At 32.1% G+C, this 71,504-nt stretch overlaps 6 protein-coding genes and 1 long non-coding RNA gene across 18 annotated transcripts in view; 6 read left to right on the top strand and 1 right to left on the bottom strand.

Moving 5' to 3' along the window:
* LOC11446673 (probable sucrose-phosphate synthase) overlaps positions 1 to 378 on the top strand; it is a 6,749-nt gene extending 6,371 nt beyond the window's left edge. The window contains exon 13 of the mRNA XM_003609383.4: positions 1 to 378. This exon is cut by the window's left edge and continues 140 nt beyond it. Coding sequence (XP_003609431.1) covers positions 1 to 140 — 140 coding nt within the window. The 3' untranslated portion in view covers positions 141 to 378.
* Positions 379 to 15,881: 15,503 nt separating this feature from the next.
* Positions 15,882 to 18,845, top strand: LOC11439734 (heptahelical transmembrane protein 1). The gene is made up of 4 exons (XM_003609380.4): positions 15,882 to 16,417; positions 16,504 to 16,593; positions 17,594 to 17,645; positions 17,790 to 18,845. The coding sequence occupies exons 1-4, from the start codon at positions 16,143 to 16,145 to the stop codon at positions 18,468 to 18,470; spliced, it is 1,098 nt and encodes a 365-aa protein (XP_003609428.2). The 5' UTR covers positions 15,882 to 16,142; the 3' UTR covers positions 18,471 to 18,845.
* A 2,679-nt stretch (positions 18,846 to 21,524) lies between these two features.
* LOC11440675 (probable glycosyltransferase At3g42180) lies at positions 21,525 to 28,191 on the top strand. Of its 5 annotated transcripts, XM_039833330.1 has the most exons (6): positions 22,196 to 22,682; positions 23,925 to 24,082; positions 24,407 to 24,773; positions 26,722 to 26,891; positions 26,984 to 27,350; positions 27,436 to 28,191. In XM_039833330.1, exons 1-6 carry the CDS (start codon positions 22,335 to 22,337, stop codon positions 28,114 to 28,116), a joined length of 2,091 nt encoding a protein of 696 aa, XP_039689264.1. In that variant the 5' UTR covers positions 22,196 to 22,334; the 3' UTR covers positions 28,117 to 28,191. The 5 variants fall into 5 exon arrangements, with proteins under 5 accessions (XP_024637932.1, XP_039689264.1, XP_039689266.1 ...); XM_024782164.2 differs by lacking the exons at positions 26,722 to 26,891; positions 26,984 to 27,350; positions 27,436 to 28,191 and adding an exon at positions 25,264 to 26,144 and having other exon boundaries at positions 21,525 to 22,682; XM_039833332.1 differs by lacking the exons at positions 22,196 to 22,682; positions 23,925 to 24,082; positions 24,407 to 24,773 and adding an exon at positions 25,537 to 25,649.
* Positions 28,192 to 32,929: 4,738 nt separating this feature from the next.
* Positions 32,930 to 34,252, bottom strand: LOC11444961 (uncharacterized). The gene is made up of 3 exons (XR_003011622.2): positions 34,061 to 34,252; positions 33,434 to 33,764; positions 32,930 to 33,299 (listed from the first exon to the last, which is right to left on the bottom strand). It is a non-coding gene; the product is annotated as an uncharacterized lncRNA (long non-coding RNA).
* A 12-nt stretch (positions 34,253 to 34,264) lies between these two features.
* On the top strand, positions 34,265 to 43,958 carry LOC11444450 (spliceosome-associated protein 130 A). Of its 6 annotated transcripts, none has more exons than XM_039833324.1 (8): positions 34,265 to 37,618; positions 37,931 to 38,422; positions 39,371 to 39,526; positions 39,622 to 41,513; positions 41,609 to 42,730; positions 42,833 to 42,900; positions 43,421 to 43,505; positions 43,652 to 43,958. In XM_039833324.1, exons 1-3 carry the CDS (start codon positions 34,571 to 34,573, stop codon positions 39,506 to 39,508), a joined length of 3,678 nt encoding a protein of 1,225 aa, XP_039689258.1. In that variant the 5' UTR covers positions 34,265 to 34,570; the 3' UTR covers positions 39,509 to 39,526; positions 39,622 to 41,513; positions 41,609 to 42,730; positions 42,833 to 42,900; positions 43,421 to 43,505; positions 43,652 to 43,958. The 6 variants fall into 6 exon arrangements, with proteins under 6 accessions (XP_039689258.1, XP_039689260.1, XP_024638584.1 ...); XM_039833326.1 differs by having other exon boundaries at positions 43,406 to 43,505; XM_039833327.1 differs by having other exon boundaries at positions 34,814 to 34,955; positions 35,159 to 37,618; positions 43,421 to 43,958.
* Positions 43,959 to 45,558: 1,600 nt separating this feature from the next.
* LOC11442877 (probable glycosyltransferase At5g20260) lies at positions 45,559 to 48,737 on the top strand. Its single transcript, XM_003609368.4, has 4 exons — positions 45,559 to 46,041; positions 46,212 to 46,369; positions 47,511 to 47,865; positions 47,977 to 48,737. Exons 1-4 carry the CDS (start codon positions 45,829 to 45,831, stop codon positions 48,643 to 48,645), a joined length of 1,395 nt encoding a protein of 464 aa, XP_003609416.2. The 5' UTR covers positions 45,559 to 45,828; the 3' UTR covers positions 48,646 to 48,737.
* A 990-nt stretch (positions 48,738 to 49,727) lies between these two features.
* On the top strand, positions 49,728 to 60,999 carry LOC11443685 (N-alpha-acetyltransferase 35, NatC auxiliary subunit). 3 transcript variants are annotated; one of them, XR_003011512.2, is made up of 16 exons: positions 49,728 to 50,008; positions 50,120 to 50,187; positions 50,479 to 50,634; positions 50,916 to 51,083; positions 51,525 to 51,675; positions 52,251 to 52,330; positions 54,558 to 54,827; positions 54,901 to 55,044; positions 55,744 to 55,878; positions 56,493 to 56,591; positions 57,075 to 57,122; positions 57,999 to 58,203; positions 58,408 to 58,526; positions 59,328 to 59,396; positions 59,968 to 60,153; positions 60,236 to 60,334. XR_003011512.2 is itself a non-coding variant. In XM_024782344.2 (16 exons), exons 1-16 carry the CDS (start codon positions 49,882 to 49,884, stop codon positions 60,679 to 60,681), a joined length of 2,178 nt encoding a protein of 725 aa, XP_024638112.1. In that variant the 5' UTR covers positions 49,729 to 49,881; the 3' UTR covers positions 60,682 to 60,999. The 3 variants fall into 3 exon arrangements, 1 of the variants encoding a protein (XP_024638112.1); XM_024782344.2 differs by lacking the exon at positions 59,968 to 60,153 and adding an exon at positions 60,442 to 60,999 and having other exon boundaries at positions 49,729 to 50,008; XR_003011513.2 differs by lacking the exon at positions 59,968 to 60,153 and having other exon boundaries at positions 59,308 to 59,396; positions 60,236 to 60,316.
* The last annotated feature ends 10,505 nt before the right edge of the window (positions 61,000 to 71,504 follow it).

Below are 71,504 nucleotides of genomic sequence, written 5' to 3'. Positions count from 1 at the left end.
GTCAACTCCATAATAACAGAAACTATCCTCTCTCAGATGTTATGCCAATGGACAGCCCTAACATTGCTGAGGCAACTGAGGGGAGTAGCAGTGCTGATATTCAGGCTTTGTTGGAAAAAGTAGGATACCTCAAGGGATGAAAGTTATCTGTCTCTGCATGTCTTCTGTGAAGCACTGAAACCTACTTCTGATAACCTGACATTTATCCACATTGTTCATAAATCTATCTTCCTCCCCTCTTGTTACTTCTATAATAATCATTCTCTTCATCACAATCTTGCCCCTTGAAGCATATTTCGTCTTGTTTCTCTTATCTGCCTGTTGTTTTTGTATCTACATATTACAGTTTCAATAAAAGGCCAGTTCTCATTTCATTTATGACTGCATGCTTTGTTTCTCTTTGTCGTTGGAAGCCAAACTTCCTCTCGTACTCGAAATACTCTCTGTTTCCCTTTTCCATTTTCAGTTATACCTATGCACACAGATCATCTACGATTATAAATAAATGAAGTTGAAAATCAACAACGACAACCCAAGATTCCAGAGCCAAGAATATAGGAGATTTGGTTCAGGTAAATAATGATCAGCGTGCTAGAGCTTTATGAATCATAAAGAAACCAGAGTACATGAACCAGGTATCTTGATCAGAGTGCTCGAGCAAGGTATTTTGCCTTCGATGATATGTGCATCTTTTTATTTTCATTTGATGTTAGAGTCTACTTTGACATCATCAATCGTTTTCACTGTTTGTTGTTTTGAGTTACTCGTTGAGTTTTCAGATGTATGATTTGATAGCACAGCTGTAAGTGATCTCTGATTCGTTTAAAAAAAAGTTTGATCTCTTATTAGATTAAAATGAACCTAAGCAATAATCCTAAATAGACACTTTTCAAAAAATAGATTTTTATTTGTAAAAATGAACCAGACAGGGATAAAATGAAAAAAATATAACAAATATTAGAAATAACATAATCTAAGTTTGAATGTGGACTAAAGTAAATATTAATATCTCGGCTAGTCCTTTTCATCCTACGTGATGAGCCAACTTTTCTCTCTCTTTTCTTTAACATGTTATGAGCCACTTACACTTAACAAGTGTTTTTTACGGAGTGTTTATTACTTCCGTAAAAGAAACCATAGTTTATTACCTTATTTAATTTAAATGATATTACCTCACTTAATTTATTGATAACTGTTGTGGGACAATTTTTTTTTTATTTTTTTTTTATTTTTTTATAAATTTATTGTATAATTTATATTTATTTTGTAATACAGAGTAAGACTAAATATATCTGGTTTGTAATAATATATCTAAGTATTATCATGTACTACTTTCTCCAGTTTCAGTTATAAACATATGTAAAATTACTTTTTAATATTATCATAATCTAATACAAACGGTGTCTTTTGCGTATAACAAAATACTGCTTCTATAAGAATAATATATCTAAGTATCTAGAGTCGAATATGACTATAATGGTGAGAAAGCTCTCCCCTAAAAAAATAAAGAAATTTAACACCGGAACATTTTGAAAGTTTGAAGTATGAACAAACTCGTGTTGTTGTACCCTATCAATTAGCTCTAATTTATGGTGGCGTGCGCTACTTAATTCGTTCAGTCTTAAGAGCCAAAACAAGTCACCTGTCTGCCTAATTATTCCATTAATTCCACAGCACACAGCAGCTCAACATCCAGCTATCCGCCAACCAACGTCAATCTACTTTACTCCCTACAATAAATTAGTAACAGCAGTCATCCTTCCTTTGTCACATACAACATCGTTGATCTTACAACTGTGTGATAAAATTCCTCTTCAATCTAAATGGTACTACCTCAGTTCCTTTTTAATTGTCACTTTGTGACATTTTACACAAACCAAAATAATTTATAAATGTTACTATTTTTGATACAATAATTGATACTTTTACTATAATAGTTTTATTCATTTAATATCTCATTTCAGATATTTCTCTCTCCGCAAATAACTAAGGGTAACATTGATAAAACATTTAAAGTTGCATTGACCTTAAAAATGACAGTTAAATTGGAACAAAAAATTTCTCCAAAAGTGACACTTAAAAAGGAACGGAAGGAGTACTTTTGTATAACCTAAAATACCTGAGGCCCTCATACATTTAACGACTCAACTTAAACTTGACGGTTTAGATATATTTCTTTTCCTTCATTATTTTATATTATGGATTTGAGATAGTCAAATCGTATAACTTGTGGTATAACATGATGTTAAAATTATACCTCTATGTTATATATGCTTTGTTTTTAGTAAAATTACATTCCATATAGTAATATGTATCTTGTTTCAACTCCGACAGCCATAGGCTCTGAGGCTTGTTATCAAGTCTTCAACCACTCATTTAATTCATCCATTGACTCTCCAAGTCTTCTCATTCCCACCCTCCTTTCTTCTACTTATGCTCGTGTGCATCTCCCACTCCCCAGGGTCATCTCTAAACTGATAATTGTCGCATCATCCCATTCATATCTAGTATGGTTGAGCTATACGAATAACAAAAAAAACCGACAATTTTTTTTTCCATCACCCGCATTTATTTATATTCACAACCGTCCTTGACCCCCGAAACCTGCATGTGTAATGTGTTTGAGTAATGTATAACTCCATTAGGCCAAATAAAATTTTGAATTTATAGATAATAACTAGCAGTTTTTTTTACGAGTGCCTCTGAAACATTCTTCAAGGATTCCAACGTTTTAAATAGTCAAATTCCATAAGAATTTTAATTTGTGTTCCTTAAAAAAGTTAAATAATTCAATTTCCAACACATTAAATACATAAATTTCTTTTTCAAATGCTCCAGGGCAGTGAGACACTCGTTAACATATATATATATATTTTTTATAGGCATAACGTGTAGTTTATATGATTAAAGAAAGGGTCTCGGTAGAGTAAAAATCTTCTCAATTTCCTTAAAAAAAATGAAAAATATCATTTAGTGAGAGATAAATACAAAAAAAGTAAAGGGTCATGTTAATTAGTGACCCGTGGCATCAGTTAAGCAGTTAAAAATGGAAAGAAAAATCAAAGTCAACATTAAAAAACACTTTTTCAAGTTTCAAAAAGTAAAATACACAATTTTTGAGAAAATATTTCCCTTTATAATTCCTTAACTAGTGCCCCGATGACATTAGTTAACATTTCCCTATATTATGAGTCCTACCATTAAGTGGGCTCCACTACTATTAATTTTTTCAAACTTTATTGTGTTTTTATCTCTCTAAATAGAAGAAATGGAGAAAGTATTAGACAATCCCCAATGGTTTATACCATTCAACACCATTCAACATCCACTTTTTCAATTCCCACACTCCACGTCATTTTCTCTCTCTTATTCAACACTCATTCAACTTTTACCCTCTCCAATGATTTTTCATTCAACACTCTACCCACCATTTTTTATTTTTTATTCTTATTTAATTTTTGTTTTTATAATTACATAAAATTATCGATTATAATTAAATTAAAATAATACAATTAACTATTTTTTTTATTATTTTTGGAAAAACAAAATTTTGTAAAATAATTTATTTTTATTTTCTTAATTTAAAATGCAAGTACAACAAATTAAGCACGCGGCACCAAATAACTTAAAATGCAATACAAAAAACTAAGCATACAGCACACAAGTAAATGATTTGGATTTGGATAATTGTTGGGATTTTCGTAGTTAAATGGGTAATTAGAAAATTTTTGGGTGTTGAAATAGTTATTATTGGGATCCATTTTACAAAAAATAAGATTAAAACTTCACTTAGTTTGCTAATAGAAAGATAATAATAAGATGAAGATAGTGAAAAACTTGGTTTTTTTTTCTGTGTCCAAATCAAATGAACCAAGTCTCTATTTATGGAGGAAAAAAAAATCATGAATTTTGGTTTTTTTTTTAAAATTAATTTACAACGAAATAATTAAGGTCAAATTATTAAAATGATAAGAATCCGGACAACCAATTAAAACACGCCACGTGTCCCTATCTATCCAAAACGTGTTTTCTCTCTCCGCCTTCTGAACAGTCACGCGCCTTATCGGCGCGTGTGATGCACGTGCCCGTTTTCAAGCAATAGCAGCGCGCCGCGTGGCATCCGTGACATCATTCAATTGTGTTGAATGCATTCATCCTCTCTCTCATCCATCTCACCATTCAACATGCATTAAACACACCATTGAAGGAAAAAAAATCATGTTGAATGCTTCATTAAACAAACCATTGAAAATGATCTTATATTGAGATGATCTTAACTCATTTTGCTAACAAGTACCCACAAGATACTCTATAATGATTCTAATTAACATTGATTAAACAAGTTTCATAAAAAACTTACAAAAGTTTAACATTTCTCTTAAGAAAACATATGTTTGATAAACAATTTTTTCTTTGGAATATATAGTTTTTTTTTATTAACGTGTATAACGTTTTTTCTTTAATTTTTTTTCCTATTTATCTTAATCCAAAAATGTGAAATATTAATTAGAATTTTTTTATTCGTTTCATATTTATCACCTAATTCAATCGTTAATTTCATTAAATAATATAAATTCAATCAACTAGTTTATACGCTATCAGCTTTCAAAAAGTTTATAAACTATCAACTATAAGATATCTTATTACCTATCCACTGTGACAAAACTTAAAAATTATCCACTATAAGACAGATTTAAATCTGCCCTGTTTAAGAAAAAAACAAAAGATGAGCTAAAATAACACAGACTACATTTTTTTGTGCCTTTTAAAATCATTTTTATTTTATTTTATTAATTTTTTTTAAATGTCTTCGGAAACTTAACTATTTGATTACCTATTTGAGAATCATGATATCCTCATCGAATGTGATGATGATGTCACGATTCTCAATGTCGACGGAAGTGCTCTTACTAATTAAGGGAAGACATGGTTTGGTGGCTTGGTGCGTAACCATGATGGAACATTTTAATTTGGTTTCTATGGGAGTGTAGGTTTGTCCAATATTCTCCATGCAGAAATACAAGTACTTTTCGTGGGCATCAAATTGTGCTGGCATGCTGGATTTAGGAAAGTAATGTGTTTTTTCAGATTCCTTTGCATGTTGTTCAACTGTCAGTTGTCACAGAGGGAACATCTCAGCTTCATCATTATGCGAATGAGCTAGAGATTATTAGAGATTTCATGAAAAAAGATTGAACGATATCTCTTCATCACACTTTTCGCGAAGGGAATGCTTGTGCAGATGTGCTAGCAAAGTTGGAAGCTATTCACGTAGATCCTCTAATTGTGCTTCAAACGTCTCCTTCTAGTTTGTCATTAGCTTTGCTAGCTGATATTCTTGGGTGTCCTTTGTATGGATGTAATTCCTTATTTTTCTTTTCTTTTCTCATCTAACAAAAAAAATATAAAATTTAATTAATAATTATAATTTATGCAAAATTTCCATATATTGAAATATAATTTGCACCATTATTTTATTTATTTTTAAAAAATGTAAAAAGTGATTTTACGGGCAACCAAAAATTAGTTATTATTGTTTTAGTAATTCCTAGTTTTCCATAAAAATATATATACATTTAACTATTGTTTACTGTATTAGGACAATTTAGAGGTAATAATAATTTCAACTAAGAATAGATCTAAAATCAACGTGTAGAGTAAACAAATAGTCGATCCAAAGAACAAGATAAATAGTGTAGAGGAACAAACACAACAAAATTGCTTACTCAATACGGTCTAAATTGGCCTACGTCTGGAGAAGAGAGCAACTCCAGTTCATTATCGATGAGTCTTTACAAGAGAAATAAAAGAGTAACAAGAAATTAATTTCAATGACAAAGCCTTAATTTTGACATTTTTCCTTTCTCTCATCCATCAAAGAAAGCTACTCAAGAAAACAATAGAGAAGGTTTAGATCCTTCCCTAAATGAAATTTCACGATCCAAGATGATTAAAATATGTTTTTCAACCCTAAAACTTAATCCAACATCATTCAACTCTAGTCTTTAAGTTTTCCCAAAAGTTTCCTCTTTTTTGGTGATGACTCGTACAACCAAATATGTCAAAACCCTATGGTTTTAATACTAGAACACGGGAAAGCTCCTCGTGTATGGTACCTTCCGCCTCACGACTAAGACAATGCAAACCATTGCTTTCATAGCTGCCTAAGGCACCTTGCACTCTCATGCAAGGCGCCTCACAGTTTAGACATAAAGCTTTTGAATATCTTTTAGTTATATTTCAATTATTCTCCACCTTGACTTCAAATCAGTGATAATATCAATTTACCTTTCAACCGCCTAAGTGTTTTCTCTAGTGCTAGAACTAATCTTCAACAAAAGCGATCAAGTCCAAACCATACTTAAACCTTGATTCAGATTCCAACCTCCGACGGCGGAGCCAAAAATAAAGTTAGGGTGGGTCATCAAAATAAACTATAATATTAAACAAAATAATAATTTTGAAATAAGAATTAAGTACAAAGCTTTTTTTGGTTACAACATTACATATAAAGTTGATCATAAAAAAACTAAATTACATGTCTTAAAAATTTAAAATAATTCACTAAGTATTCTACGAGACTAGAAATTGTTAATAATAAACATTCAGAGGAGAGGAGCAAGCGTGACTATAACGCGTATTGAGAGGGAGAAGAAGGCGGGCCATAATATAATATTTTTTAAAAGCCAATGGTATCTGAGTAATTTTCCCCCACCATTTTTTTTTTGTGGGATGGGTGATGGCCCACCTAGGTTTTAATATGGCTCCGCCACTTTAAACCTCCAATTTCATCCAACAATTGTTGGGAGTCCCACAAAATTTCAAGTATGATTCTTCTCAAGTGAACTGTTTGCCTCAAGCCTTTTCAAACTCCCTTTAATTTCAACTACTTCCAAAAAGATCTTTGTTTCTCAGTCTTGCACCACTTCAATTGCAATAAAACATAACTTACACGGTATGCATAGTTGTAACAATATGGTAAAATGATCTCTCGTCCTATATCTAGCCAACTAATAGTTAAAAGCTATTGTTGGTTATCTTTCACTAGATCTTAATTTCAGAGTCTCATCTTCCTCTTCGTCTCTTGTCTTAGTAGTGGAAGACCCCGCCTTAAACCTAGTTTTCTCAACCCTTATTTATGAATCTCTATTTTTCGAGTCTTCACATTTCATCCTCATGTGGATCTCATCAAAAGTAGCATAACTTCTTATAATGAATCATGATCATCCTCCAATATCTATCTTCCCCAACTTGTAACCCTTCACACATTCGTGATAACCAATGGAGATACACTTCACAATCCTAACATCCTCCTTATATTGCTTGATATGCACAATGATCAAGGCTCCAAAAACCTTCAAATTAGAGTAGTCTATTAGTTTACCACTCTAACCCTGATAAGTGTTTGTAAGTTTATTCATACTGTCATCAATCTGTTGATCAAATAAATTGTTGTGTTAACATCTTCACCCTAAAATCTCTTGGGCAACCTAACTCCTAGAAGCATACATCTCACACACTAAAAAACGAGGCTATTCATGCATTCAAGTAGACCATTCTGTTGTGGTCCGACCACAATTGCATACCACTTAATACCATGTTTCCTGCAAAGTTCATTAAATTGCTCTAAAATAAACCTCAAGTCATTGTCGGTTTTCAACACTTTGAATTTAGTTCCAATTTAATTTCCTATAAGGGTATGTCATTCCTTAAACTTTTCAAATGTGTCACTTTATTTTTCAAAATGTGAACCCACTCCTTGAGAAATCATCAATCATACTCATGAGTTGTTACTCTTATTAGATCCCAAATATTCAAGTGAAAATACTCAAAAAGTCTACCAGAATAATACATACCACTTCAAAACTAACTCTACGTTGTTTGCCTTCTTCTTCTTCTTTTTTCGACGCAACTCTATGGTATTTACCTAGTATGCAATTATCACAAAAATTTAATTTCTCCAATTTATCACTTCCCATAAAATGTTGTTTAGCTAGCTCAACTAAATCCCATTCAATGGCATGTATGATAAGTGCTAAATTGATGTTAATTTAACTATGTAATTCATGACGCTTATTAACTTATTTTATAAGAAATCTCATGAAAAACCATCTGATTCTTGTAAAAAAATCTCAAGCCAAGTCCATTTTAACATAGACAATTAATTAATTAATTTTCAAAGAGTTTCAACACTATCGTATTATTAATATGTCTCCATCTCTAGAAAAATAGATATCACCACTACCATAGTTTTTGGTGTATGTAGTTTTGGACTGGTATAGAAGACTATACCACATGGAATTTACTATACATTGACTATTCAACATATCCAGCTCAACTTGAGTGTTCAGGCAACGAGAGCTCCACCCTTCAGCGTGCTCATCTCAGCTCGTCCCTTCAGCGTGCTCAGCTCAGCTCAACCATTCAGCATGACCAGGCCAGCTCGTCCCTTCAGCGTGACCAGGTCAGCTCGTCCCTTCAGCGTGTCCAGCTCAGCTCGACCCGTCAACATGCCTTGCTCAACTCTTGTCTTCAGGTCAACTAGAGCTCCACTTCCTCACGTTACCATGCAACGAAAAGTTATGGTCCTCATAAGAAGTGTTTCATGTTGTGCCACGCGTCCTGCACGGATAAGTGACGTAAGCTGTACGTGCTGTCATGTACGGATGAGATACACAGAGAAGGAGTAACCAATATTGCTAATGGGCCTGGACATCCATAGAGAGGCCCATTAGGTCAAGAAAATGATGATTATAAAAGAGGGCACTTAGAAAGCAAGAGGGATGGATTATTTCTAGCCTATACATTGTATTTTCACCTTAGTCATTTTAGAGTATTCTTGGAGCTCCTCATAGGTAGCTCCACTGAATATCTCATCTATTGTAATTCATATTTACATACGTGAACAAGTTTAGTTTTTGTCACCAGTATTAAAAATACGTGTCTTTAAGGTTTGTAATGTGGGGTAGAGATAATCTCCATTTCTAAAAACTCAATAAAGGGATGATTCCAATTGGGATAAAAAGCACAAAACAATCAATTTAAAAAAAGATAAATGATATTTGTACAACCATTTTTAACAATTTATACTCACACATTTATGTTTATACTTTATCTCTCTATTGCTTTAGTTTTTGTACCAATATCATTTTTCTTTGTAAAATTATGGTTGTCCCAAAAGTTATCAATCAAAATAGTTGTTCAAATAACACAACTCTTAAAAAAAAAAGACTCAATTTTTTTTTTTTTATAAAAAAAAGAATAAATGCTGAAAACATTTAACACACTATCTTTCTAAGTCATTAATTTATTTTTAGGAATATATAAAGAGGATTCTAGCTGGTGTCATTGTGTTGCTTATATACCTCAAACTTATAGTAATGAACATATGCTCTTTTCTCTCTCTTCAGAAATGAAGATGATTATTACTCTGAAATTTGGTAAATTAAGTTAAAATAAGTTCATGTCATCTCATCAAAACATTCATGGATGCATTGTGATCTATTTACGACTATGTTTGATTTAGCATGGAAAGCGTCTAAACTAAAGTAGTTTGTTCTCAAAACAATTATATAGATATTTTTTAGGAAATTTACATTTAATTGTTTAAATGAGTTTTTTTTTAATAAAACAATTAAATTTCTTAATTCCAAAAAATACCATTTGTTTGGAGATTGTTATAATCAAATAAATGTTATATGTATAAACATAAACACATCATAATTTTATCCTAACAAATTAAAAAAATTACCGTGTTTAAGCCACTAGACGACCTAACGCTAGAAAGGTTCGAGGTAAATCTGTGTTAAGTAAGAGATCGATATAACTTACATCATCATTTCGGCGACGAATGAACAAAGAGCGTAACTTCATTTATAAAATATAATATTTTATACATTAACTATCTAGAATAAAACTTAGAATGTTTTATTCAAAACACTCCATATGTACTGTATGCACTATAGAGTATAGAGTGCATACATGGAAGTGAATACTTTTTTAAACGGTCTATTGTAAAATTTCAAAAAAGAAATTATATTGAAATACATTTTTTTTCATATCCTTGGAGTGTATATACTATACCTCAAAGAAAAAGTTGTGAATTCAGATACTAAAAAATAAATATGATTTTTTCAAAGGAAAATATAAATATGATTATTTATTAGCGATGTGATGAGAAAAGAAAATTTACAATTTCATAAAAGATTTAATTCACATGCAATATAAATTACCGTAAATCAATTAAAATCGTTGGATCATTACAAATATTTGAATTTAGTTGAATAGCAACTTTAATATAACAAGATACTAATTTGTGATTGATTAACACAATAGTTTTTCTTTTAAAGGGACACTGCCTCAAAATGAAACGCTTTTATAAATCTATCTTCATCATCTACAAACAAAACAAAAAATTTAAAACTCCTCTAAATAAAAAAAAAAACCACCCTACACTTTTTGTTGCTGTGGAATCCCCCTTTTAGTTTCTATCCGTTCATTTGAAATTTTGAATGATACATGTTGGTTCATATCATTGATAAAAGTGACATATTGTGGTATCCTTATGTCAAGGGTATGCATCACCACAGTTGACACTGATAATGACCCCAAAAACCCTAATTAATTCATAGGTAAGGTAAGGCTGGATGGACCAACCGTCTTAACTTCTTCTTATCTCTCACTTCACGGTCCAAAGAGAACATACACTTGGCAAGAGGAAAATTTTGGTAAGGGAAATGTTAATCGGTATCCCGGACATTGGTTAAGGAATTATAAAAGGAAATATTATCTTGGAATTTGTGTATTATACATTTTAAAAGTTAAAAAAGTGTTCTTTTCAATATAAAATTTGACATTTCTTTCTACTTTTAGTTCCTTAACTAGTGCCCCGGTTAATGGTTAACAAGACCCTTTTGGTAACAGTGGTACATGCCATGGTCCAAAATGATAATAAATAAGTTTAATAGCAGTTTTGACCCCCTATGTTTTAAGAAGTTACGATTTTAGCCCCCTAACTAAATAAATTACAAAACCGCCCCCCAAGTATTGACTTTTTTTGCGGTTTTGGCCCCGCCAATTTTGACCAAGTCAATGCACATGTGGACGCTACGTGTGTATTTATTTATTTATTTAAATTTTTTAATATATATATATTTTAATTAAAAAAATAAAAGAAAAATAATTTTTTAATAATTATAAAATAAATAAAATAAAAATAAATACACAAGTGGCGTCCAAGTCAGCTTTGACTTGGTCGAAATTTGTCTGAGGGGCCAAAACTGCAAAAAAAAGTCAATACTTAAGGGACGATTTTGTAGTTTATTTAGTTAGGGGGCCAAAATCGCAACTTCCTGAAACATAGGTGGACAAAACTGCTATTAAACCTAATAAATATTAGTGAGATATATTATTATTCGCACACATTAGATTTTAAAAAATCAATATATATTTGTAAATTCACAAGTTTGGCTATAATAATTTTTTTATAAATATAATAAACTTTATGTTAAATGAGCTTAAATATGACTCGTGAAAGCTAGCTCTTTAGACTAGGATCAAAGGTGGCCATGCACATATATGCATAAAATAGAACGTAAAGTTTTGAATAATAATAACTTGATACCAATTGACTAAACACCAAGATCGGCCTAAGACCCCAGCTACTACCAAAGCTATGACTTTAAGCGTCCCAAAAAAGTTAACTTAATAATCTTATTTTTAAATGTTCGAATTTCAATGAAATGATGATTAATTTTGTCAACAAAAAAAAATGATGATTAATTCTTTCAAAAATAAAATAAAACGATGATTAACTTTTTTATTTTATTTAATATCAACATTTTTTTTATCAGATTTCAAATTTTTAACTTATAAGGAATAAATAAGTAATTTAATTTGTTATCTTATACTTTCAAATTAAATTCAGGATAATGATTTTAACTAGAAAGAAAAAAATAAATAAAAAATTAAATATTTAGATTCAAGTGGTTAATGACGAGAACCGAATGGTTAACATAAAAATATAGAATAAGATAATTTTAAGGATTAACTTTTCATATCAGATTATCTCATCAAACATTAAATTGAAATAAAATATGATAGAATTATATTGGCAACCTAATAGACCATTAAGGGTGCATTTGATTTGCTAAAAAAATAAAGGATATGACATGACAACTTCAATTGTACAATGTTTAATTTGTAAAACTATTTCTGAAACAACACAAACTAGAGGTAAAGGGATATTAGAAAAACAAAAAAAATTGTCACTCGCTTAACCACAACACAACTTTCTGTTCTTCGTACAAGTTATTTAAAATACAAAAATAATTTTTGTCCATAAAAAGTCGTTTAAAATTAAAAATCATTCAATACCATAAAAACTTATCACGTGTTGTTCTGCCCTGTGTTGTGTTGTTCTGTCTAGCACTTACTATTTAACAAATCAAACACATTTGTAGTTTCTTCATTTCTATTTTATCCTAAGTATTTGGAATCGGAGTTTAATGTATTTATTAAATAAGTCTTGTTAACGAGTGTTTGCAGAACACTCTTTAAGAATTCCAAATTTGAAAAATACTCCTTCAAAAAGTTAAATATTACAAATTTTAATACATTAATAATATACACTTTTATAAAAACTTATTATTAAAGATTTTTAAAGAATATCCTTGAAACACTTGTTAACATTTCCCTTATTAAATTAGCATTAGCCGTTGATTCCCAAAATTATTTATGGTGAGTATTTCTATCATCCCTACTTCTACGTTCTAACAAAACAAAATGTTGCATGCAAACAAAGAAATGCATAAAACAGAAACAGAATGATAGATAATAACCCAAGCAAACTAGCTTAACCAAATCTTTCACCTCTACTGCACACTTGACAATGACATATGAGAAAGAGTAATGGAATTAATAAAGATGTAGTAGTTGGTTGAACTTTCCAGAACTTTTAAGTGATTAATTGATCAAATTTAATTTAAATTAAAAGGAAATGTTAATCGGTATTCTCGGAGCATCAGATAAGAATATTAAATAAAGAAAATTATTACTATTTATTTTCATAAAAAGTAAAAAAAAAAGTTTAATTTTGTAGTAATAATTTCTTTTTTGGGTATCCTTAACCGGTGTTCCGGGGTACTGGTTAATATGACCCTCCATTAAATGCATCCAAACTATGGAAACCTTATGTCTATTTTTTTTTTTATGAAATAATCTAGTGGTTGAGGTTAACACATTTTAAATGTGGAGAAATAAGGAATACAAAGTTCGAACTTAATATTGTTCTTGCAACCACTAACTGAATTGTGCTTACAAGATGTCATAGGTCGATTTTAATTATGAATAAAATGGAGAAAAATCATGAAACATTATTTTAATTAGAAAAAAATTCATCCAAAATAAGAAGGTACAATTTTCAAAAAGAGAAAAAATTACAAGATTGAATGCAAACGTTGTGCAACAAAATGTGGCCACAAACACTCCCTCTTTTTTCTTTAATGGAACACAATCCATCCCTTCTTAACTTTTAAACTAATTCGTCCAAATTAATGTCATTTATGATTTACTCCTATAGTACACGTTTATGTCTTGAATTCGAAAAAATAATAGCTGTATGTAGTTCACACTTAAAGAAAAAAGTTGGTGGGATTATTAGTGACCGAAATTTCAAATTTCCGACATTGACCTGGCAATGGCAAACGAATTAGATTAGACAGTACAACAACAACAATTAGAGTTTAGTTTAGGTAACCAGTGACGAGGTAATGGAGTACCGTTTTTCTTTCCAGATGGAGTAAGGTTTGTAACTTTTTGTGATATGGAGTACTTTTATAATTAATTATTATATGGAATATTCATATGGCTATTAAATTGAAAAAGTATTGACCAAATGACTAAATTGAAAAGAAAAAAAAAACAGTTCTACATAGGATATAAAAATACTCAAAATGATTCTATAAATAGAGATCATGCATTTTTTATTGTGCAAGTATTTACGAACCTAACATGAATCAAACCCCAATATTATTAATATTAGGCGTGACGAGTGTATTGAGAAAAATTAATCCAAATCCCACATCAAATGGAGAAAAGATTTAAATAATTTTATAACAAGTGACACATTTTACTTTATAAATCAGTTTTGTAAACTAGGACTATATTTCTCCTGCACATTTTTTTATCTTCATATCCAATTTGTTCTAAAAAAAATAATCAGAAAAATAATCTCTACTTTGAATCTCCAAAATAAAATAAGTTGGACACAAGTTTGTGCATCAACTTGCATAACCAGGTAGATTTTTTGTGTCGATTTACACTGATTAATTTCTCACTTGACAATTGACACATGTTTGGAAGGATTATTTAAATTTGTAAAACTCTCTTTAAATAATAATATGTAAACTTCATTGTTGAGTTTGTGTGGAGACAGGCAAATAAAACAACACGTACATTAGTAAAGACGACCACAAACGCATACATTAGCAAACACGACCATATTATCGGTTTGCTTTTAGGTCTTGGTTGATATACCAAATTGTGTTGAACACATTTTGATTAATGAAATGTTATAAGTTTGTTTCCTTAAAAAAAATTGACACCATTAACCCTTGTTTAATAGACTTCTGATTGTTTTGGAACGTTGAGAGCGGCAATAGACTAAAAATTTAGAACCACTAAGAGATTTAGACATCACATCTCTACCCAAAATCTTAATATATTAGATATATGAATCATCTCTTGTATATCCAACGTTACGTTTCATGTATTTCTAATATGTGTAAAACTTAATTACTCACGATTGAATTCCAAAGTTGATAACCAAAAGATAACAAATTAATCTCCATAAGATATATCCAAGATTATAAGACCTCCATTGACCTCCTCATGATTTGTTTGAAGCTAGCCTACATTGAAGGTGAAAAATTAAAGTAATCTTTTTACCATTTTTGCAATCTTATGCTCTCTCAATCAAAGGTTCATCCTTTTTACGGTCACTCAATTTTTTTGTATTCCCCTATCAGGCTTCTCACACCTGTGAAGAAAGGATGTTAGATAGGGGATTTAATTTAAGGGCTAGGGATTGTTTTTTGTCAAAAAAAAGTCAGGGATTTAAAATGTGACTCGGATATCAAAACATTCTTTCTTATTTATTTAATTAATTTGTCTCTTGTTCTATTTCATATAAAAACATCGCTTGATAGCGTAGTCCTAAAAAAAATGGCAACTAAGCAAATGCACAATACAACTAAACTAAAGTAAAAAATAAATATTGCAGTGGTAGTTAACGTAACGACAAATTGGTTCCAATTTAAATTTCTCCATAAGTAAGAGTAGGATTATTATTTTTTTGTCCAAGTAATTTTTTTTGAAGGAAGATATTTTTTTCTTGGTGACCTATTAAGTTGAATATTTTTGACCAAATCGGATATTATTTCCTCTATTCCAAACATTTTGTAATCTTATCAATTTATTTTTGTTTCAAAATCAGAAATATATATTTTTTAAAAAGGAATTATGAGTATTTTCAAAATTGAACATATAAAAATCTTTAATTTTCAACTATACCTTCTTATTGTTTTTTTAATCGGATATCTATCTTCTACACGCAACTACATAAACTCAGGTCAGATATAAATGTAACGGATGAAAAAAGTTTTAACCTTCTTATTGATTTACTAGCTAGTATAAAATAATTAATGATAAAATTAAATACTTTAATATAAATAAATTATTTCTTAATCTAGCTATTTGAAAAGTCGTAAAGTTATGGAATGATGTATGGTTAATGAATTACCTCTTTGTAGCACCACACGTGTGAGATCTTGATTATGAAGCAAATATATGTATATAAATGACGACATATGAAACCAATAATCAAACCTGTTATTTCAGCCATCATAAATTAGTTTGGGTCTTATAACTACTTAACAAACCCCACATACATAGTGCCAAACCTTACGGAGGAGAGTGTATCCCTTAAATGCTGCAGTTGGTGCAGTGCAACCCTCATTACTCCATCATCAACATTTAGCCACACAACCAAGTCAGAGAAATATATGCTCTTCATTTTTCATAACATTTTTTTTTTTTTGTGAGAGACATCATCATAGAAAACAAAAACAATTACCAAAACGGAGATGAACTATTGTGAGACAAATTGTGTTGTCAAGAGGAACAAAGGTAAAGAAACTGATGAAACCTTGTCTTTTACACAGTCCAAGGATAATATAAAGATGTCGCATGATCGGAACAAAGGAAAACAACAACGTTACTCTCTTGTCTCGTTTATGGAACTACCGAATTATATGAAGGATAATGAATATATTTTACGTTATTATAGAGCCAATTGGCCTTTGAAAGAAGCTTTCTTCAGTCTCTTTCGTTGGCATAATGAAACTTTGAATGTTTGGACGTAAGTTTTTCATCAAGATCTGTCAATCTATCATGTTTTTTGATTAGGCTAACGTTGTTGATTTGTTTTTTCATGTGCCTTTTCAGACATTTAGTTGGATTTATTCTGTTCCTTGGGTTGACCTTGGCCAATTTGATGAAGCCTCATGTGGTGGATCTCTTACAACAATTTACAAGGTATTTTATATTAATTATATACATTTTTTTGAATAATTAATTACTATATTATATTTATATGTGTTTATATGTGAGAGGACAAAGCTACTACATAAACACACACACACACTGTCAGAAAGAATAAGAGAACCCCTCAACATTTCTCAGAAAGCATATGCCAGCTGTTATGAGCAAATCATTTGTATTGTGTATAATTTTTAGAATAAACAAGAGAATTGTAATTAAAATAATAATAATTATGTCCAACACCTTATACAATACACTCCGGCCTACTACTAAGAATTGTATGTTTATATGATGTCGAATGTGTGTACAAAAATATTTCTGTTAAAGAAAACAACAAATACATAATGAAATATGAATTTAGCTCTGGTGTAAAATGAGCGAATCAATGATTGTTATTCAATAAACTCATTTATTTGTTATTGTATCCTTGCAATATTTGAATTTGATTTGTTAATTTTGTTTACATTAACTTTAGAGGAGCTGGATCTCTAAAATACCTTAGTAACCTTACCAATTGAAAACTATAATTTTATTAGCAGAAATTCTGAAAACTAAATAAATTTGGAACAGGGCTTATGTCTGCATTTTGTTATTGCTTAACACACTCAAAGCAAACATGAGATGAAAATGGTTTCTTGGCTTCATGCACACACGTTTGATTATAAAATAAATAAAGTTAGTTAACAATAACAACTAGATCTTGGGGAATCGGTTTAAATTCAAGTTTAGGTAACCGTCCTGTTGACAAAACCAATAGTACTAAAGTTTCTATGTAGTTTGTCGTGGACATGTAATTAACTTGAACAAGGATACTTAGCAAAATTGCTTTTTACATTATCTATTCCAATATTAGCTTCTAGTTTTGTTTTTTGTGTTTGTTTTTATATTATTCAATTTGAATGAAGATTTTTATTAGGTGAACCGTCTAGCTAATAGCATAGTGTCTCTTACCACAATTCTCAACTAATTTTGCATATTATCTTTTTGTACATAGGTCTATCTCTTCAGGTGGTGAAAAAAATGTTTCTGATAGCATCAAAGTCTTGGTAAGTCGGCTCATTCTACTAAAAAAATAAATAAATTGAGTTACCAACGGAAATTATGGACCGAAAAAAATGATATATGTAACACTTAGCAACGAAATTATGAACGGATTTCATTTTTAGTACTGACAATGTAAGAATTTGCAGGGAACGGCGTTACTCTTTGATTTAAACCATCAATTACCATTGACAATGGAAGTTGAATCCTTGGAATTTGTTATAGCAAGGTGGCCATTCTTTGTCTTCTTAGGTGGTTCAATGTTCTGTCTCCTCTCTAGCAGCATTTGTCACCTATTTTCATGTCACTCCCATGACTTAAACCTGTTTCTGTTAAGAATAGATTATGTCGGAATCGCTGTCATGATCATAACCTCATTCTTCCCTCAAATTTACTATGTTTTCCTATGTCAACCTCATTGGCAACTCATCTACCTAGCCGGTATTACAGCCATGGGACTATTCACCATAGTAACATTGCTTTCCCCATCACTTTCTACCGGTAAACACCGCGCTTTTCGAGCTATGCTGTTCTGTTCAATGGGACTTTTCGGCATTGTACCTGCAGTTCATGCTTGTGTTGCGAATTGGGGAAATCCTCGGCGCAATGTTACACTAGCATATGAATGTGTCATGGCATTGTCTTACTTGATAGGGACTTTGTTCTATGTGACGCGGATACCGGAAAGATGGAGGCCTGGTTGGTTTGATTTAGCAGGACATAGTCATCAAATATTTCATATTTTGGTTGTGGTTGGTGCATTATCACATTATGCAGCTACTCTTAAAATGCTTGAATGGCGTGACACTTTTGGGTGTGACAAGGCTTAAATTAAGGATCTATGTTTCACAACATATATATATGTATGTATGTATGTATGTATGTGCACAGCATGAGATGGATTCTCTGCATTGTTGGATTTCAAGCAACTATGAGATAATTACAACTCAATTCAGAGGCTTATGCCATTCATCAAAATGTTAAATAGTATTTGTTGTCTTCTTCATTCTATCAACTGAGTCTAAACTCTCATGTATTTTTCTTTCTCCCCCTCCCATTTGAATTTGTTATTCAATATATTATTGTACCTAGAATTTATTATTCAAAAAGTATGTTATTGTGTTACTCTTAGAAACACTAGTTTAGGTATGCAAGTGTTCTACTGATTATCTTCAAATTAATGGTATGAGTTAGGAATCATCTCAGTTTATTGGAATCGCTAAGTTAGACCTTGAAGTTGAAGCAATCAAGTAATTTGTATATGAAAGTTATCGAAATTTTAAAATGATCAATGAAAAATGAAAATATTCTATTATATTAGCCTTTTATCAAACAATGTAAAGGACTAAATTGATCAAACCAAAAGGACTAATGTGGTTGAGAACCCAAAAAGACTAAAGTTGAAGAATTTCAATTTGAAGGACACTTTTTTTGATACAACAATAATTTTATAGACTAGTTTGACAACACTTTTGTTAGAAACATTTTTGTACTAGCTTGATTTTAGATTGGATATAATGGTGTATATTGCAGTGCTCCAATAGTAGACCTATAGGGTAAGATAGGTACAAATTTGCTCCAACCTTACAATCTACTCTCTAGTCTCTTCAACCATAGGAGTGAAAATAATTCATGTAGCATTTTAAATGTGACCTTTAACAAGAAATTGATGACGTGTTTGACCTATGATAATAGGAAGGAACAACGGACATTGTTTAGCTTGAGTTCATTGTCAAGAAAGTGATTTAATTCATTAAAATGCATGATATACAAGTCTATATATGCAAGCACCACCTTGAGCCAAGTGCACTAGACCTAGTGGACCATAATTAAATGTATGTTTTGACATATTCAATTTAGCCTCTTAAAAAAAATGATTTGACATTTTCAATTTTTTTTGTACAAATCTTTAAAAATAGGAAATAAAATTAAAATAATGGACAATTTTATAATTAAAAGTAAAAATAGAAAATAATAACAGAACATTTTTTGGTATACCAAACTTTAGTCTTATTGAGTTATTGTGAGCTCGTTGTCATGCAATAAAGAATTCTCTTAATTAGGAAAATATGTATATATTTTTGATAAATTAACTTTCAAATGAGACTAAGGGCATATATGTCACTTGTCATCTTCATTAGAAACATTTCAATTGTTCTCAATATGTATATATGTCGCTTACACCCCCAATATGTATATATGTCACTTGTCATCTTCATTAGAAACACTTCTTAACTTCTCAAACAACATTTAATATATGTTTGGTTTTGATTTTGAAGGGTCAAACGTGGTATTTTAAAGGTTGTAGAATGAGAATCAATTTTGCTTCTATAATTGATTTTAGCCTTAAATTTATTATTAAATCTAATTTTACATAAATACATCAAAATATATATCATTTTACATTCAACTAACTTTTATCCATAATCAATTCCCTCAAAATCAATTTTTATTAGCTAACTTTACATCCATACACATACCCTTGTATTATTTGTTCACAAATACTTCTAGTCAAATCTTCATGATCAATGACAATGAATTGATTCAGTTACGAATATACAAAATAACACATTGAAATTTGAAATTTAATTTAAAAAATAGGAATTTAACAACAATAAATTAACTATCTTTGAGAAGGAAAAAAGAACTAATTAGAGAGATATTTAAATTTGATCAATTTTATTTTGGGTCAAATAGTCAGGTCGTTAGACTCACACCTTAAAAATTAAGAAGTGGAAAATCTCGGATTTGAACTCAACTATCAATTGAGTTGCATTTACGGGAAGATCATTATTTTTTTAATATATAGAAAACATGTTCAAATTTTGTTACGGGAAGAGCATTAAATTCGTTGTTTTGGATACGAACCCTAACGAGTGAGGTGCAATTGGTAAGCGACGATGAAAGCTTATTGGTGAATTTGTTTTTGAAGAGATTGAACCTAACAAGATTATTTACTTTAAGGATCATGTTAATTTGTGCTCTTAGGGTACATGTTAAGGAACATAAAAGTAGAAATGTTCTCTCAAATTTTTTGCTTTCAATTTATTATAAATTTTAAAATTAAATTCAATGCATACATTTCAACAAAAAGTTACTATATTTGACTCGTTAACTTGTGTCTTAAGTGCACAAGTTAGTTTTTCCCTTATTTTAAATATGTTTTTGGGATTGAACCTTGAATCGAGGTTTCGGAAACATTGATTTATTGTAGTAATTCTTGAAACCGAGTTTTGGTAGTAGTGTAGCCGTGCGTGAATTGTTGGAAACAAAGAAAATGTTGAGTTTGGAAGCTCACCAATTCCTTGTAGAATAGCACTATTCAGCTTATTATCCATGAGTCTCACCTCTTCTAGTTTATTAAACATTTCTATTTTTTATGGAATTGAACTTGTGAGCTCATTTTATGATAAATATAGAACTTGTAGTGATTTCAATTTCCCTACGCTTGATGGAAATTTACCATGGAGAAATTCTAATATGGTCACAGGATCAAAGAAAAATTGTTTGATCACACACGCATGAAAAAAATATTTTTTTAATAATAAGGAGGAAATTGATAAAAAAAACTAACGACTACTCTATTCTGCATCTTTCATATATTTAAGGATATTTTAATATAAATTTAAGTTTTGAATGAATTTTACCTACAAGATATTGCTACTCAAACAAACTTCAAAATACTTAAAACTTTATCTTGAAATAATGTTAGGTTTAAATACGTATTTGACTTTATTTCGTTTTTTAATTTAAATTACATGTGAATGAATTGATGGAACAAAAATTCACTTAAATTTTTATTGAAAAAAATTTGCTAAAGTATTTGGGGTAGGATATATTGATGCGTTGCATATTCATATAAATAACGCCCATAAAAAATGGAAAATATTTCGAAGACATACAATATCCATTTTACAAGGGAGAGAGATAGGAATAGAAAGTTAGGAGTAATAGCAGATGAGAAGAGAAAAACAGAGATAAAAATGAAGTATTGAAAAATGTAGACAAACCAATACATATCCACTCAATCCAAACAGGGCTCTTGAAGTATCTTTATCTTTGTCTCTCTTAACTGTTTTATGTCTTGGATTAAAACAACATAAGCATGAAACCTCATTGGGAAACCATTGAGGATGTTGATACAATGAAGAGAATCAGAGTAGCAAACAAAATTAGTAATACCCATTTCTTTGGCCAACATGAGACCCTTATAGATGACATAAAGCTCAACGTACAAGATATCAAGTAAATTTTAGATGTATCCAATCCAGTAAAGCCTGATAAGAAAAAACCTGCATCATTTCTTAAAATTCCTCCATAACCTGCTCTTATAGGAGATCTAAGGCAACTTCCATCAACATTAAGGATGACACAAGAATGATTATTGTTGTTCCATTTGATGAATTGGGCTTCATGAGTAGTACTAGAGATGAAAGGATAAGAAGCTTTGAGGGTATCAACCATACCTTGAATGTTGAAGGATAACTTAGTGTTCAACCGGTTCTTGTTTCCTAAGCACATCAAGTTTCGATTCCTCCATGCCCACCAAATTGTTGCTGCAAAAAGGAAATAGTAAGGCCCCATCACCCTGTTCTTGATCCAATTTATAGTGTCGTCGTTAGAGAAAAAATCAGATTGATTAAATCCTGCTTGCTGCCACAAGTGCTTAGAATGGGTTCAATCACACACACACAATGAAGAAAAGTCTCATCATATGCAGAATGGGCTACATTTCTATGAACGGGTCAGGTTCTTCCTCTTTCTGGTCATGCCCTTGGTGTTCTCTTCGTTTCATAGAGTCCCTTGCTCCCTGCATTGACATTCATGATATGTTGCTGTCAGTTAAAGATGTATTCTCTTCTGGCAGCCCCCATGCTCACATTCTTTACACTCAGCTTCCCTCATTTGCCATAGACCTCATAAATAATATGCAACTCAATTTCAATGCTTCTGCAGAGAACGCATTCATATGGACTCATAACAAAAATTGCATCTACACTGCTAATAGTGGATATTCTTGGATATTGGCTCGCATGAATTCGGTAATCAACTCTCCTTTGTCTTGGTCTTGGTTTTGGAAATTACAATCGTCGAAGAAGATTAAATTCCTGTTTTGGTTAGCTAGTCAAAATTCGGTACCTACTCTCTCTATGTTGAATGAGTGTTTAGAAATAAAAGTTTTACGAATATTATTCTTCTTACTAAAAAAATCAACAGGAAAATTTACAAACTGAAAGAAAGTTGAATCAAAAAGCAATTAATTTGGCAAAATTAACATGCGTAATTGTACTAATCACATCATAAGATAAGATTTTGCTTAAAAAAATCATCATAAGATATAAAATTTGACTTAGAGTATACTAGTACTACATTTTTTGAGATCATGGATCTCTTCACCTCTCGAGGAGGTTGGACTTTCCTCACTTTCAGTCAAATCCGCAGTTTGAATTTCAATGTACAAAGCTCACAAACCAATAAATGTGTGATCCAAGAGAGAATTTCAATGTGATCCACACGTGAATTAATGAGATTCAAATATAAATATCAAACCATTGAAAATATGTTAAAAATATGTAGTACTCCACTATAAAGTAGTATATCCCTCTTTCTCGTATCTCAATTCTCATTCTCAAGTGCTTAACGTACAATATAATTCCTTTTAAACTTGCACAAAAATAAATGTTCTCATTCATGATCCATGTGCAAGGTAATTTGTAAATGTATACAACTACACTAACCCTACTTTTCAGGTTGATGATACAATACATGCCTTCAACCATACGAACACCTAATACTAAAAGATTGTTGAATAGTCTTAGAATAACTTAGGTCTGCAACTTCTTAGACATGCTCACATGACTTCATTTACATTACCTTAATTACTCCTAACATATATAATTAAATATCATGAAGGCAAATATTCATTCAACCTGCAACTCTGAAACTGTCATACATGGAGGCCTTAAGATGTTTCACAACTTCACTGTTACTACCACTCTTCTTCTTCCTCATTTTTCTCTTCACTTCTCAAAAAGGATTTCATTTTTCCTTCTTTGTTTTTCCTTTCTCTCTTCCTAGTATAAAAGACATGAATAATGCAACACAAGTAATTAAACCTCATCAGTTTCTGACTTATAACTCTGCATATAGAAGCTTTGACCATAAAGAAAACAGTAGCATTAAGGTATTAATGATCAACAAAAAAGTTTCAGCTCAAAGTTTTGTATTATCTATCTGTTTTCTCAAACCAAAGTTTCTATTTCATCATCTTTGTTTGCATGCAGAAAATTATGAGTAGCTTGGATAGAGTTGAAGGAAGTTTGTCCGAAGCTCGAGCCTCAATTCGAGAAGCAATTCTTTCAAGGAATTACAGTACTTCAAGGAGGCGTGATGTTTTTGTCCCAAGAGGGTCCATTTACAGAAATCCATATGCTTTTCATCAGTTAAGTTTGAGAAATTCTTCTGAATTAAAATTTCAATGTTTTAGTCTTTAAAAATGGCACTGTTGCATTCGCGACTTTGATATTATAAAAAATTATAATCAAATATAGTTAGCATGACTTTGATACTGCGAAAAATCATAGTCAAATACAGCTAACGCAACCATGTAATTGTGATGTTGCAACTACTATAGCGGTTGCTGATAACTTTTAAAACATTGGACATATATAGTTGCACCTGCAATTCGAAACCTTGATAACCTACTATGATTCTTTATTACTAACAAGTCCTTGTATTTTTCTCTAAATAAAATTATGAAAATCAGGAGCCACATGGAAATGGTGAAGAGATTGAAGATTTGGGTATACCAAGAAGGAGAGCAACCAATAGTACATGATGGACCAGTGAACAACATATATGCAATTGAAGGTCAATTCATTGATGAAATAGACAATAGCAAAATGAGTCCTTTTAAGGCTAAGCACCCTAATGAGGCACACATATTTTTCCTTCCTTTTAGTGTTGCAAATGTGGTTCAATATGTTTATAAGCCAATTATGTCCAAAAAGGATTTCAACCGTGACAGACTTCATAGAATGGTGGAGGATTATGTAAATGTTGTGGCTCATAAGTATCCTTATTGGAATAGAAGCAATGGTGCTGACCATTTTCTCCTCTCTTGTCATGACTGGGTAATTTTCTTCTCACACTTCATTTGATTAATTACTAGGAACTTAAACATGCTGAGGTTTATTATTGTTTTTCCATAATATGCATGTATGCAATGTCTAGTGTCTATAACTCTGCATTAAATTTGTTTAACCATCATGTACATTTTAAAAATATTGCTAATATATACTTCAATCAAATACTAATTATTGTAGTGAATTTGGTTATGAAGGCATGTCCCTATTATTTATTTTTATTTTGCTGAAACATGTCATAATTTTAATCCATGATGTTTTTTTAGAAAATTCATATAACAAATACCTAATGTATTTGATGAACCTGGTGTCAGACAGAATAAATGCCTTACTTGGAGATTCATATTTCATGTAATGTTTTCAATTCTGCAGTTCAATTAGTCTGACATAATAGAAATATTTTATTAACATTATAACCTATGCTTTAAATTTTTTAATGTCTGCAACCAAAGTTTAAATGCTTTACTTGATAATTCAGGCACCAGAAATCTCAGATGCAAATCCAAACCTCTTCAAAAACTTCACAAGAGTCTTATGCAATGCCAACACTTCTGAAGGGTTCCAACCCAAAAGGGATGTGTCTATCCCTGAAGTGTACTTACCAGTTGGAAAGTTAGGCCCACCAAATCTGGGCCAAAGCCCATTAAACAGAACCATATTAGCCTTCTTTTCTGGTGGGGCCCATGGTGACATTAGAAAATTATTACTAAATCATTGGAAGAACAAAGATGCACAAGTTCAAGTTCATGAGTATCTTCCAAAGGGTCAAAACTATACAGAATTAATGGGACTAAGTAAATTTTGTTTGTGTCCAAGTGGATATGAAGTGGCTAGTCCAAGAATTGTGGAAGCAATTAATGCTGGGTGTGTACCTGTGATTATTTCTCAGAATTATTCCTTGCCTTTCAATGATGTGTTGAATTGGAGTGAATTTTCAGTTGAAATTCCAGTGGAGAAAATAGTAGAGATTAAGAATATATTACAAAATGTTACAAAAGATAAGTACATGAAGTTGCATATGAATGTGATGAAAGTTCAAAAGCATTTTGTTATGAATAGGCCTGCTAAGCCTTTTGATGTGATGCACATGATACTTCATTCAATTTGGCTTAGAAGACTTAATTTCAGACTCATTGACTCAAAATAAATAAAATAAAAGTTGTTTCTGCATGCTGGGTGTGTAACTGTGATTTTTCAAGTAATTATGTTCTGTGAACATTATAGATTCAATTGAAATATAAATGTATAGATCCTAATGTAAACCATGGCACATGGCCTGATTAAAGTTTCATCTGTAACTGTGATATGATTAATTAATGTACATTAGTTAAAATTTCAACACTGCTCTTATTTTAGCTAACGCTTGTGTATGTTATTAACTTATTTGATGTCTTTTTCCAAAATTTAGCAGATGCTTAATGCAATAGAAATGTTAAGGACATGTACACGTGAGCATCTATGTAAGTGGGCCGTAGCTGACGGCACCATTTATTCGTTATTGGTATCTTTTCTATATATAAAATTGATTAGCTTTTGTTTTGTTTTGTTTTGAGATAAGATAAGATTATTTATTTGGTGTTAGGTCGTGTTCATGACATTTGTGCACTTGACTCTATTAATTTATAACTAAAGTTATTTTATACTACATGGTGGTGATACTGAGGCATCTTTCTTTGTCTTGGGGCAGATTTACAAGTTCTGAGATGAAAGTTTTCAAATCTTCATTAATATGCCCTTTGATCTTTCTAGTGCTCTTCCTCAATTTTTTCCTTGTTATTTTCACTCCAAATGAAAATCATATGATCCATATCAACTCACCTCATGAGCTTCTCTCGATCTCATCAAATAATGTTAGCTACAATAATATAAGTTAAACATGGATTAAGGTGCTCTCATTGTTCTCACATGTCTTTTTAATTTTTTGTTTTGTTTTCAGTTTGGTGATGGGAGAAAGAACATGACTAGTTTGGAGAAGATTGAAGAAGATTTAGCACAAACAAGAGCATTGATTCAGAGAGCAATTCGGTCCAAGAAGTCCACAACCAACATGAAACAGAGTTTTGTTCCAAAAGGGTCCATTTACTTGAATCCACATGCTTTTCACCAGTTAAGTTTAATTATAACAATTTCAAATCTATGCTTTTCAGCTAAACCAGTTTGGTTATACTTGTACAATAATATGTTTTCCCCTAAACCAGGAGCCACAAGGAGATGGTGAAGAGATTCAAGGTATGGGTATACAAGGAAGGAGAGCAACCATTGGTGCATGATGGACCTGTAAACAACAAATATTCCATTGAAGGACAATTCATTGATGAAATGGACACAAGTAACAAGAGTCCATTCAAGGCTACTCATCCTGAACTGGCCCATGTTTTCTTTCTTCCTTTCAGCGTGTCTAAGGTCATTCGCTATGTTTACAAGCCTAGAAAGTCAAGATCAGATTATAATCCTCATCGCTTACAGCTTTTAGTTGAGGATTATATCAAAATTGTTGCCAACAAGTATCCTTATTGGAACATAAGTCAAGGTGCTGACCATTTTCTGCTTTCATGCCATGATTGGGTAGGTTCACAATTTCACCATTTTTGAATTTAAGTAGTCTATGTGATGATGTTACAAGAAAAATACCCTTTACTTAATGATTCAGGGACCAAGAGTTTCATATGCTAATCCTAAACTCTTCAAGCACTTCATCAGAGCACTCTGCAATGCCAACACTTCAGAAGGATTTTGGCCTAACAGAGATGTGTCCATCCCTCAATTGAATTTGCCTGTTGGAAAGCTTGGCCCACCTAATACAGACCAACACCCTAATAACCGAACAATCTTAACTTTTTTTGCTGGTGGTGCCCATGGTAAGATTAGAAAAAAATTGCTCAAGAGTTGGAAGGACAAGGATGAAGAAGTTCAAGTTCATGAGTACCTTCCAAAAGGTCAAGATTATACAAAGTTGATGGGTCTAAGCAAGTTTTGTTTGTGCCCTAGTGGACATGAAGTGGCAAGTCCAAGAGTGGTGGAAGCAATTTATGCAGGATGTGTCCCAGTGATAATTTGTGACAATTACTCTTTGCCTTTTAGTGATGTGCTTAATTGGAGTCAATTCTCCATGGAAATTGCAGTTGATAGAATACCAGAAATTAAGACTATTTTACAAAATATTACAGAAACAAAGTATAGGGTGTTGTATTCAAATGTTAGACGTGTAAGAAAGCATTTTGAGATGAATAGGCCAGCAAAGCCATTTGATTTGATACATATGATACTTCACTCTGTTTGGCTCAGACGTTTAAATTTTAGATTACATTTGAAACAAATGTACCCTTCTTAAGCACCAAAAATATCAAAATTAATAATATTTAATTTTTTAAAAAATAATCTTACTTCTACAAATGACATGATCATACTTTTCGATGGTTCTTATGACAACAATAAGGGAATGACTTCTACAAAAGATTTGATCATACATTGTGATCGCTTCAACAATAATGATGAGGGAGCTGCTTCTACGTTACCCTCCTCCAACTCCAAGAATTCATAGCCTTTGGACCTGAATATATTCCATTGTATTCGAATTGTAATTGTGGTCTATATATATACTTACTTTATTACTTTTTACTTTACTTTACTATTTATTACTTTATTATTTATTTATTATTTATTAAAATTGATGTCATATGAATTTCCAATTTTGTCCCTAGAGGGGCAATTTGGTAATTTTATAATTCCTTATCTTTGGAGAGTGCCAACTCATCCAAATTCTATATTTTATTTTATATTTTATATTTATTTTATAAGATTAAAAATAATCTTAAATTCAGTTGCTTCTTCATTGCCGTTGTGGGAGATTAAGGTATCGTTTGACCCGGCTGTTTTTCAACTTCTCTATATTTTTTAGGAGAAGTTAGTCTATCAAGCCCGGATACCCCAAAATGGAGATGTAACCGTACTGGATACGTATCAGATTCTGATACTCCGCGGATACGTACCCACGAAGTATCAGAATTAATTATTTTAATTTAAAATATATATTTTATCGGATACTTATAAGATAATCGACAGATACACACGAATACTTATACATTTTTTATTTTGATCACATGTATTATTTTTTGTAAATTGCGACTTTTATGATTATATAGTATTGAATAGTAATCAATGTTTTTCTAAGTATTTTACATGCATATAAATTTTAGTATAAATAATTTGTTAACGTATATTAGCCGTATCGTATCCTAATTTTAAAAAAAAATTTGTATCCGCGTACCCGTATTTGTACTACGTATCCGGGCTTCATAGGGTCGAACACAATATCAATTAAATGCTTACTAAAAAAAACACTTTTTTTGAATGCATAAAATTGAATGGAATGAGCTTTGGCCAAAAGTTGTTGAATGTTACTTTATAAAACTACTTCTTGACAATTTATTTCAAAAACACCTCTTTTCAACTCACGTTGGAAACCTTTTCTTTTATTTTTAATATTATATTTCAATATGTTTTTTCTTCCATTTATATTAATTTTATTTAATTTTTTGAACCGTTCCATCTAAATTTTTAAGGAGGTTTCATTTAATTTTATTATCTTTTTTTCAAAGGAATTTTATTATCTTTTTATCACTTATATATTTAATTTCAATATCGTTTAATCATCACAACCTCACAAATATTTTATTCACGTTGTCATTTAATGATACCAAATATTTTTATTTCCTTTCTTCAACCTCGCGAATACACACACACACATTAACGTTTAGAGTAATATTTTATGGTCATTTGTCTGTTTTTTTGTTACGTTAATGCATATAATTTTTTTTAGTGTTGCTTGGTTGAGTGCTACCTCACCGATTTTTTTTAACTATTTTCCAATTTTTATATTTTTAAATTTTTTTAACTATTTTCCAATTTTTTTAATATTAACTATTTTCCAATTTTTTCTTCCAATTTCAGTTGCTTCTACACTGCTGTTGTGGGAGATTAAGATATCGATTGACCCGATTTTTTTTCAACTTCTCTACATTTTTAAGGAGAATTTAAGCCAAATACAATATCAATTAAGTACTTACTAAAAAAGACACTTTTTTTTTAATGCATAAAATTGAATGGAATGAGCTTTGGCCAAAAGTTGTTGAATGTTATTTCAAAAAACTACTTCTCGACGATTTATTTCACAAGCATCTCTCTTCAATTCACGCCGGGAACCTTTTCTTTTATTTTTTAATATTATATTTCAATATTTTTTTTTCTTCCATTTTTTTTTTGAACCGTTCCATTTAATTTTTTTTAAGGATGTTCCACTTAATTTTATTACCTTTTTTTTTCAAAAGAATTTTATTATCTTTTTATCATTTATATATTTAATTTCAATATTGTTTAATCATCACAACCTCACAAATATTTTTATTCACGCTGTCATTTATGATACCAAATATTTTTATTTTCTTTCTTCAACCTCGCTAATATATACATACACACATTAGCGTTTAGAGTAATGTTTTATGTGTGTCTGTTTTTTTGTTACACTGATGCGCATAATTTTTTTTGGCGTTGCATACTGCGTATTTTTATTTTTATAAGATTTTGATTTTAATTAAAAGTAAAATTGTAGATATCTTTTCTTCAAAAAAGGTATAGGTACCTAAAAAAACTATGCTTAATTTTTTTATTATTCATAAAAACTAACCATATTTGTTTCCATGACACCAACAATGTAACAAATATAATATAAATTTTTATATTTTTGAAAGAGACCAAAAATATGGTATTCTTATAACGAAATTTGTTATAAAGTATAATTGAAATAAAAAAAATCAACTATTTTGATATTATTTATGTTATTATTTCAGACTCCTTATATTGTTTATCCTATTCAAATATTTAACAAGTCATTTATATGATGATACAAATTTGTATTCATGTTACACAAAATAAACGTTATTGAGTAAATATAGTATTTGTAAAAAAAAAAAAAATTTTTTTTTTTAACATTTTTGGCCTTCAGAAAATATTTTAAACATTTTTATTTATTTATTTATTATGTTAATTCATAATAAATTCAAAGTTTTGTCCTCGTGAACTTTTGATAGGAACAATGCATAAATAAATCTTACTTTGTTATGTGGAATTTAGTAGAGGTCATGATGATTGAATTTTAGCTCATTGTAAGGTTTTGACACAATTGTTATTTTAGTTTCTGGTACTGTAGTTGAAAAAATTGATGCATGTGGGTTATTTTATTTTTTGTGAGCAATCCTAAAGTTGTAACAGTTTTCGTATTTGGTTTATTCTTTCTTATATCATTGAGCCGTACGAAAGTTGATTGGTGTAAATTTGTTTTGGTCATATCATTGAGGTCCAGAAAGTTGACGATACAGAAATTTGTGCATTTAAGATCAGGTTGAATTGATGATACAAAAATTGATCACATTGAAATATGTTAGTTTCTTTCAATATCAGAATGAACAAAGAGAATAAAATTAAATGATGTATTATTGTATTTCTATATAAGACTTTCAATGTCAAGGGATTATGACTACATTAATGATCTCAAGAATGATTTGGACATTTGGAAAATAGGATTTGGAGTGTTGGATTCTTGGATTATGACGGGTAGTAATGAGAATCAACATATGAAGCTCGTTATTTGTGATGCAAAAGTTAGATGAGTTAGTTAAAATTTGTTGTAATTTTCATTATGATTTATCAATGTTAATTATTAGTGTACATTTTGATTTATTTATATTTTTTGGTTTCTTTCTCGGATTTAGGGTGATTGAGTTCATGTAATAACTCGATATAGAGAATTGGAGCAAGGCTTTGATCGAGGAAAACAAGACTTATACTTTGTATAATTGTCATATGTTTGATAATGACGTTGCATTTAATCCCTTTAAGGTTGTTTTTAGTTCTGGTACAAAGATGCAGAAGTATGACAAGTTAACTAACGTTCTTACTCATGAATTTCGCTTTAAGTCATTTAAGAAAATTCAAGATGGAAAATTTAAAACTGACGTTTTATATGGTATAATTATGTGCTTTAATTTATTTCTGTGTTTTCTCCGATTATATTGTTCTTATAGATGTAATTTTTTTTTTAAGAAATCATCGGACTTCTTCATGAGATTGTCAAGACACCGTGTACGAACATTGTTTTGAAAGATAAAAAGTATTATTTTCTAATTTTTCAGGATCAGGTGATACAATTTTATATAAGTTTGATAATGACCTGAAAGATGTATTTACTTATACAGTGGGAATATGGTTGATAATGACCTGAAAAAAATACTTTGTAGCTTTATCATTTACTATCTATATACATTGAGTTATTTGCTTCTATTTTGTAGTCAATGGCAACCCAAATATATGTAACAATTGGTCAGGTTCGAGGCTGGTCATCAACCTAAATCATCTGGTTGTTGAGAAGTTTAAGACTTAGTAAGTTTGCATTATGATTTCAAAATACAGTGTTAGAGTAACTTATTATTTCACAATCTGATTTGATTGTTGTTTGACCATGTTTATTGAATTGTTGTTGTGACCTTAACACTTCTCAAACTTAGAGTCAAAGCTTCAGTCAGAACTTAAGTCAGAGTTCAGCTTCTTCTCAACGTACTTCGTACAATTATTTTTTCAATTTGTCTCAAGTTAGGCCAATTATTGAATTTACAAACTTAGTAAAGGTTTGTTTTTTTTTTTTTATGCACAAACATGCTTTGAATTTTTTTACGCACAAAATAAAAATACATATTGCATTATTCTTTATTTTATGTGCATAATTTGTGTTAGGAAACATACTGCATCACTATTTGGAAAACAACTAAATTCAATCATAACCAATTTGAATGGTATTACGAGAGTTGCATTAAATGTTCGAAGACATCAATGTCAAATGATGCTAGCTATAGATGCACATGCGGGAGCGATGCTTAATTTCCGTTTGTTTCAACAATGTTAATTAGCCAACGAGGTACATATAATTCACATGCATGCATTTATCTAGACTTTATAGGAAGCTAATATGAAGATAAATTAGAAGTCATGGTACATTTTCTTTAGCTTATGCCACCTTTATTTTATAAATTATATGTAACTATATTCACATACATCTTATCCATGTTAATATGCATTAGACTAATATTGCAGTTATTTCCCTGTTTAGTATTTTCCAAACGAGGTGTCAAGAACAATTCTGAAAGAAATGCGCAAAACAATCACTATCATTGATGACCAGACATAGAGAAAATATAAGTGTCGCCCCATTACCGCCGAAAGAGCAAGCTATGAAAAATACTTGGATGGACAGTGGTTCAATTTCAGCAGAGAACGTGTGATGGAAGAAGGTGGTAAGCTTATCTTTGATCTCGAAAAGTCATCAAAGAACTTGCACGTTCGAGTTGTTCAAAAGTAGATCTTTGTTGTTGAACTATTTGAACTTCTACTATTTTAGCGTATCGCTTTGGATTGTTATCGTAAACTATCTTGACTTTGGGATGCCATTTGTTCTTTTCATTTTGTCTGATGTAAATATTGGAAAAAATTCATTTTTGGTTAGTCTACGACACTTGCAGTCTCTTTTATAAATCTAACTATTATGTGATGTTAATATGCACATTGTTGGTTCCTTCATTGATTCATGCAAGTATTCTTACCTCTCCATTCCAAATCTTGGCTGCAATATGTTGGCCAAAATTCGGCAACAAAGACGTCTCAGAAGGTCCTCTGCCATAGCCCTCTTGAACCACTCCTACAGAAGGAGGTTGTGAGCCAGATACTTCCTTTGATGATGGCATCTCGATATCAACCTGAGACTATGAACCAGAGCCTTCCGGTCCCTCGCTCAGACCACGCCCACGACCAGTTGACCACATCGTCACCCACGTGTCCTTGCCTGAGTGTTTGCCACTCGCTCTCCGCAGACAGAAGCATGCAATGACTCCTTACCATGTCGTGTCCTACCAACATCTTCGTTATTCATATATACTACAAAAAAAAAAAAAAAAATCTTGTCGAACACTTGGAACACGTTAAAACAAACTACTTAAATCCAATTCAAATATACAAAAAAAAAAAGGCAGCCAGTAACCAATTAGATTTCATTACAAGCATAACATAAAGGAACCAAATACAAGCAATTTGGAATGGGATTATTATTGTATACCTGAAGAATCAAGCAGTTTAGAAACTGAGTATCAAATACAGAACAACTGTAGCAATAATATTGCAATCAATAGTTATATACTAGAAACTGAAACTTAAAATTTAAGTGGAGATTTTACCTTAACTTTGGAGATAACCCTAACAAAACTCTTACGAGAACAGATTTTAGGAACAAGATTCAACAATAGGTCGACTTAGAGAAATCATTTGATGCGTACAGAAGGAACATAAATTGGGTGAAAAATGAACTGGAGAAGGAATAGGTCGATTTTTGAACTCAGAGAAAGGAAGATGAAATGAGACAGTGAAAATACAAATCCTGCACTGCACGTACGTTCAAGTTCAACTCAAGACATACAGAACTCTTGGATTAAGGGCAAATTGGGAAATTCAGGGGGCATAAAAGATTTTTGGGTATTACCAAATAAAAAAAGCACGGCCCATATTCCAGAATTATTTTCCTTTCCTTCACTCATTAGAAGAGTATATAAACACCATTCTCCATAACCAAAAACACGATTATCAAATCGTAATCGATAACCCAACCGCTATAACCGTAAACCCTTCACAATTACCATATCGAAATCTCTAAAACCCTAAACCCTTCTGTGCATCGCTTTGTCATAGCCATGTATCTCTACAATCTCACTCTGCAACGACCCACCGGCATTGTCTGTGCAATCAACGGCAACTTCTCCGGCTCAGACGACGGTATTACCCAAGAAATCGTCGTCGCCAGAGGCAAGGTTCTCGAACTTCTTCGCCCCGACAAATTTGGCCGCATTCAATCAATCCTTTCCGTCCAAGTTTTCGGCACCATTCGCTCCCTGTCTCAGTTCCGTCTCACCGGAGCTCAGAAAGACTTCATCGTCGTCGGTTCTGACTCCGGCAGAATCGTAATCCTTGATTACAACAAACAGAAAAACGTTTTTGATAAAATTCACCAAGAAACTTTTGGGAAATCAGGTTGCCGGAGAATTGTTCCTGGTCAGTATCTTGCAATTGATCCTAAAGGTAGAGCTGTTATGATTGCTGCTTGTGAAAAAAAGAAGCTTGTTTATGTTTTGAATAGAGATAGTTTAGCTAGGTTAACAATTTCTTCGCCTTTAGAAGCAAATAAATCTCATACTATTGTTTTTTCAATTTGTGCTGTTGATTGTGGTTTTGAAAATCCTATATTTGCTGCTATTGAATTGGATTGTTCTGATGCTGATCAGGATGCTACTGGTGTGGCTGCTTCTCAAGCTCAGAAGCATTTGATTTTTTATGAACTTGATTTGGGTCTTAATCATGTTTCTAGGAAGTGGTCTGATCAGGTTGATAATGGTGCTAATATGCTTGTGACTGTTCCTGGTGGTGCTGATGGCCCTAGTGGGGTGCTTGTTTGTGCTGAAAATTTTGTTATTTATAAGAATCAGGGTCATCCGGATGTTAGGGCTGTGATTCCGAGACGTGCTGATTTGCCTGCCGAGCGTGGTGTTCTCATTGTTTCGGCTGCTATGCATAAAACAAAGAATTTGAAACCTGAGGAGTTTAAATTGTTCTTCCTTTTGCAGACTGAGTATGGTGATATCTTTAAGGTAACTTTGACTGACGGTGGTGGTGACCGTGTCTCTGAATTGAATATTAAGTATTTTGATACTATTGCTGTTGCTGTATCAATTTGTGTGCTCAAGTCGGGGTTCTTGTTTGCAGCTTCCGAGTTTGGGAATCATGCATTGTATCAATTTAAGGGAATAGGGGATGATGATAATGATGTGGGAGCATCGTCTGCGAGTCTGATGGAAACAGAAGAGGGTTTTCAGCCTGTGTTTTTCCAGCCCAGGAGACTCAAAAACCTTGTTAGGATTGACCAGGTTGAGAGTTTGATGCCTGTCATGGATATGAAGGTCAGTAATCTCTTTGAAGAGGAGACTCCCCAAATTTTTACTCTTTGTGGGCGCGGTCCTCGGTCATCTCTGAGGATCATGAGAACTGGTTTGGCAGTTAGTGAGATGGCGGTTTCCAAGCTTCCTGGTATACCTAGTGCTGTTTGGACTGTTAAGAAGAATGTTATGGATGAGTTTGATGCATATATCGTTGTGTCCTTCACAAATGCCACACTTGTGCTTTCTATTGGTGAGACTGCTGATGAAGTCAGCGACAGTGGTTTTCTGGATACTGCTCCCTCCCTCGCTGTTTCTTTGATAGGCGATGATTCTCTCATGCAGGTTCATCCAAATGGTATTAGGCATATTAGGGAGGATGGCCGTACGAATGAGTGGCAAACTTCTGGAAAGAGGACAATTGCAAAAGTTGGGTCCAATAGACTTCAGGTTGTTATTGCGCTGAACGGTGGGGAGCTTATATATTTTGAAGTCGATGTAACTGGTCAGCTGATGGAGGTGGAGCGGCATGAAATGTCAGGAGATGTTGCTTGTTTGGACATTGCTCCAGTGCCTAAAGGCAGACTAAGATCCCGTTTTCTTGCAGTTGGCTCATATGACAAAACGATCCGAATCTTATCGTTGGATCCCGATGATTGTATGCAGACTCTAGGTATACAGAGTCTTTCTTCAGCCCCAGAATCTCTTCTTTTCCTTGAAGTTCAAGCATCTGTTGGTGGTGAGGATGGTGCAGATCATCCTGCTAGCCTTTTCCTTAATGCTGGTTTGCAGAATGGTGTCTTGTCTAGAACTGTGGTGGATATGGTCACAGGTCTTCTTTCTGATACCCGTTCCCGATTCTTAGGATTAAAAGCCCCAAAGCTGTTTCCCATTATTGTAAGAGGAAAGCGTGCTATGCTTTGCCTGTCAAGTCGACCTTGGCTTGGTTATATTCACCAAGGACATTTCCTTTTAACGCCCCTTTCATATGAAACCCTTGAATACGCCGCGTCATTTTCATCTGACCAATGTTTTGAAGGTGTAGTGTCTGTTGCTAGTGAGGCATTGAGGATTTTTACCGTTGAAAGGTTAGGAGAAACATTTAATCAGAATGTTATTCCTCTTAGATACACCCCAAGGAAATTTGTGCTGCAACCAAAACGGAAACTTCTGGTGGTGATTGAGAGTGATCAAGGAGCACTTACAGCAGAAGAGCGTGAAGCTGCAAGGAAAGAGTGTTTTGAGGCTGCTCATGCTGGGGAAAATAAGACTGGAAGTGAAGATCAAATGGAGAATGGTGGGGAGGATGAGGATAACGACGATTCCCTCTCTGACGAGCATTATGGTTATCCAAAATCTGAATCAGATAAGTGGGTATCCTGCATCAGAGTTCTTGATCCAAGGACAGGAAATACGACCTGTCTTTTGGAGCTTCAGGAGAATGAGGCTGCATTCAGCATATGCACTGTAAATTTTCATGACAAGGAATACGGAACCCTTTTAGCTGTTGGTACAGCTAAGGGACTGCAGTTTACACCCAAAAGGAGTTTAACTGCTGGATTCATTCATATATATAGGTTTCTAGATGATGGAAGGTCTCTTGAACTTCTCCACAAAACTCAGGTTGAGGGTGTTCCTCTCGCTCTATGTCAGTTTCAAGGAAGATTACTTGCAGGAATTGGACCTGTACTCAGGCTATATGATTTGGGAAAAAGACGATTATTAAGAAAATGTGAGAATAAGTCATTCCCCAGCTCCATTGTCTCTATTCATGCCTACCGTGATCGAATTTATGTAGGTGGCATCCAAGAGGTATGTTTCTATACAATTTTTGTCTTTATTTGTTGAATATCTGGATATTTGAGTTAGACATTCCGACAATTATCGTTTGTTATGACTTCTGCCTTTTGCTGTTAGCATTTGTTATCGCATGTTTTCTTAAGAATGCTCCAGTTGGAAGTATACTATTTTGGAAAACTTGACTAAGGCTTCTATAAGGAATTAAAATTTTCATAATTTTGCAAACAGACAACATGTTTGTTCGCAGATTGAATGTGTTGCTACTCTCCTATTTCTGTTCACAAAATAAAATCTTCAGCTAATTGTGTTGTGTATTCTCTCCAGTCTTTCCATTACTGCAAGTATAGACGGGATGAAAACCAGCTTTACATATTTGCTGATGATTCTGTTCCAAGATGGCTTACTTCGTCATATCACATAGATTTTGACACCATGGCAGGTGCAGACAAGTTTGGAAATATCTTTTTTGCGCGGTTGCCACAGGATGTTTCTGATGAGATAGAAGAAGATCCTACTGGTGGGAAGATCAAGTGGGAGCAGGGAAAGCTGAATGGAGCTCCCAATAAGGTTGAAGAAATTGTACAATTCCATGTAGGGGATGTGATCACAAGCTTGCAAAAGGCTTCTCTTGTACCAGGTGGTGGAGAGTGCATTGTATATGGAACAGTTATGGGAAGTGTCGGTGCATTACACGCGTTTACTTCACGAGATGATGTTGATTTTTTTTCTCATTTGGAGATGCATATGAGACAGGACAATCCTCCTTTGTGTGGAAGAGACCACATGGCTTATAGATCTGCTTATTTTCCTGTTAAGGTATATACTAAACTATTATGCGTTTTTTCTTACAGTTATTCCAAATGGTTGCTTGCCATCCATACGGGATAAAAGCATCCTCTCCATTACATTTTCATGACTTGTTCTTCTGTCCGAGGCTTTTTATCTTCTACCTTTAATGAAAACATTAACACACCCAAATGTGTCATTTGTTCATTCATTTAGTGTAATTCTAACCAATGTAAATTGGAAATAACATAGATTAGACTCTAATCTAATAAAAATAGGTTGTGCATGTTCCATTCTTGTATCTTAGCTATACTATGCGTGCTTGATAGTAAAACTTTGGTTTTCTTATATACCTTTTGCACTGCTGTCAGTTCAGCATTGTTAAATAGCGGCACGCTTTAGCATAGCAGAATTTGAACAAATCATTATTAATCTACATTTAAATAACAAGCCTTCACTTTCATATTTGTGTATTGTCAAATCCTAAACTTGTTTGTTGAAATCAAATAAAAAAATTTATTTTTATTAACCTTCTGTTATAGGTTGATACTGATATTGTTGCTTTTGAGTGTATAAAATAGGTCTGTTCACTTTAGTTTGGTTTCCTTAGTGATTTTGGTTTTAGCATAGTGTAGCAAAATCCTTCTGGTTCAATTCTTACTCCTCCAAATATTGGTGGATTTAGAGGAGAGGTATGGTTCATTAGATTTTATATGGCATCAGGCTGAAATGTATTTGATAAAATGAAAAGGATTATCTTCCCCTTCCTCGATGAAATTCGTCCTCCTGTGAACCAAACAAAGATAGGCTTATCTCCCCTCCTCTCTCAACCAAACAAAATGTCTAATTATGTCCCTCCAATTAACCCGTCCCTTTTTCCTCATTTGAATGAAAGTCTTGATTCAGTTGCTGTGAAATTGTTGATCAATCAGTTTCTTTAATTTTTGACAATTCTGAGAGGCCTTCATATTTGTGTAGGATGTGATTGATGGGGACCTATGTGAGCAATTCCCAACATTGCCGATGGATCTGCAGAGAAAAATTGCTGATGAATTGGACAGGACCCCTGGAGAGATACTAAAGAAACTCGAGGAAGTACGAAATAAGATTATCTAACAGATGCTTGTTAGAAAGGTATGGTTCCCTATTTTTGTTTTGGGCTACTGTTTTTATAATATCTGTGCAATAGATCTTGATAACTAACGGACAGTTTCTTAATCTATGAACAGGGGGAAATTCTGCACCCGTGCAGTATTTATAAGAGACCTGCAAAATGGCAAGTCAAAAGGTCATTTACTTTTTCCCGCTTTGAATGGTTATGTCATCAAATTGTTCTGGTAGCTTCCTGTGCTGAAGTGATCACTGTTGGCATCTCCTGGGTTTTTATTCTTTCATTGTTTCTAATGAAACTATAGAGATGTGCTTTATATTATTAGTAAGAGGGAAGATGGAATACTGCACGTTTATTCTTCAGATTAGAGCTTATGTAGCAAATGCTGTTGTTTGAATAGCTTAGTTTTTATGTTGCCATGTAGCTATGTAGTTAAATTGTTCATATTATTATTAACCATGTTGGCATTCAGATTATTAACCTGTACCATTCACTTTCGAATGGAGTGGTGTCCGGGAGAGTGTTTCATAAGGTAGTTTGTATTTTTCTCTAGTGGTTTTGGATTGTTGTTTGTGGAGCGATCGGCTTGAGGTAGAGTGCAGGGGCATGCTGTTGGTGTGTTTTTGGTCTGGTGTTTTCGATTATGTGGTTGTGTGGAGTCTAGCGTGTCATTATTCTGATATCTAGCATTTGTTTCGTTTGTCTTATTTTACGTCATTAATCTTGTGAGTATGTGATTCATCATTGCCACGGCGGCTTCCATAAGAGTTGAAATCCTTCTTTTCCACCCCACTTTGCATAAGGTATTGTGCAGCAGGACTGTCCTTGTTAATGTTTCCAGTTGGAGAAATGTGATCAGTTTTTGTTATACTGTCACCAAAACTCAACAGGCAATAGGCATCCTTCACACCATGAGGTCCAGGAGGACCATTGTCATGTCCTTGAAGTATGGAGGCTCGTGAATGCATGTTGAGTTGGGGTCCCGTGAATACGGCTTCTCAGCAGGAACTTGTAGTTCGTTCCACATAGGGTTACCCTTAGTAATAGCTTCATATGTACTTGTGAACATGTCAGGCAACACGCTGTATTGGAATCAAGCAAAAACCAAAGTTAATTTTTCTGTACACATCATATCTCAAATTCTCAATAAGTAATTTAACATAATGATAATACCAGGCATCATTCACCTGTGCAATTTCTTCATTGGATGGCCAAATATCCTTCAAGTAAACATTCTTGCCATCCTTTCCTGTCCCTTAATATTGCAAAAAAAACAACCATCTAGTTAACAATTCAAGCATCACCAATTTTATTAACACCAATGATATAACCAAAAAGGTAATCAATTTTATATCTCATCAATTATGCCAAAAAACCATCTGTGTTAGAGAATTAGCATCACACCAAACAACAATGACCTCTATCAATTCTCATCAATGATGACCTTTATCATAATCCACAACATGCATTTGTTCAACTCATGAAAAAAGGGTCCCATCATCAAATTCCAAAGTCAAAGTACCGACAGTGACATGCAACTATCATAGAGTGATGGCTGACCTGAGAGGTAGCATAAATATTTGTATCTCCAAATTAAAGTGTATCATGTTCATAGGGTTGTGTAGAACTAATGGACTCAATATGTGTATTCATGAATTAAATAGTGTAGTTCCCAAAATTCTTGTCCTCCATATTGGGAACATTGTTCCTTTCAAACAGATGTGAAGGAGTCCAAGTAATGGATTAAATAGTTTGCAAATTCTTCCTTCGGTTGAAGCATAGGCAGATACAGCAAAAGGGAAGAGCACACCAATACAGCATTGAAAGAGCTAATAGTAAACAAAAATCAACATCGCACAATATTTTATCAAATAGTTTTCTTAGATCATATTGAAGTGCCCATATTTTCCTTAATATAAATCTGTCAGCCAAATATGACTTACCCTTTTTCCCCATTCATATGCTTGGTCAAGCACATATGAGCACTCCATTTCTTCAAAGCTCATTAAAGTAAACAGGAAGGCAAACTTTTGTTAGATCTTTCCCTATATTTTCCTTGATCATTGACCAAAGACTAACACCTTTCTCTTTCTCTTTCTCTACAGGGTCTGGCAATTTCTATTTGAAGAATCTACATATTCAAATGCATCATTATCAGATGAGAAAGATGAAACTCTTGATGATAGAATATCACAGGCATCAAAAAAGACATTGTCATCTTCATCTGTTTCTTCCTCTGCCACATCATTTCTCTCATTATCATCCTCAGATTCACTTGCACTTCCTTCTGAATTAAAAATAGAAATATAGTCATCTCTGATAACTAAGCCAGCCCCTAGAAGAGCAATAGAAGTAATGACCATGATCAAAATTGGTGTCCATTTCATAGCAATCACCTGTGCTCCAAAACAATGCATGAGTACTAAAGTTTGTCTTTTTTATTGTTTCTAATTTCTATATACAATACTGAATTTTTCATTCATAAATTGCAAAAAGGAAAAATATTTACTCAGTTTTCAACAAATATCTGCATTACAAGGTCAAAATTTTCATTATTGTCAAAAATAATACCATTGCGCGAGAAGAAGTGCGGCGGGTCTCTAGTAAATGGTTCATCTCCTGTATCAACATTCTTGACTTAGGGGGGCATATTACACCTTATCTTTCTCATAGTAATATTATTCGCCGCAGTACTTTTATCTGAGGCAGACAACTACTTAATCTGAGGAGAATTTTCAAGAGTCTGATTAGTCAATGAAATTGAACTCTGTGAGGCACCAAAACCAACTCCATCATGCTCCCTTGAATCAATATTTTTACTTTTTACCAACTGAGAAATTGTAGAAATTCCCATTTTCGTCTCCAAACATGGCTTCACTGCTATGAAACTTTTCTTGAAACCTACATTATCTAACTTCAACTTTTTATTTTACCAACATCTTTCTTCTCAAGTAAAATATGAAAATTATTTCTATCCACTCCAAGTTCAGAAACTAAACTACTACATCTTTGCATAGTTATGCACTCCTACATCTTCAATAATGGGAATATTCACACTTTCTCCACCATAAGAGCATTATTGAAATCAGAAGAAGATCAAGGAGCTCTTTCATTTTCATATGGAACCAAAATTGACTGAAACAGTAAACAATTAACAGCAATTGCTCCCAACAAGAAAAGCAATCTTTGGTTTCCCATTATAATGATTCTTTCGTTTTTTGTTGCTGGTTGGTGATTTTGAATTTCGATGTTTTGTTTTCGTGATTTTAGTGTTTTTGCATGTTTCTAAAATTTGTGTTTCTGATATAACTATTTTTGTATGTTTGAAGGACCCAATGATGTCAGAATTAAAATGAAAGCTAGTAGAATCTGTGGGAGTGATGTTCACCACCTCAAGGTAGATAGTTTTTCTGTTACATATGATGCAATATTCAATGAGAAAGAAAAAAAAAAATTAGATTTGATGAGTTTTGATGATAGTAGTGGCTGTGATATTAATAGCATTATTATCATTTTTCTGTACAATAGTTAGCATACATATTAGAAGTTTTAGCAATTAAAGGAAGATTGCAAAGAAGCTCTAATTTATATTTTTGTTAGTGAAGCGATTAATAATTTAATTTCTCAAGCATATTGAGGTTCATTTCTGCCTCATGGAATCATTTGAAAAATTTGATTAGAACTATAAAAGTCCCATTTCATATTCCTTTTCAGGAACTCCATCTATTACTTCTGAAAAATTTAATAGAAAAAAATTATTTGGATTGGTACTATGCTGTTGAATTTTGGTATCTTGGTGAGGGAATTTATGATCATTTGACATCCTGAGATTTTAACTTTTAATTTTCACTAATAGTGTTTGTATTCTATAATGTTTTTGTTATCTCATGATATATTCATAGTATGACAAAATGCAGATGAACATGGTTCCGGTACGAGGAGTTGATATTGTGTATCCTGCACTTGTCATTGTGAATATTACCCTGCATCCGTGAATAAATTGTGAGTGATCTGATCTTATATTACCCTATGTTGTTTGGTCTGGTTGTGTTTTAACCTTTGTTATCAATCAAATGTAAACAAAATTGAAGTTGCCAAGAATGTAATCCAAAATCATGATGTGTTATCTACTTATCTGATCAATGTAGAAATGAGTTTGAGGTTAGTGTGGAGAAGAGAAAAAATAAAGTATATTTCACTTCACTCAAGGTTGGCATCAGCTTGGAACTCACTATAAACTCATTTTACCATGGCTTTTTTAAGTTCCAAAATGTTGATTATAAAAGTTAGCTAGGGATAGATTTGGAGTTGAAAGTATGTATAAACTCATTTTTTATGTTTAGGATTGAGGGCAAAAATAAACATGTAAAAGGAATTTTTCTTCATTGTTCAAAGACATTGACTGCTATTGATGTATTATTATTAGACTTTCTGGTATGCTATTTTCTTGTTGTAGATATTGTTCAAAGATATTCTGAATTGTCAATGATCCATCCAACACAACAGCCTTGCAAACTGCTGTTCTAGCAGTTGCTTGTTTTGTTTGGAGTTTTCTCTCCTATATCATATCTTTCTAGGTCACCTTGCACATCTTGTATTGGGTTTATCAGTTTTCTCTGCTCAGTGCTGGTGGGTAATGAATGAGATTGAAAGTTGAATATGTCTCCACATTATAAGTAATGATTATGCTAGCACTAGACTCAAATTGCAATTAACCGAAGAATTAAGGTCCACTCAGAATTCCATGGAGACCCGTGATCAAGTCTCCATCACTACCAAAGTTTTTCTAATCTTTATTTAGTTTTTATTTTAAGAAAATAAAATTAACAACTTGCGGTCAGTTTCACAATTATTTTCATTTCATGTTTTCTCATGCTTTTAAAAAAAAATGTAATTCTTCGTGTGTTTCGTGATACATATGCTATAACATATACTCTTGCCTCTCACATTATAAGAAAAAAATCATAAATTTTAAGTTGTTTTAGGATACCAATTAAACATTAATGCTATTTTTTCAATTATACCCTTGTTAACTATTTATTACTTTCTTTAATTTATCTTTTTCATATCATTTATTAAGAATGATTTTGTAAAACAATTTATAATATCTATTTTTTATACAAAATTATATTTTTTAATGCATGTAAAATGGTCAAAACAACTTGTAATTTTAGACAGAGACAATCATCATTTGTAATATTCGTAAAAATATTATATAGTAAACTAATCAAAATGATGTTTAATTGAAATCATTAAAATAGAGAAGAATTCAATTCAGAAATTATTCAAGTTTACCATACAAATATAAAAATTAATTTAGTAAATAAACATTTTAATTTTTAATACCATTTTTGTGTTATATTTTATAAAGGTAAATAGATAATTTTTATAGTCTATTTTATGGAGTAATTTGGTAAGATTTCCTATAACGTTTTAAGGAAAAAAAAAATGGACCCATTTTGATTTGTTAATAAACCATTAATGTATAAAAAATATATTTTGATTTGGCAACATTTAAAGTACATAAAGAAAATATTACTTTGACCATTAAAAATAATAACATGACGATTTTTATTCGGCAATGATTAAAATATTAAGAAAATGATTCGGAAACTCAATTACACCAAATTTCTTTTGACCAATTTCATTTGGCAAAATTTTAAATGTTAAAATATGAATTAAGAAGTAAAATTGCATTCTTTATGGTGGATGAAGGCTAATAATGCCTAGAGATGGTGGTCAGACCCCTTGATTTGTTTGGGGATCGACGAACCTGTTTTTATTGTATATAACTTATGTGACAGATTGTTATTTGGGGTGGTCTGTTCGGTACACCTTTGTACTGAGGAGCACTCACCGCCAGTGTTAATATATTCCATTTTTATGTCTTAAAAAAAATGATAAAGTGAGAAAAACATTTTTGATACATACATTTGAAAGAAAAAAAACTTCAAATAATATAATATAGATAATAATACACAATTAAGTGCCTCCCCCATGACCTCATTCAAAAAACGTTTCATGAAACATTAACCAACTATTCTTAACCAACCATGAGAAGTGAGCTTGTCTTCTCTAAAGGGTTATAGCTAGCTAGCTTGGTCATTCTCATATGTTATGTTAGCATATATAGGAGTATTAATTAATTTCAACAATCCCCCATGCCCATGACATCTCTCTCTTCCCATTCCCTAATTCCTTTGTACTACTAATTATTATTATAGCTTATCATAGGAGCCAAACCAAGAGAGAGAAAAAGAGAGACCAATATAGAAATACTACTAGTGAACTATTTATCACCAAACTAATCAGAAACAAAATAGCCATGGCAGCAACCTTGATAATGAACTACTCATGGCTTGTATTTCCCGTAACGTTGTTCATCATTATTTTCTTCGTTTATTATCAAAATGACTTACTTCTTCTACTTCCTACCATCAATCTCCCACCTCCAACAAACAATCTCAAAACTCTGGAAGCTGCAGCAGCTGCTGCACCTGCTCCCTTGTCATCATCTGTTGGTCATACTATCATCAAAGTTTGTCCTTTTTAATTTCTTTATATAAATATTGAATTGGATGCACATGAATCATGATAACATGTTATGTATAAATACCTTTATGCATGTTATTACTGAATTATATGTTTCATTATTATTTGTGTTATTAATTAATTACATGCATGCAATATGCATGAGTGGTGCAACAGAGGGGGAAGAACGGTTTAGTGAGAATTGAACAAGAGTTGGGTGAAGCAAGAGCGGCGATTCGAAGAGCCATAAAAAGACGGAACTTCACAATCACATCAGAGATACAAGATTTTGTCCCCAGAGGATGTGTTTACAGAAATGCTTTTGCCTTTCATCAGTTAAGTAACTATACATATACATATACATACACTTTTAATTAGCTTGATCAAATTATTAATTTCATATATATGTTTTTATTGTTTCATCAAAAAAATATATACGTTGTTATTGTTGACCTATTTCTTATTTCAAAAAAATTCATGTCGCATCTGATACTCTTTTTTTTATTTTTTTTTATTTTGCTGTTGATGATGAAACGTTGATGTAAATTTAATTTATAGGCCTACATATATTGGAGAAATTAAAATAGGTGTTGGAATAGTTAAAAAGGCTACACCAATTATAAGAGTTTGAAATTTTTTCCTCATTATAAGAGTTTGAAATTACTTTTTATCTCAAACAAAATTGTACTTTGTACGTTTTACTAGCTAGTACTACAATCATTATTTTCTTCAACATATATAGATATTTGTGTTGTGGATATATTTTTGATGAAATAGCAAAATATCATTGATGTGTGATTTAATTTAAAGTGTATATAAAAACGATTATAATGTTTCTTATTGTAATGTGATGAACGTTTTTTATATTATTGTGACGTTAATTTATTACGTTTCAATTATCTTTTTCTTTATGACCACTTAATAAAGAAAGAGTCAGATGTTTTTATGCAAATTTTTAAATTAACTTATGCTTTGTTTGATTTCCATTTTCAAGTTGCGTTGAAGTTAAAACTACATTTTTTTTTTATCCTTTTCACAACAATCTATGCCACTATGGGCTTCCACCGTGAAAACAAACATATGTTTACAAGGGTTGAAAAATAATCTCCCAAAAAATAACAATAGTGAGTGATTCATCATATACTTTAATCACTTTGTTAAAAAAGAAATCTTATTTTATATACATACATTAACGAGTTGGGCAATGACTTGACAAGTTTACATCAATTTTTTCTTCCTTTTGAGTGATATGCCTTCTCGTGCACGGTGGATTATTAGTCCCGGAATTGCACTTGAAATCTTCATCATAAATATTGCTATGATGAACATTAAAAAAGTCACCATTCTTCACTCTTCACGCTTGAGAAGGTCCCTTTTTGGTATGGGACCATATATCATAAGTCATTACCATGTACCACTGTTTTATTTATTTTTGTCATGGCTGTAACTTTCATAACACGTTCTAAAATTCTTCAGAAGTCACAAAGAGATGTTGAAGAGATTCAAAGTTTGGACTTACAAAGAAGGTGAACCACCATTAGTCCATGATGGACCCATGAGTTCAATTTACGGCATCGAGGGACATTTCATGACTGAAATTGAGAATAGATTGAGTCCATTTTCGACCCACAATCCAGATGAGGCTCATGTCTTTATGCTACCCTTAAGTGTTACAAACATGGTGCACTACCTATACAATCCTCTCACCACATACTCTAGGGATCAAATCATGCATGTCACCATTGATTATACCAACATCATAGCTCACAAATATAGATACTGGAATAGGAGCAAAGGAGCAGATCATTTGCTAGTATCTTGTCATGATTGGGTAACAAATACACCAATGTTGATCTACTCACTTTAATTAAAGACTAATGTGCTGCTACTATATTGCTAGATCCTTACCTTTTAATGATGCATAGTTATTAACTTGTTGCAGGCACCAGAAATCTCAAGAGAGAGTTCAGGCAAAGAGCTTTTCAAGAACTTAATAAAAGTGTTATGCAATGCCAACACTTCTGAAGGGTTTGATCCTAAAAGAGATGTCTCAATGCCTGAAATGAACCTACAAGGTTACAAGTTGAGCTCACCAATTCCAAGCAAAGAATCAAATAATCGTTCTATACTTGCTTTCTTTGCTGGAGGGGAACATGGTATGATTAGAAAGACATTACTAGATCAATGGAAAGGAAAAGATAAAGAAGTACTAGTGTATGAATATCTTCCAAAAAAACTTAAGTACTTTAAACTCATGGGAAAAAGCAAGTTTTGCTTGTGTCCAAGTGGCTATGAAGTAGCTAGCCCTAGACTTGTGGAGTCTATAAACACTGGATGTGTCCCTGTGATTGTTTCGGATAACTATCAATTACCCTTTAGTGATGTTCTTGATTGGAGCAAATTTTCATTGCATATTCCATCAAAGAGGATAAGTGAAATCAAGACAATATTAAAAAGTGTTCCACATGCCAGATACTTGAAATTGCATAGGAGGGTGTTGAAAGTTCAAAGACATTTTGTGTTGAATCCACCAGCTAAACCATTTGATGTGTTTCATATGATTCTTCATTCAATATGGCTTAGAAGACTTAATATTAGGCTACCCCTTTGATATTTGGTAATTTCATCTGTACTAATTTATGTGTTGTAAAGAGTATTTCATTAACTGAAAATATTCCGTGTTGATTAAGCTATTTTATTTAAGATGAAAAATTTAGTGTAGCTAAAATGATTGAAAAAAAAAAAAAATGCTAATTTAGATTAGTTTCGATTGATTCTGAGGGCATCTTTAATGAATGATTTTGGATTGTTCGAGTTAATTTTTGTGGGCTCAAATTCCCATATGACATTTAAGCAATCGATAAACAACCTTCATTAATTTTACTTTTTTCTTTGTCAAGAAAGTTTTTTTTTTGTGGTTGCCGAGGTTTAAACCTCGAACCTTACATATATTATACATTATTCATACCAACTGAGTTAAGCTCACAAAAACATTCATTAATTTTTACTTTAATGGTGATTATAATAAACAACCAATACTTGGTTTCACCAATTTATAACTTTTTAATGATTTTTATTTTACAAATTATTAATTGTTTTTAATGATGAAATTTGTATTGCATGCTAAAACTCCGTCCTTTAATCACGAATTCAAAAAGAAAAAACACTCTCTTGAGAGTCGACACCTAAAACTCTAGTTTCTTCTCCTTCATCCAATATCTTAGTGCGACGTTGTTTTGTTCGCCGTCTTTGTACGATATTGTTTGTCTTTCTAGTCTTATTATGGTGTTTGTTTGTTTCAAATTGTTAGATCAACTTTAACTAATTGCACATTCAATCAATGACTTTGGTGTTGTCAACGTTGCAGATCCAGAGATATGAGTATTCCGAAGACTTGAATATAACCATGTTCGAAGGTTTATGTACTTTGTCGTTTTATGCTATTAACATGAATAATGTTGTGAGTTTGTTCCCATATTCATCTTTTTATTTTTATTTTTATTTTTAGTGAATATATTATATTGATGTTTTCTATCAATGAATATCGTTTATTTTTAATAAATAAAAACTCCATCCTTTAAATTTAAGAAAACTCAATTACTGCAGAGGCATGTAGATAAAGTAAATTAGAAAATATTTCAATAAAAAAAAAAGTAAGGCAACATGTTACATACATGTAGCTACCTAGCTTTAGTTAGTAGTATTCAGAACACGAAAGGCAATAAAGCATCACAAGACAAGTACAGAACGCGGCGCAAACTGAAGGAACTCTAAACCTCAAATTAAAGTCACAAACACACCCTCTCTATTCTATTCTAGTGGGGACAGTAACGTGAGCTTCAAAGCTATGGCGACCTTGGATCGCGCCAACGAAGCCGCAACAACCACCGTCCAATCCCGTCCTCCACGTATTCCCTCCGGTGATAACTCCGTTTGGGCCGATGTTTCTCCCCTCCTCCACGCCGCTTGCCAAGGTCCTCTCTCTCTCTCTCTCTAATTGCAATGCTTTCATTATCATCGTTTCCTACTTGATCACTCAATTACTTCTGCTTTTTTTTTTTTTAATCAGTTTTTCTTTGTTGCAGATCTTCATGAGGGAGACCTTATTCATGGAGATAATTTCAATCTCTTTGCTGCCATGTCTGCTCTTGAGGTATTCTTTCATCTTCCTACGGTTTAGGGTTTTCTATATCATCTTTCCTTTTATAACCATTTCATAGAATCATACAAATCTCTTTCAATTCACTTTTTTGACCTTATCTTCTTCTACCATAAGCTCTTGTGCCATTGTTTATCCAATCATGGTCTAGGTCTTTTTGAGCTTAACTCACTGCTATGCGTAAGAAATATCTATGCTAGAGATGTTTGTAGAGATGATGTTGGCTGTTTCTACAATTAACATTGATCGGTTTGAATTATCCCTTTTTATTTGATATTTTTGTAGATAATGGATCCAAAAATGGACTCCGGTATGGCTTCCACATACTACTCTCTTGATGAAGCTATTGAGAATGGTGCTGCTCCAGTTCCTGTTAGTGATGATAAAACTACTGATGTTCGATGCATAATTGACATCTTCGACCATATACTAGCATGCGAGGTATTTTCATCATCTTGTCTCTGCCTTCTATATATTGTTGCCTTTGTATCAAATAACCATGACTTTAGTTTTCTAGAGAAACATCTTCATTATGCGTGAGGCTGATGAACTTGAAATCTGGATATGATACATTGAATACATCAAAATATACCCTTTGTGTAATAAATTTTGAAGATGCACAAGCAATAACATTTGTTTGGGTTCAATATCTCTGTCTGTACTAGACAGGTCTTGATTATTTGTTTTTCTTGTCTTTATCTAGTTGTCATTTGATATTTCAGGCAACATGGCACAAAGGTCATTCCCTGGCACAAACTGTCTACTCTTGCCTCTATCTCCTGCGGCCTGAAAGGACATCATCGCATGCCCTGTTGCACTCTTTCTGCCAAATCATACGTGCAACCTGCAAAGCAGTTCTTTCAGTTGTCTCAGATTCACGTACACATGAAGTAATGTATTCCAACAGTTCTTTCTTTTTATCTCTGTTTGATAGGATCTTTTTTCTGGTTTCATCACATAGTTTTCAACTTTTTTCTGTTTGGTCAAATAAGTACTGGTTTTACTTCTTTTTGGAGAAGTCGACTATTTATTGTATTGTCTCTACTCACTAAATTACATAGAATGTTTGGATTCTTTGTTTCATTAGTTATTTCTATGGATCTTATGTTTTGCAATATTTATGTGTCACTGAATATTTACGCTGGCATGCAGCATTTCTCTAAGTGGATGGCATATGGATGTGCAGCCTTAGTTGTTTGCTTTCCTAACATATGCTCTATATGTATTTTCCATATTCCTTAAAAAAATGTATTTTCCATAACCTGTATATTTGAGCTGACAGATGCCACTATTTATTTTTTGTTAAAATTGCTGATATTTATTTGTGTCAGGAAGAAGATTTATTTATCATGGCATATGGACTTCCTTTAAATGAAGATGGAAATGAAAGGTGTTTAGCATTGTTAAATGCTGTTGAAGAAACAATATGTCGTCAATTGCGTGCTTGTAAAACTACATCATCAAAAAGAAGAGTGTCGGAAGGTATTTGCTTGTTGAAATTTGAAACCTCAACATGCTCTAGTGAGGCCTTATATTATGATATTGTTGTAAAATTATAGTTGTGCAGAAGGGAATGAAGTTGACACTTGGTAATAATGGTATAGAGTAAATAATTAATCTTTGAAGTTGATTACTCTTGAAGAATGTTGATATTTTTATGTTTGAAAAGGTTACAATTTTACAAATACTTGTTGTGGCAGACTTTTTGCCATTCTTTGATAATCTGGTTTCCTTGCTTCATCGACTTTTAATACAATCAAGTATATTTGAGTATGTGTATCGTATGCCTGGTCATTGTGAAGTCGCTCTTATAAATTTTCTTTACTGTATATATAATACAGGGGCAGTCCAATTAAGAAAAATAGAAGTAGAAGTGAGAAGTTAGGGTTCAACAACATAGACATTCCATTTATTACCCATACCTTATGGTGCTAGTTATTACAGTCTTTATGCTTCATAGTTGTCGAGTTCAAAATCATCTTGTCTTTCTCCCCAATGACAAAGGGTGTGCGACATATGCATATGCTTTGATTGACTTGTGACCTTTCTGGTTTCAGATATAGAGCCACTTCAAAATAATCCTGATCTGGAAGAAGGATACTGCAGAGCGCTGTTATGCCGATTACGTTTTCGTAAGGTTTTTTTTTCCTATGATTACTCTCTTTATAAAGCAATTCAATACTGCAAATAATGTTGATTACATTCTTGCATAGTTTATAACTAGACATAGGTTGTGTCGTTTTGCGATCAATCTGCAAATGTCAAAGATAAGAGGATAAAGAGTGTAAAATTAGCATAAAACCTTTCCACTTTCTTTGATTATCATAGTTTTTGTTTTGGTAAAGAAAATGAATGATGCCCTATATCTAATGCCCGAATCCGCTAAGCTACTTGTGCACCCATACTCGGAACCTTCTATGTTCTGAGAAGCATATGTATAGGTACAGCACCGGTACGAGTACCGGATGTGAAATTTTCAGAAAAACTAAGGCATAGATACGTCAAATATAAAAGATAAAAACTGTGTATTATATAACTCTGGGGAGCTTAAAATGTTGCAACCCCAATTTGTGATACTACTAATTGGTTGTATCAGTAGGAAAAACGTATAACCCATATGTCAAATAAAAAAATCACAGTTGCAACATCAAAGAAACCGGAAAAAGCAAAATGTCGTTTCCTATATTATTATTGTTATACATTTAAAAAGAATGCTATTTTCGCCACTACTATTATAATGCTTATTTTATTTTGACGGGAAAGGTTCTCTGACCACAATCTCAGAGAAAGCTAAAGTGAAAAGCCTAATCAAATGCAGTGCTATTTATACTATTTATAACCCATATGTCAAATAAAAAAATCACAGTTGCAACATCAAAGAAACCGGAAAAAGCAAAATGTCGTTTCCTATATTATTATTGTTATACATTTAAAAAGAATGCTATTTTCGCCACTACTATTATAATGCTTCTTTTATTTTGACGGGAAAGGTTCTCTGACCACAATCTCAGAGAAAGCTAAAGTGAAAAGCCTAATCAAATGCAGTGCTATTTATACTATTTAGAAAAATATAAGGAGAAAAGGGGCAATTAAAAGGTGATGCGATTACCTGTGATGTCTCAATGAAAGGTGGGGTAGAAAATCGAGAAATGGAGAACTATTTTCTGCTTGAATTAATGTCGTGAAAGGTAGAGTGTTCGATTGTTGTCTTTGCAGTCCAATAAAAGAATGAACGAAACAAAAATTTAAATTAATTAGACCCAGGTCGGGTCAACCAAGATGCTTCTAAATTATGCTTTGATATGATTTATGATTTGGCACATACTAAAAGCTAACCTTTATTTATTACAAGAATCAAATCCTAATTAAAGAGGAAAATGGATGATGATGATAATAACAGAAATACTATTTTTTTTAAGAAGAATAACAGAAATACTGAAGAGATAGTTTAGGTTATGCTAAGACAAGAAAGTAATATAGTTTAAAATACTTGTTCAAAAAAATATAGTTTAAAATACTCCAAAGATAATATCAAGATGTTTTAAATATTTTTATATCTTCTTCAAAAAAAAAAAAATTATATCTTACAATTTTGTGTCACCATGGCAATTTTGAAGGTTAAATGCATGACCTTCAAACTACCGTTGTTTCTTACAAATAGCCTAATCTTAGCCGGCTTTTCTGTTAGTGTTTGGTTGAAGGGAAATAGAAGGGGGGAGGAGTGAAAATAAGGACGCGAAGATCCCTTTTATAAAAGGGCTTAATATTTATGACTTGCTTGGGCTAAACTATCCTCACTAGTTTGTTCCTAGAAACTTTGACATGTTCCTTCACATTTTCTTTCCACTTTTCTCAAAGCTTCTTCACTCCAGTTCATTCATTTATGGTTTTTCTGCTACGTAAAAGATTTGGACAATATTTTTTGAAAACACAGTCACTGGTATAAGAAATTAATGTGACTAGACTGGTGCAATACCAGATTTTAAGCAAGTCCATCTCATTTCTCGTTCTACATAGATGCAGCCAAGGACACCACTTGATCCTCCTCTTTCTTTTTGCATCAGCAAATTCAATGATTTATTTTGATTTGCCTTCATTTAGGCAATTATAGTAAAAAAAATTGCCCCGCTTCCCCGCACTTTAACCCAAACAGAGGATTTGATATTATTTCCCCTCGCCTGCTCTTCCTTCCATTACCCTTCATTAAAACCCCTCCCGTTAGAGTACTTTTATTGAGTATGTTACTGTATTTTGGCTTTAATCTTTTGACAATTTAACTTTCATCAATTTTCACTTTCAGCTTTCTCTTGTCAACTAAGCACTCTTTTTTTTTACTGAAATCACTACATTTGATTTTCTTTCAGCATTTTTACCATATTTTGATGTCTATGAAACGACCCCATGGAGGAGGTTTGGAGTTGGCAAGGGAACACATAGCTTCATGCATTTCAGAGATTGGTCACATTCGAAAATCTTCAGACTTTCTTAGAGCTAGTGCTCCGGAAATGTCTGAACAAAATATAGAAAATACAACTGCATCTGGTTGTAAACCAATTGGCTTTGATGCTAGTTTAAATTGTAGATTATCAGCTCCAACACCGCCACGGGCAATCAAAATTTTTTGTTTGGAAAAGGTAAATATTTAGAGGGTTACTTTTAATACATGAAACTTTGTTCCATGTTACAACGTTTATTTATCTCTTCCAGGCTCTCGAATACTTTGTGAAACTCCTTCATGATCTAGACATTATATGTTCCTGCTCATTGAACCCATCATTGGAAGCTGCCTTGCTCTTTGTGGTTAAATTCCAGAAATCTCAACCTGATTTGGTTTCTAGAGCTCATCTTCAGGTGAATCTCAAAATGATCGATGATTTTGCTTGATCTGACGATTGTTCTCTTATCTTATTAACTTTTTTTTCTGCGTCTTCTATATAGACAAGCAATTTAATTATCAAGTATTTTTCAAGTAGATTTTTGTTTCACTAACGGCTGCCTCTTATGAGACAACCCTAGGAAGAGAAATATATGTATTCTTTACGAACTATAGATTTTTTTCCTTGTACCTCATTTAATGTATTGAAAATAATATGACAGTTTTTCTTCATTTACATGTTATAGGATCAGTCTTTCCCAAATGTACGATTGTATTTATAGACCTAATGTGTTGGTTATTAAGCACGAGTAATAGTTACAAAAAAATTTGTGTTGGTTATTAAGCACAAGAAATAGTTACACAAGAAAACGTTAAAGTGTTTGTATTATGGTACAAAAGGGAAATTCCCAGTCTGTCTATCAAGAATCATGATGTAAATCGTCATCCCTGGCTAAGCACCAGATTTCTTGTAAAACAGAATGCTAAAGGTATAAAAAGCAACATAATACATCTTCATGCATCTGATTGGAGTGTTGACTTTTTCATTGGTTTTCGTCCATTGCTTCGCTATTTCGTTGCCTTTAAAAGCATGCTTGACATGCATGATAGTAAATTTACTTCTGTTGTTTTGAACTCTGTTCGCCAAGCTTGACCCATTTAAATCCTGTTATCAGCTTCTGCTGGTCCAGAACGGGAAACTCTTTGGTCGGTATCCTATGTTTTCTATGATTACTAGAGCTGCTGGATTGCCTGAAGTCGTAGAGAATCATGACATTCAGAAAAACGAGTTTATGGTGCAACTTCAACAGGTAATGAAATTAAAGTAGTTTGGTATGTCCTATTTGAAGCCTATATATATATGCCTTTCACTCTTTTGCATGTGTTCCTGAACTTGTATCGACATGCATGCTCTTGTGATGAACAACATCTTTTTGAGTATCCCTCGAACAAACAAAAAAACATCTTTTTGAGTAAACTCAAATTGGCTCAATTACTGCCTTTTGTTTAAGCTTTTGAAAAAGTGATTTTAAGATTGTGTAAAAATGTACTTTATTTTTTGGAGACATGTATAAAGCAAAAGCTATTTTGTGTTTGATTACATTATTGAAATACACTTTAATTTTAAACTAGTTCTAATTACAATTTTTTCAGAAGCTGCTCAAAGTAGATTATCAAAATAATAAAAAAAAAATTATTCTTTTTAGAAATTTAAACAACGCTCAATACTGTTATTTTCAAAACAATTAAAGTGATTTCTTATACGAAAACGGAACAAATGGGCCCTTTTTTTTAATTAATCAACCTATATTTTGACTCACGGATAGTATTATTTGAATATGAATTCTATTCCATAAGAAAAGGCTTTGCAACTCACGATTTTAGTAAGACACTTTTTATAATCTGTACAATATTATGGATGCAGATGGTGATGAATTTACTCAAAATTATTTGTACAAATGCCGCATGGCAAAGGCGTAAGCTGGGGAAAATGCTACAAGACTGGCGTGTCACCTATGTACAGGTGTGTCATTCACTGTAGACATTATTACATTCTATTCTAATTAACACCTTATCTGTAAAGAATATGAATTAGATTTAAGAAGATTTCGATGGATGCTTCTTAATTCTTATCTATTTTTGGCACAAATGTTTGAAGTATAATACTTGGGATATTATTTTTTTTATTGGCATTATCTTATTCTGAAGAAACTTGTCTCCTATTTGGGGATTTCAATTGAAGCATTTTGTCTCATTTTGATTCTCAAGTCAGTAGTGTTAGTTTTTCACTGTAGTGTAGGAAACACCCCCTCCCCTAAACAAGTAGAAAACGTTAAGGTAGAGAATCAAAACTTGGTATAGTGAAAGAGATCAAATTGTCAATGTGTCCGAACATTTGGTGTAGGATTGCTTTATATAGTTGATGTGAATTGATATATTTTATGATTGCCCAGAAATTCATTTGACACGAATCAATATTGACCTAATCCTTCATTCTACTCTGCAGCTGGAGCTAGATTTCAAAAAGGAGTTTGGAAACACTTCAAACAACGAGGTTTTTTACTTGTGATTTTTACCTATTGTTTGGCTGAAACTGGTGCTTATATATAAGTTAGTTATCCCATGAGTTTGAGAAGTGATAAAATGTAAAGAGTTTAAAGGAATTGTGTGTCAACACTTAACACACAATCAATCTGATTTATATACATGCGTTGAAGTTATAGGTTTTTGTCCTTCAGACATAGAGGGTGGAATGTTTTACCCAGAATAATAAAGTTATATCGATGTTTGTTAGAATCAAATAATCAAAGCTTAATATTCACTACTTTCTCCAATTTAATAATCATGTTTTTTTAGGTTGTTTTGTACAAATCAAGTAATAGCTTTGATTAATAAGAAAATTTCAAATATACAGTTGCATTTCATTGGCTCATTCACCCACTTACTCTCTCTCAATGCTTTTCATAAATGTAAGTGCAAAATAATTGATAAGGTTAGAATGTAATTGACAAAAAAGTAGTTAATGTAACCTTAAACTTTGAAATGTCAGATACATTGGAACATTTTTTAACTTAAAAAATCGACAATTAAAAGAAGCAAATGGAGTATTATTACGATCAGAATTAGTAAATCGTATTATAATGAGAATGAACCAGTAGTTAATGAGATTAATTTTGTAAAATCGTTATTCTCCTTTTTCATTTATAACTTCTCCTTAATTTGTGTGAAATGACCTATGACAATTTTTGTGGGACGGAGGAGTAGCGTTCATTGTTAAATATTTTCCTACATTACCATAAGTCACAGTATTCACATGAAGTGAGTTTTTTTGAGTGTTGAAGCAAACATGTTTTTTGTGGCATAAGGTTTTCTGTTAGCTGTTATCACTGGAACTAATTTATTAATATGTAATATTACTCTATTCTGGCAGACTCTAGGCTTCAAAATATTCCAGCATATTCTTGTGTGGGTGGAAGAGCAAACTTATTGGATAGCTTTTCGATTTCTCACTGTGGGATTTGAATTGGAACTCTATGCTGACCATGATTATTGCATGGTGTACTGGTATATTTATATCGTGTTGATCAATCTTGCAGAGAAGAAGCATCTCCGGATGGCAATGAGCAGTGGCACTGGTATGTGTTACAGTAGTGTATCGTGGTTTTTTTTAATTAAGAAAAGTGATGGTATATGAGGAAATTGTCCTACAAATCAATGACTAATAGAGTGGTATTATTAGGCAGTATTTTAATTGTGCTTTTAGTTCTATGGCTTTGAAGACAAAAATTAGCTTATGGTGTCGCTGACCTCAATTTGTATCTATGCTACTTGTTGATAAGGTAAAAAGAAGACAAAGAAAAAAAGAGATTCTTTAAAAGACGCAGGAACGAACTTGCAGATCTCTCCAGCTGTGAGGTTTCTTCAGAGCCAAATATATCTAGCTGAAGGTTTAGGCATGGTAATACTGCATATGTTTCCTCAATGATTTGACTTAACAATTTCTTCTAGGAATTGTGATTTAAGACATCAGTGGCTTGAAATTTCCTGCCGCATCTGTAAGTTCTAGAGCTTGAGTTTAATAGTCCCTAGGTGTTAGAATGTTAGAGGTCAGCCATTGTTGAACAATGGAGAAAGCTTGAAGGAGAGAGAAGAGAGAAGAAAACTGTAACCGAATTTTGTATATTCACATTATTATTGAATAGAGAGAGATACGAGTATTTATAACCCTGTGCTAGCATGACAGCTGGTATAGCAAACTGCCAGCTGTCGCCAACTGTATCTAGCCGTCAATAGCTTGCACTGCAAGCCTTAGAACTTAGAATGCAAGATAAAAGTGCCAAGTGTGATTAGCTTATGCTATACTCTAATACTAGGTGGAAACTACCCTATTTTGCCAAATTGACAAGTCTTTTTCTTTTACTAAAAGTTAACATGACCACATTGACTGTGTGTATCATAATTAACTTTAACCTAAGGGTCTGTTTGGGACGGTTTCGGAGAGGGTTTTGGAGGGCTAAATCTATATTTTTAAAATTTTTGAAGAACAACATGATAAATGATCATATAATACTTCAACCGCACTTGATTGATTTTAGAAAGCATTTCATAGTGTCCGTAATTTAAAAGAGAAAAAGTAAGCCCTCCCCTCCCTTCCGCTCCAAAATCCTCCATCCAAACATACCCTAAATAATTTTCCAGCTTTGTTATTTGATTCAATTTAGTGGACTTACATTCTGCAGCAATCCAATTATTTTTCTAGATGCTAGCTGCTTTGAGGAATGAGCACAGAATTGTTCCACCACAAAGCCCTTTCAGTACCGAACACGAGGTAAGGTTTTCTGGTTTTCCACTTACAGTTTTCAAATGTATTACAAACTTCATTAAAGCATTGCAAAGGGTGTTTGGTAAATTTTATTCAGCGCTGGATTTTTAGTGTTGGTAGGTCAAGTGAAAGATTTGGTGTTTGGAAAGTATTTTTTTCTCAAAGTGCTGAAATAATATCCAAAGGAACTATTAGTATTAAGAGAAGAATGGGCAAGGTCACACTATTGGCCACTGTTTCAATTAGAGTGACGTCTTGACTGAAACCCAGTAATCTATCAGATTTGATTGTTTTGGGCGTGTTTTTTACTGATTTCAATTTATCATGTATTGATCAAACTCCGCGAAAGTAAGTTAAATGGTGATTCTTTCCATTATCAGCATTTGATTTAGTTTTCAATTTTTTTTTCTTATTTTCAAATCTGCAAAGCATCATATATATCCCAAATATCTGAAACTAAATTATGGTACGCACTTCATGTTTACCTTCGTGTGGATGAGTAGAAACAATTTATGTAGCGAATAATTATTTTTTAATCTTTTGCCTGAATACACTCGTAATCTTGTCACATTTATAGGGGAAAAATTTAAGATACATTGAAGATCTGTTAATACAGATTTGCCAGAAGTTAAGGAGAAACCTTCAGTAAATTATCTAAATTGCATTTAGTAATTTTTCTATGTTATCGGGATACTTTTTAATGATTCAAGCATTTGAAAGATACAGAGATATTGAGTATGGTTAACCCTCAACCTCAGCAACAGTAGGCACTATGAAAGAAGTACTTTTATTTTAAATCGAACTTTTCATTTGCAAATGAACTCACATATTGATACTTCTTCCAGATATTTATCCAGCAATTTGAGCTTTTATTGAAAGCTTGCCTTCCTGATGGCATCTCATATCAGACATACAAGGAATCAACTGCCCAGGCTAACTTCTCTGTGAGTATTCTTTAGAAAATTATTGTGTGTTTTGACTTCTTTAAAAATAGACGGTCGTGTGTTATTTTTTCAAGAGACAAACATTTAAATGTTTATTTCCCCTTCAGACCCTAGTTATGTGCGATTACTTCAAGGAAGCTCAGAAGATTGCAAAAGAGCTGAAAGGTAGTTTCGCCAATGACCCTGACATGATGGCTGAGCTGAGGAGAATAGAACAAGTAGCAGAACGCAACAACATTGCCATGACAGTCATTTCCCGGCTAGGAACACCTGATCCATCGGTGAAGATTTCTTTTACACTATGTCATCATCCTTTCTTTGCTACTGCTATTGTGAAGAGATCTTGATGACAGACTCAACCAATTTTGAAACAATTATAGGGTGGTAGGAGTGAATGCTTATTTGGCATTTGCAGTTGTAACACTAGTATTTTTTTTCGAACAAATTGTTGTTCATTAATATTAGATTGAAACTGTAATTTTTTTTAGGAAAAATAATTATAGCAATTTTCCTTCATTGGCTGCCCCTGGGAAGCAAGAAACATTTTTTTTAAGTGCCCGAGCACGGAGTGTCGGGCAACTTGTTATAGTTTGTTTCAGGTTGAGAGATTTCAAAAGAATTTCAGTTAGAGTATGGAAAATATCAAGGTAAGAAGCATCCCCTAATGTGTATCCGGCTTGCGGAATAGATAAAAAGAGTTTAAGAAGAAGGAAGTTCGTGGTTTTGACCTCTGCTGCTAACATTTTTTCTCTCCCCCTACTTAAAGTTTAAACTAACAACTACTACCTTAGTCCTGACTTTACTAACTTATAATAATTGTAAAATATATAAGTGGAAAATAATAAATAACTTTGGAGTAGTGTAATTTGTATTAATAGAGAATAAACTTGGAAATAAATTAACGTGACAAATTTTTTGGTGCAAATATAACACTTCATAACCAACAGTTTTTACTTTTCAAAATGTTTAATATTATTAATAAAAAAGGATTTTTTTTTTTCTTTTTGAAAAACATTTTTATGATCTTTTATATATAATCGTAAGAAATCTATGTCGTCAAAGCACAAATGGGAGCTGAAATCATGAATTTACTCATGGAAAGACTCTCACAATTGCGTGGGTCCCACCTCAGAGCATGGTCAGAGTCAACCAAGCATTCTTTCTAGGGTTGGGAATAGGCCAGGCCGGCCTACAGGGGTCTATGGCCTGGCCTGTTTAAGCCTGGTCTGGCCTGGCCTGTTTATTAAAAAGGCTAGGCTTAGGCTTTTTAAAAAGCCTATTTAAGTAAATAGGCCAGGCTTAGGCTATAAAAAAAGCCTATGAATCCTAATAGGCCGGCCTGTTTATGCATGTTAGGCTTCATAGTGGACTTTTTAAATAGGCTTTAAAGCTTTATAGTGAAATATGTTTTTAAGGCCTTATAGTGATAGACAAATCTTACACTGGAATAGGCTTTGAAGCCTATTAAGCCTATTTAAAAGTAGATAAAATGGAATGTTTAGTGACTTTAATAGTAAGTAGGCCTGTAAATAGGCTTTCAGGCCAGGCCAGGCTTTTAAATAGGCCAGGCCAGGCCAAAATAATAGGCCTATGAAAGGCCATAGGCCAGGCTCAGGCCTGCAAATTTTTTCGTAGGCCAGGCTCAGGCCTATCAAAGTCTGGCCTGGCCTATTCCCAACCCTAATTCTTTCTTCCACAGTTTACCTTTTGTGGAACTTTGATTGGCTTCTTTTTAGTCAACGCTCCATTCCTCAATATTATAGTCAACCAGACACCACAATTGAACAATCAAATTCCAGTTTAAGGTGTACTATTCCAATTTCTTTTATGGTCAAGATAAGACAGACTTGGATCCTCTTCAACATAAATAAGATAAACTATCAAAGTGTTTAAGTTAATCATGCCACAAAACTTGTTTGTTGACCACAAAACATGTTTAACGAACAAGTAAACTATGATAAGTTCTTCATGTCTCCCTTATTCAAAATATTATCTTAACTCTTGTGCTAGTTGAGTACATAAAAACACTTGTGTGGTCACAACCACAAATATGATTCATGTGTATTTCTGAGATAATTAACTTAAATGTATTTTTATGTTGTACGCCCTTAAATGATTTTTATTTATGTTTTTGTAACCATAAAAGTACTTCTTACGAGGATATTAAAGAAATCTTAATAATAAACTTATGATTTCTCCTTCATTAAATGACAACAATTGTGACAACCATTTTGTCAGTGCAACAAGAAAAGCCTCAACTTCATACACTGAGACTTTCTCTTAAATAATTTTACTGATGCATCTAATTATCATATCTTACAATTTGGATGAGGTTAATTTATAAAGTGTCATTTTTTTTTACACATACATCCTATCAAATTGTGACAAATAGATTTTTATAAAAATATTTTATGAGCTAATTCAAAAAAGTAGCATTATGGAGTTATTTGATCGGATGCATGTATAAACAAGTTTTACTTACAAATTAAATTATTCTTTAGGTATTTGTGTAGATATATATTAAAACTAATATTCCCTAAAAAAATTATTTATTAATAATAGGTTTAAATATGTCTTTAGTCCCTGCACTTTCATCAGATTTTGGCATTGGTCCCTACACTTTTTTTTGTTTGGAATTGGTCCCTACACTTTGTAAAAATATTGGTATTGATCCCTCTGTTAACCTTCTGTTAAAAAAAAACACAAAACTATTGGTATTGGTCCCTGCACTTTGTAAAAATATTGGTATTAGTCCCTGCACTTTGTAAAAATATTGATATTGGTGCCACATGGCGTGAAATGATTGGGCCACGTGGCACTCCATTAGTTTTGTGTTTTTTTTTAACAGAAAGTTAGCAGAGGGACCAATACCAATATTTTTACAAAGTGCAGGGACCAATGCCAAACAAAAAAAAGTGCAGGGACCAATGCCATAATCTAATGAAAGTGCAGGGACCAATGACACATTTAAACCTTAATAATAATATTACAACTGATCTAAACAATAATATCTTATTAGATCGCGTCTATATTCTTGCATTTTTTTTTCGGTGACGTTTTTTTCAAGAAATTTTCGAAGACTTTTTTATTCCCATATGTTTCTCTCCAGTAGAGTTGATAAATTTACTTGACAAAAAATATATATTTTAGACGTCTAAGCCACTAAAGATGGATACCCTGTAAGCTGGAATTCAAATCTGTATTTGCTACGCATTTTTCTTTTACATTATTAGTGCATGTAAATTAATCTTTTAATGTAAGTTACTAAGTCACCACCAAAAAAAAAAGCACCACCAAAAAAAGTTACTAAGTAATTTTTTATGAATAAGTTCTAGATAATATGTATGCTGCACCTTTTGTCTTTAAACTCAATGTTCAAAACAATTTGTTTTACTGGGATGCCTGTTAATGGATAAAAGTATCAAAAGACATGCAATTGAATAATAAATTATTTTATCTCCGCTCTAAATTGTATTTAATTTTCTCTCTCTAAATTATTATTTTTTTGTTGAGGGATCTCTCTCTCTCTAAATTATTGTATACTTTATTCCAGCTCTTGGTCTCACATTATTCTCTAATTTTTTAAATATAAGCATGCTGACGACTATACATGTGATATGGTTTGTGGACTACAAATATGTCTAGTTTGATACAATTTTTGGGTCAATGTCCAATAGAAGTCACTCACTATATAATGATCTCTAAGTTGTTGGATGAATTTAACAGAATCAAATGTGCTCACATCATATCAAATTAACTACAAATCCAAGTTGTCTGCATATTGTTAAATATAATGACGTTTTTATTAATTTAATTATTAAAGTTATAATAAAAATTTAATAAGTTTGTACAAATAGTACTTTAGTTTTAGTATTTAGTATGGGTAGTGTCAAAATAGTGTTCATAAAGATGAAAGTTTGACTAATCGATATCAGGAGCAGCTCTTGCATGCTCAATCATAAATAAACTTTATTTGGACACATATATATAATAAAATTTAAAAAAGAAAATGGATAGCCTTGATATTGGTAAAAAAATAAAAAAAAATCATAGACATTGGTTATGAATTGAACCTTGATCACATATTTAAGACGTTAACTCTCTTATCATTTGGACCAATTCATTATTGCTTAGAAGAAAAATAATTTAATCATATTATTTGATATATTTTCTCTTTTAAATTTTATTATCATGTGTGAGCTCAAATAAAATTTACATGGGGATTGAGTTATGCAAGAGTTGCTCCCCATATTAGACTTTATTCAATATGACATGTTTTGTAGCATGTGTGTCTATAATTGGTGGCTTCAAACATTTAACACGTGCAAAATATAAATTTGATTTGTTTACAAAGCACAAACAAGGTTTAATTTCATTATCTTTATGTTGTTCACATGGCCAATTGTTGCCTGCTTGCATCCAACACATAATAGCTGCACATATATTCCACCGACTCTGCTGACCTGTAACACAAACAATATTTTTCTTCTATAATTCACTTTTTTAACTCATTTATCTAATTAAATTCTTATATCAATCTTGACAAATAAAATTTAAATAAATCATAATTCAAATTTGAATTTAAAAATATAATAATTAAAATAAAATAATACTACAAGATGATTAAATTTCACCCAAAATGTGTTATTCATCATGATGAATGTCGATTGTGGTACTTGTTTGCAGGATAGCATATATATATATATATATATATATATATATATATATAGAGTTAGGATCCGTTGACACCAGGTGTCAACGGATTCGTTGACACCAAATCTCAACCGTTTATTTTATTTAATCCATAGCTCATATTTTTCTATTCTGTGTGTACTCATTCCCTCAATCACATAGTATTATTGTTTTCGATCATTGAAAATCTGAAATTGGGAACATCATCACATCGTTGTTATATGCCACCACTTCCGTTAATACAATTTCTTGTTTGCATCTATCTTCCCTCTTGGTTAATTCGATGTATGAATTGCAATTGGAGATGAAGATATTAATTAAGGGGTTTTAGGTATCAATTGGTATGGTGTTTAACCATTAATGAATAATTGAACATCCTTGCAAAATACATGGATTTCTGCCATTGCTGCCAATCTTTGGTGCATATAAAATCTAGAGTCTATGACGTTTAGTCTAATGGAGAAGAGATAACTTCAGGTTTTGTTACGTTAGCATAGCACAGATCAATAGGAAAATAATAATGTTGTGCGATTGAGGGAAATAATACACACAGAATAGTAAACTACAAGCCATTGATTAAATAAAATAAACGGTTGCGATTTGGTGTCAACGAATTCGTTAACACCTGGTGTCAACGGATCCTAACTCATATATATAAGTGAAATAGTGAAGATGTGTGCCTAAGGCTTAATTTGTTAGGGAGTTTGAGAAGGGAGAGAATGATAGGGTTTGGGATGAGAGATATAAGAAAAAATTGTAAAATCTTTTTTTTTTTTTCAAAGAGTATTTTTTAGAGAATTATAGATTAATGTTTATAATTAATATACTTTGATTTAATTTTACGGCCAAAAAAGTATATTTTTAATTATAGAAATATTATAACAATATATATTGAATTTGAAAAATTTACATATAGTTCATAAAACCCTCATCGAATACAACTTTTATCTTTTGAGTTCCCTCAAACTAAAAGAATTTTGTAGTATGAAAAAAATCCAACAAACCCTCTCATTTCAAAGTCATCTATTTCTTCCACTTTCTTTTTCTTTTCTTTCAAAACACTATCATTTTCGTCCAAACTCGTAATCAAAACCTAAAGGAGCGTTTGTTTCGGTGACACACAAATTATACCCAGAAATGACTTACTCGGGCATAAAAAAATGAAAATTTGATTCCCGTGTATTTTTTTAAAAGTGTTTAGCAAATAAGTTGACATATTACCAGGAAAAATTGGAAGTTACAATTTTTTTTTATAAAAAAAAAAAAAAAAAAAAAAAAAAAAAAATCTATGTAGGATTTTATGGGATGCACATTTCCACCTTCTCGCATGAGAATAATGGAAGTTATTTCATTCTCAGGAACCAGAAATATTTTTTTCTCAACTTTATAACTAGCATAGGTATAATCATTTCCTAGCCATGTATTCTTATGAATGTCATTTTTCAACTTGAAACAAACATCCTCTAAAAGTATGTTGAGATGAAAAGTGTTGGAAGGTAACGAGAAGAGTGAGTGAACTTACTTTTATCTTTTAAATTACAATTAGTATAAAATCTTATTTTTTTTATATCAATACAGTTAAGTGTAATTGAAGTATTAAAAATATGTCTGAATCTATAAAATCTAGTTCACAAACATACTCTTAGGGGGGTGTATTGGATTGAGATTTTAAAAGACTATTTTGATAAAAAAAGTCTTGAAGATTTTGAAAGATTGTGGATGAATGTATTAACTTTCAAAGGATTTTAAAAGACTTTTAAGATTTTGAGGGATTTTAGCTCATAGACTTTTAAAGATTTGAAAGTATTTTATGAGAATTTACAAGAGTTGACTAAATAAAAAATCAAAGGTTTGCTAGACCAAAAAAAATAAAAAATCAAAGGTTTGCACGATAAAAAATAAAATTGATACAATTTTTATGGGATTGACTACTAATAATAATAATTACTTAATAAAATCAAACTTACTCCTTGAAAAAAAAAAAACTTTTTTTTTGAACATGCAAAAATGAGATATATTCAAACGGACACCGTAACTGTTATCGCACAAGATGTGCCAAACAATCACAAAAATGTCAGAGTCCAAACAGAATTACAAACAAATCAGTCAATACCCAGACATAAAAGCGGGCTCGACCACCACTGATGAGTGCCAAAACTAAATACAACATTGCTAGCCTTTAACCACCACAAAGAAGTTGATTTCACTTTGTCTAGCATTTGTGGCAAAGTACTTAGTCTATTTCTAAAAAGCCTATCATTCCTTTCATTCCACAACACTGAAACACAAAGCAACCAAATCAAGTGAAAGAAAGACCGTCACCCTCTTGAACAACCTGCATAATTAATAAATTGCACCAAATGATCTGAAGTTGATTGAGAGTCGACCCCTACCACTCCTAACCAATCCCGCACCATCGGCCATAATGCACTAAAAGTTGCACAAGACAAAAACAAACGAGAAACATCTTCGACATTCCCACATCCAGAAACACATAACCGCTCCTCCACAGATAAAATGCCACGGTTTGCCAAATTATGTTTTGTAGGTAACCGATCTCTCAAAAGTCGCCAAGCAAGGATAGATACTTTGAGAGGAACCTGTTTATGTCAAATTAAGTCCAGATTATGGTGTAACTTGGGCTGCTCTTGTGATGTCAGCATGTCGTAGACTCCACGAACAGAATACCCATCATCATGATTAGGTAACCAAAGCCATCTGTCTATCACCGATTCCTGCAAAGAAACTGTTAGTAACAAAGCCCTACACTCCTCTACCAACTCCTCCTCCCAAGCCCACAGCCGCCCACGCCACCTCAATGCCTCCCCGCCCACATCCACCCCCAACAAGAACATATTCCTAACTGAGATATGTTCTTGAAAAAAAACATATCTCAGTTACCTACAAAACATGAAGTAAATAATGTGATCAACAACAACCAATTCGTGAAGAAAATAAAAATGACGAGAATAAAAAAAAATTAAAACCTTGAAAAAGAAAACAAACATGAAATAATAATACTGAGAGAAACAAAAAACTGAAGTGGGAGAAGGAGTAAAAAGTCTCAAGAAATCTCATCAAGGCTATGTGTGGGAGACAAAAAAGTCTCAAGTTTAGGTGTGAGATTGTTAGTAGGTACATTTTACACTAAAAAGTCTCGCAAAATCTATTACTCACAACAATACAATCCATTAAAATCCTTACAATTTTGAATACCAATAGACAATTTTTAAGTTGAGCAAAATCTCAATTGAATACCACTGAATTTTATTGGACTCATTAAAAAATCTTGAAAATCCTAATTGAATACCACAAAAATGTTTTAGATTCCTTAAAAGTCTTGATTGAATACCTAAAGATTTTTTTAAAACAAAAAAGTCTTTTAAAATCTTTTGAAATCTCAATTGAATACACCTCTAAGTCTGTTAATTTTGTTGTTGTGATTACTTAGCAAGCTTATAGGGTGGGTGAATCCTAACTAATTATTACATTACTTAATTAATCTGATACTGTCCCGCTAAAAAAGTGGGAGATATAAATCTTTGTGCATGCACCCGTACATATTTGGAATTGAAAGACCACAACAAACAAACCTGGTCCAATTTATTATTGTTCTTTGTATGAAAATGTTAGTGCATGCATGATGGCAATCATTGTCTGGGTGCGTTAAAAGGGCCCAAAAAAAGAAGTTGCCAAGACTTTTTTTTTTTCTTTTATGGTTTTTCTATATGTTCTCGCAACGTTGACATTAATGTTAAATTAATGAATTTTCTACGGTTTAAATTTGAAATTTGGTTTGTAAAATTGCAAGTTTTAACTTCTTCATCTTTCTGTTAGACTCAACATCCGTCAATTTTTAACGTCATTTCTACTGTAATCAATAAATTAAGGGATATAATTGATTAAACTAATGCATTCTTTAGATTTAATCAATACTCATGCTAGCAAAACTGGCGCTATTGTGAGTTTATCTTTCATTTGCAATTTTAATCTAAAAAGGACAAGATATTTTGTCTCGATTGAGTAATCCCAAAGGTACTTACTGATTGAGGAAACTATACCCACCCTAAAGGCTAAAATTGCCCAACCTTTTTCTCAAACTATCCCTTTCAGTACTATCCCTCTCTGATATATGATTAATGGAAGGTCACCACACTTGACACAAAATAAATACTACCACTTGTTGGATATATATTATCTTGTCCTTGTTAATTTTCAGATCAATTTGGATTACTACATAAAATAATCTCAATAAAGTTAATGCGTAGATTAATTTTTTTCCTGCAAATTACTTCTCTTCTAAATTTAGATTTTATAAAAAAGAAAATTCTTATATATATATTTGGTGCTTTACTTATTTTACAATTCTAGAAATGGTTTATATCTTTTGTCAAAAAAAAAATGGTTATGTTGTTTTTTCCTGCTTGGAAAGTGGAAACAAGAAAATTTGTACTACAACGTGATTATTTAAAAATAACATGAAGTCAAGTCACGATTTTAATGTATTTTAATATTTAATGAAAATTAGTCAATGTCACATGAACATTATTTCATTTAAAAAGTTTGTGTTATAGATACTGGCTTGGACCTGTGTTGGTTTATAAACAGCAATGACCATTCTTAAAACATAGAATAAGTGAGGATAAAACTTAGGGAATTTTTTTTATGAGTGTTGGCAAAACTAGTTTAACGATCTTGATATTGTGACATTCACTCTGTACCATGAATTCACTCTGTACAATCTTGGTATTTTTCTGAAATTGTTTTCGTTTCTCTGATTTTTCTTTTCTTTATACTCTTGATGATAAGATTTTTTTTTTGTTTTTAAGGAAGAATATTAGTTTTTATGAGAAGTTAAAATGTACGCCTCTTTATACTTCAAACATATTTTGTGTTTGTTTGTCAATTTTTTATTTAATGTGTATAAATTATAATTTGTAAATTTTATGAAAATTTTGATTTTGATTAAAATTATAGGTATGTGCATTTTGCACTTTCGTATTATAACAAACTATATTTATATTTTTCAACGACATCAATAATATAACAAATATAATATAAATTCTTATATTTTTGAATGACACCAAAATCATGTATTCTCTTTACATGTAGTATAGATAAGCATTTTAAATTTGTTTGTAACTATCCCTTCAAAAGGGAGATCAGGAATACTACTACCTCCGTCCCTAATTATAGGATCCTTTTGAAAAAATAACGGGAATTAAGATAGTGGATATTAGTATTAAATATGTTTGCAATTACTATTATTTTTACAATTTTATCCTTTAAGAGAGAGAGTTGGTTTATGTTTTCAACATGTTATTTATTGTTGATTGAAGAAAAAGGTGTATAATAATAGGGGCATGTATGTAAAGAAATAATTAATGTAGTTGGAAATAGCAAAAAAGTCTTATAAAAATGGACAAAAAAAATTATCAAAAGGATCTTATAATTAGGGACGGAGGTAATATTTATTTTAAATTTGAAAATAAAACCTCTCATCGACTTTAATTTTCATTAGACCAAACAAACATCACATTTGGTATCTTTTGTTTAAAAAAAGACTTATAGATTATTAAAATAATCTAAAATCTCCCAATTAGTACATGTAACAACTTGAAAGATCAACATTAATCCATAATTATACACTGTTGCTGTTGCACCATAAGTCAAAATTATCAAGTCATCGTCTTTAATTTGATTGAAATGATGGGTTCATCGCGGTCAGAAGTTATCCATCAACTTAAATGCTTCCATATATCACAAATCAACTCAATTCAAACAACTTTATGGGATGCTATAATTTGTATATTTCATGCATTTCTGATGAAGACACTTCCTGTTATCACACCAAAAGAATAATAATGCATATCATATAACATGGATAACAAGACAATAAGCAAAAACATAGCATATACATGCATAGATCACATTGTATTGTTAACAATAATTCATCCATTATTTTTTATAAAGAAAATGACTCATCCATAAAGCTCGTCCTTTAAATGTAGTCAATAAATCACTTAGGAGCTCCAGGGACAAGGAACTCCTTCTAAAGACGTATCCGGAGAATATTGAATTTGATTCTCAGGGGAATAACGTTTGGCCAGTGCACATGTCTCTACGCACGAGCCGGGTTAGTCGCCCACCTTTGGTGGGTCGGAAACCGGTGCGAAAGCAAAAAAAAATCTCTTAGGTGGAAATTAGGGGTGAGTCGGATCGAGCCGGGTTTGCTTAAATAGACTAGGCCTAGTAGAAAAAACCAAGGCATAATAAGTCTTGACCTTTTACCTGTCAAATGTTTTATTTTAAGTCTGGCCTGGCCTTTTTAAAAGTCTGGTCTGACCTATTAGTCTGTCTAAAAGCCTAGTTTATGTTACAAATTTCAAACAGAATCGGTTCATCAGTTTTTTTCCTTTCAATTTATGCAACGTATACTTAATATAGAGATAAACATTAATTAGATACAAATTAAACT

This window comes from Medicago truncatula, chromosome 4 (assembly GCF_003473485.1).
Source record: "Medicago truncatula cultivar Jemalong A17 chromosome 4, MtrunA17r5.0-ANR, whole genome shotgun sequence".
Lineage (NCBI taxonomy): Eukaryota > Viridiplantae > Streptophyta > Magnoliopsida > Fabales > Fabaceae > Medicago > Medicago truncatula.
Note: the sequence above shows the minus strand (reverse complement) of the source record. Positions and strands in the feature narration are given on the sequence as shown.

Coding starts and splice junctions, on each gene's coding strand:
- LOC11439734 (XM_003609380.4), top strand. CDS start 16,143: ATGAACTATTGTGAGACAAATTGTGTTGTCAAGAGGAACAAAGGTAAA. Junction 16,594..17,593: donor CTCTTACAACAATTTACAAG/GTATTTTATATT, acceptor TTTTGTACATAG/GTCTATCTCTTCAGGTGGTG. Junction 17,646..17,789: donor CTGATAGCATCAAAGTCTTG/GTAAGTCGGCTC, acceptor AAGAATTTGCAG/GGAACGGCGTTACTCTTTGA.
- LOC11443685 (XM_024782344.2), top strand. CDS start 49,882: ATGGCGACCTTGGATCGCGCCAACGAAGCCGCAACAACCACCGTCCAA. Junction 52,331..54,557: donor GCCGATTACGTTTTCGTAAG/GTTTTTTTTTCC, acceptor ATTTTCTTTCAG/CATTTTTACCATATTTTGAT. Junction 55,879..56,492: donor TTATGGTGCAACTTCAACAG/GTAATGAAATTA, acceptor TTATGGATGCAG/ATGGTGATGAATTTACTCAA.
- LOC11440675 (XM_039833330.1), top strand. CDS start 22,335: ATGAAGAAAAGTCTCATCATATGCAGAATGGGCTACATTTCTATGAAC. Junction 24,083..24,406: donor AATCCATATGCTTTTCATCA/GTTAAGTTTGAG, acceptor TATGAAAATCAG/GAGCCACATGGAAATGGTGA. Junction 26,892..26,983: donor AATCCACATGCTTTTCACCA/GTTAAGTTTAAT, acceptor CCCCTAAACCAG/GAGCCACAAGGAGATGGTGA.
- LOC11444450 (XM_039833324.1), top strand. CDS start 34,571: ATGTATCTCTACAATCTCACTCTGCAACGACCCACCGGCATTGTCTGT. Junction 37,619..37,930: donor ATGTAGGTGGCATCCAAGAG/GTATGTTTCTAT, acceptor TATTCTCTCCAG/TCTTTCCATTACTGCAAGTA. Junction 38,423..39,370: donor CTGCTTATTTTCCTGTTAAG/GTATATACTAAA, acceptor ATATTTGTGTAG/GATGTGATTGATGGGGACCT.
- LOC11442877 (XM_003609368.4), top strand. CDS start 45,829: ATGGCAGCAACCTTGATAATGAACTACTCATGGCTTGTATTTCCCGTA. Junction 46,370..47,510: donor AATGCTTTTGCCTTTCATCA/GTTAAGTAACTA, acceptor AAAATTCTTCAG/AAGTCACAAAGAGATGTTGA. Junction 47,866..47,976: donor TAGTATCTTGTCATGATTGG/GTAACAAATACA, acceptor AACTTGTTGCAG/GCACCAGAAATCTCAAGAGA.